We start from the raw sequence: 72,089 nt of genomic DNA, 5'->3' as shown, positions 1-72,089 counted from the left end.
AAGTTTACATTTAACATGAATGTATTTCCTTGTCAATTAGTCTGGATAAGTAGTCTTATTTTTGCTTTCTATAAAGTTAAAGAATAAGTTTTGAATAATCTTTTCAGAGCCAATATCAAGCATGTAAAATTTCCAGCAAATAATTAGTGTTTTGCTTATTCACAAGTCTAACATTTTTAGAAAAATCTCCTTAGTTGTCAACATTAGGTACTACTTAGTACTTTAGACCAAATTAACATCTTCTTTGCCCGGAGCTGAAGAGCACACTGTCCACACCTGGTGTTCAATAGTGAAAAAATTGAAATGAAAAACCTGAAGAAAATCATGAAGTGTGCAGGTCTCACAAATTGGGGCAAGGGATATACATACAGGATTCAGAGAGTCATTATGAAAAAAAAAAAAAAGACAATTGGAAGCTCCAGAAAGATACCAGGCAAACAAATGCTAACACTTTAGTGACAGGAACCAGGTATTAAGTGGGATTGTGTGTTCAGTTGTGTTCAACTCTTTGTGATCTCATGGACTGTAGCTCCTCTGACCATGGATTTTACAAGAAAGAATACTAGAGCAGGTTGCCATTTCCTATTCCAGGGGATCTTCCAGATGCAGGGATGTAACCCATGTGTCTTGGGTCTCCTGCATTGGCAGGGAGATTCTTTACCAACTGCACCACCTGAGAAACCAGAAGAATTATTCAATAAGGAAATCAAATTTGCTTCATTTCAGTCTTTGACTGGAGAAGTCAATGGCACCCCACTCCAGTACTCTTGCCTGGAAAATCCCAGGGACAGAGGAGCCTAGTGGCTGCCGTCTATGGGGTCACACAGAGTCGGATATGACTGAAGTGACTTAGCAGCAGTAGCAGCAGTCTTTGACTGGCAGATTACTTGTTTAAAGGCTTCATTGGGAGAGTAGGAGGCAAAAGAGATATTGATGGCCAGGTTAAATATAAGTGTACTTCCTTAATGCCTTTTCCCCATTACTGATATTATCTGGTATAGGAACGCAGTTGTTGTCATTGCTTAACCGCTAAGTCATCTCTGACTCTTTGTGACCCTATGGACTGTAGCCCGCCAGGCTTCTCTGGCTATGGCATTTCCCAGGCAACAATACTGGTACTGGGTTGCCATTTCCTTCTCCAGGGGATCTTTCTGACTCAGGGATCGAATCTACATCCTCTGTGTTGGCAGGAAGATTCTTTACCACTGAGCCACCAGGGAAAGCAGTAGCCAGAGTCAAAAAGACCCAGGTTGCAAACCCACCTGCCCATCAGAGACATGTGCAGCCTCAATTGTCTAGATTCAGAATTTAACCTCTCTGCTTTTTGATCAATGATATCATGTTTAAAGATCAAGTTCAGAATGGACTGTGGTGTGGAGTCTTTAAATATTTCTTTCCCACATAAGATCCTAAAATTGTCTGCTCTCTTTTCTTGTAATAAGTCTTTGAGTGTGTTAATAAAATTTACTTTGATGATGAGAAAATGTCCAGAAGGGATCATTTTAGAGATGCATTAGAAATGAGGGATATAAAAATGAATGATACTGGTATTATCAACATGGTCATTGAGATTAAAACCTGGTGAAAGATGAAATATAAAAAGGCAATTAAAATATAGGATGAGAAATGCACATATAAGGGAAACTCAATCCAAAACTACAGATTCTGACACTTCTCAAAGTACATCACCTCCAGTTCAGACCTAAAGGATGAGTAGACATTAGGCTGGTGAAGAAAAAATAGAGAAGAACTTTGGAGAGCAAACTGTCTGAAGGGAGAAGGCATTTTCATGCAAGTACAAGGCATGTGGTATGGCCAGCACAACTTAAGAGAAATAGAAATGAGCAGAGAGAAACTGAGGGGCAAGATAGAGCAAGATTAAAAAGAAAATCAAATCCATTTAAAGATATGAAACCTACTCAAAGGCACAGGGAACTCTATCTCCTCAGTGCTCTGTGGTGACCTAAATGGAAAGGAAATCCAAAAAAGAGAGTAGATATGTATTCCTTTGCTGTATGATAGAAACTAGCACAACATTATAAGGCAACTGCTCCGATAAAAAGAAAAAAGTAAAATAAAGGTGCTGGACCTTAGGAAACAGAGGGGCCAAGTCTAGAAATACGGTGAGAGTTGCGTAGGCTGTTCTAGTGCTCAGGCAAGAGCTATGGGACAAGACTCCAACATGGTTTCAGGGGAGACAGGAGTGACAATGGAAGTGCTTAGGAGGCAGTACAGAGCCGGGCTTGATGAACACCTGGCCATGGAGGGGGTGAAGGAAAGTTAGGCATCAGAAGCTTGTAAGACCCACGCTCCTAACTGTAGCACACCGTGTTCACTGAGTTTAACCATCTGCAGTGCATCATGGATGAGAGTCAAGTCTGATGGAGGCAAGAGCCTCATCGATCCAGAATAAAAGGCAGTGGTGAAGATTCTCAAGAGTGAACAAAAGCCTTTTCAGAATTATTTCTGGAAAAGAAGGTTTCAAAATGTTCTCCTTATGCCATTCTGTATCTCCACTTAACCCTGTGACAAGTGTGAACATCAGCTGCTCACTCTCAAGTGCGGTGACTTCTGTCACCTGAAGGCACAAGATTGTCAGTGTGGATAGGAATATGCCCTGTCCTTTAGATATCTGAGGCGACATGTAAGTTTAGAACAACGGATCAAAGGTTTTAAAACATAACTCATTAAGGCTTCCTATCTCCTTCTCCATAGGTTAACGACTGCTGATATAATGTATAGCTTTCTGAAATGTTGTTTACCCCCTTCTGCTTCTCTTCCTTTAAATAATTGTTTCTTCGGCACCTGCTATATAATAGGAATAATCATCAATTAATATTTAAGATATGCTTCCTAAGGGTGTGCACAGATAATTCTTACTCGTACAGATTGCAAGTAAAACACCTATAACAGAAGATCTTATTTCCAGATTACCTGGTACAGGACTATTGAGTCTAGATCAAAACAAGTTGGAGTGGAGGGGAGAAGATTCAAAGAAAATATCAGCTACAGAAGAAACAGCAAGCTGACCTCTTGTTCTGCATCTGGTATAAAAGAAAAACACTGAGTAACAGATGTAACTGGAGAGACTGAGAGCCCTACAAGGATTCCAGCAATGGCCCCGACCCTCATGACGCCCCTGCCCCAGTAGACGCCACTCAGCAGTCACCGTCCTTTCCTTTCCTTTTAGTTATTATGGGATGCCTTTGCGTGTTGTCTGAGCCCATCTCGTTGACCACAGGGCCTGGGTTTAAGAGCGTAAAAAGGAAGGGCCAAACAGAACAATCAAAACCACCCCCTCAAAATCTTCAAACAGAAACCGAGAGAGGGAAACTCCTTTTTTTATGAGAAGCTGGAAATATGTGAGCCCAACGCAGGTTAAAGATGCTCAAATTAATTACCTAGATGCCTCTAGAGAATATAGAAGAAAAACTTGGAGAATACAGAATATGATATTTTTTCATGAATTTTTTGTAATTGTGTGTTGTTTTTTAATTGTAGAGTAAAAACTAGTTCCAAATATAAGGAACTGCTTCTCAATATTTGAAAGTAGGAAGATGGATAATTCTATAAGCATTCTTATGTCAACGCAACAATTACATAAGGCTTTCAAAGAAGCAGCAATGAGGTATGTTAAGTTCTCTTCATCTTCAGATGCCATTTTTAATCTTTAAACTACTTTGGATTCCTCCTTAATAGAGACTGCTAAAGTGATCACAGGGGACAATATACCTATTTATTTTCATTTGTAAGCACTGGAAAATTATACAGCCTACTTGGAGGGCTCTCTTACAGCCATGAAGGAAGTGAAGATTGACATTGATGTGTCGCAGAAGTACAGATAGAAACCTCAAATTTAAGCTGGGATTTTGAGAGTAGAAAACTGGATGTCATCACACTATTATATCAAAATAGTAGTGTATAAAATTCACCTTTCTGAGGGCTAATTCACATCAGTATCCTAATTTCACTCTGGCTTCCCAGGTGGCTCAGTGGTGAAGAATCCACCTGCCAGTGCAGGAGACATGGGTTCGATCCCTGAGTTGGGAAGATCTCCTGGAGAAGGAAATGGCAACCCACTCCAGTATTCTTGCCTGGGAAATCCCATGGACAGTGGAGCCTGGTGGGCTATAACCCATTGGGTTGCAAAAGAGTCGGACATGACTTAATGACTAAACAACAATTTTACTCTATTTCATCCCAGGCAGGCAGGAAAATACAGTTTTGAAGAGACTTAAAAAGATCTTTTCTCACATGCTGCTAAGTTCCTAATAGATAAAAGGAAATGGATGCATTATAATCTTTTCTGAAAGTAATAGTAATTTTAACCTTCAAAATTTCTGTGATCCTTCCTCTGTGAAACCTCTGTGTTGAGAGGGTGACAGTCAAGTTGGCATATGAATTTGATGGGTTAAACGGCATTTCTAAATCAAAACAACATTTTAAAAATAGTATCATTGTTTGCCTATGTCTCTACCACTGGTTGCTTCATTGTGTCTTAAGATTCTGCTTTTATAAACTCACTCTTCTACAGTACACAAAATTTTGAAACTAAAGAATGTAGATCCAGAAAGAATAATGCGAATTCAGTGAAGATGAAAACAAAGAAATGTCTATCTGAGGAAGTTTTTTAAGTCTAGTACTTATAATTATCTTCTGTTAAGTATGATCATATTAAATTTCCTTTGAGTAAAGTCATTTTCTAAAAGACTCTGCTTATGCAGCAAGCAAACACATGCAAACAAAACAGTACACCATCACTACCATGGCAACTAATTCTAAAACTTTGTATCATAGTTCTGAATTGGAAATTGAGCCAAAAATGAAGGAATAGCAAAATGAGGAAAAAAAAAAGTTGCTATGTTACTCCAGAGAGGTTAAGAAATAATTAGAAAAAGATATGAAGAACAGGGCTTGATGAATGAGAGAAAGCATGTAAGGTTGGCAATAATACCAAAGAGACCTGAATGCTAAGCCAAAATATATTCAATGACATTCAGTTCAAATGTGAACCTTAAGGGCAACCTGTATAAATGTGTATTGAAAATCAGATGGGAATAAGATATAATTTTTAATATATTACACTGTGGAGTTTTTAATCCTGCAGGAGATAAATCTTTTTTGTCCGTGTCACAGGAGCATGGATTTTTTTTTCCAAGTGCACATAAAACTGAAATGTAGATGCTTGCTCCTTGGAAGAAAAGCTATGACCAACCCAAGCAGCATATTAAAAAGCAGAGACATTACTTTGCTGACACATGTCTAGTCAAAACTATGATTTTTCAGTAGTTAAGTATGGATGTGAGAGTTGGACCATAAAGGAAGCTGAGCACTGAAAATTAATGCTGTTGAACTGTGGTGTTGGAGAAGACTGTTGAGAGTCCCTTGGACTGCAAGGAGGTCCAACCAGTCCATCCTAAAGGAGTCCTGGGTGTTCATTGGAGGGACTAATGCTGAAGCTGAAGCTCCAATATTTGGCCACCTGATGCGAAGAATTGACTCATTAGAAAAGACTGATGCTAGGAAAGAGTGAAAGCAGGAGGAGAAAGGGACGACAGAGGGTGAAATGGTTGATGTCATCGCCAACTCAATGGATATGAGTTTCAGCAAGCTCTGGGAGTTGGTGATGGACAGGGAGGCCTGGCGTGCCCCAGTTCATGGGGTCACAAAGAGTCGGACATGACTAAGCGACTGAACTGAACTGAACTGAAAAATCATTTATTATTTTCACTACTTCTAAAGCACTTGAACATTCTTACAGTACAAAGCATCAAACAAAAATGGAAAAAAAAAAGAATAGAGTAAATCAGGATGGTAGTGAAGGAAAAGTAAGAAAGTAAGTACATGAGAAAACTCAGGGTAAGAAACCTGGCAAAGGCAATGGAAGAATTAGGAAAGATGAAACAGATTGCATCACATTATATCATGTAATTCTATCAATTTCACTATTTATTAGGCTCATATATGAGCCAGATATCTTTGCATTAGGCAAAGATATATATAAAGAATTATGTACTGTGGCTTCAAGGGATGAAAGATCTGGTTTAAGTTATCCAGATTTACTATCTTATTCAAGATTTCAATATAATCCTTTTTCATGGGGAGAGGGGAGGAGAGGGTGAGATGTATGGAAAGAGTAACATGGAAACTTACAATACCTTATGTAAAATAGATAGCCAGCGGGAATTTGCTGTATGGCTCAGGAAACTCAAACAGGGCCTCTGTATCAACCTAGAGGGGTGGGATGGGAAGGGAGGTGGGAGGGAGGTTCAAAAGGATGGGATATATGTATACCTATGGCTGATTCATGTTGAGGTTTTACAGAAAACAGCAGAATTCTGTAAAGCAATTATCCTTCAGTAAAAAATAAATTAAATAAAAAAGAAAGCAAAAAAAAAAAAAAAAAGATTTCAATACAACCCTTATAAACTATTTTCCAATGAATAGGGTTGCCAGAACTTTTATACTATTAATCAAGGATTCCTTTTTGATAACATCGTTTAAAGTTATAGTTTTATAAGTGTAATTTAGTCTAAATTAAATTCTTCCAATTAAATTTGCTCAATCTAGTTGACAAATGTCATGCTGGTTAAGATAAAGCAATTTTCCAATGTAGCTTACATCTTAACATCTAAACTCATATTGGGTGACCATATGAGTTTGGAAAAGGGGATGAATCATATTTATATTATGTTCCACTTCTAAAATGTAATTGTATAGAATACTATAGTGACATGGTTTAAATAAAGATATGGCCAAAATATAATATAAGCAATATACCTTCATTCCAAGTCAATGTTAAAAACTGAGCACTCCAATACTCTTCTGGAGAATTCCATGGACAAAGGAGCCTGGTGGTCTACAGTCCATGGAGTTGCAAAGAGCCAAACACGACTGAGTGATTAACACTTTCACTTTCTTTCCAAGCCAATCCTGAAAAATGTCACAAGGTGAAAACAAATTAGAAATCATAAAAGCACATCATGACCAGTCTGCTCTTTCCAGTCTTTCCATGGCCAGTGAATATTCCTCTGAACTTCAACAAAGAAGTCCCATTAAAATCAGACAATGGTACACAATTTCAAAGTATACTAAGAAAATATACATCTATAATTAGAAATTATAATTTCTAACTATAATTTGAGAAAGTATGTGTTTTTAATTATATCTATTCTCTTTCAGTTCAGACCACACAGTCCTTTGAAAATATGACCACTTTTTCTGTTTGTTTGCCTTAATTGTTTAGCATTTTGAATATGCTGAAATGCTTATATTTTCTATAATAAAAGTATATTCATTTTGTTTATACAAGTTATATTGTGAAGGAAATTATGCATTATATAAATAGATTACACAGTATATAGTCCATTCATATTGTTAACTCCATTTAGTATTCAATTTCCAGAAAAAATGATTATCTCTGGGTGATATTATATTCTTCCTTTTAAATGAAAATAAGATATGTATAATTTATATTTTCTTCTTTTTATCTTGGTTGTTATGAATATCAAAACCAAATATAATATTCACTCATAATAACCAAAGCATTCTAATATATATTACATCTATTTTTCTCCTACTAGTATTTTCTTAATTTCAAGTATCCAATTTTATTAGATTTATAATGTTTTGAGATGTGGTTTATATATAATTTTCACTGGATATTTCAAAGCTTGATTTCATATAAATGGCAAAGATGATACATTTGGGTTGAAAGGATATTGGACATCACGGGATTCTATTCTTGGCTCCACAAATATAATTATCTTGCTTCCTGAGACATACTGCTTTTGTTTTTGAGGGCATGATTTTTTTTTTTTAACTTTTATTGGAGTATAGAAGAGTCTGCCCACAATGTGGGAGACCCAGGTTCAATCCCTGGGTCGGGAAGATACCCTGGTGAAAGAAATGGCTACCCACTTCAGTAATCTTGCCTGGAGAATCCCATGGACAAAGGAACCTGGCAGGCTACAGTCCATGGGGTCACAAAGAGTCAGACACAACTGAATGACTAATGCACACACACACACACACACACACACACATTGATTTACAATGTTGTGTTAGTTTCAGGTGTACAGCAAAGTGATTCAGTTAGGATGAGCATACACACAATAAGATAGAAAATAAAAAAGGACCTACTGTACAGCACAGGGAATTCCATTTAATACCCTGATGCTAATTTATGGTGATAAGAACACTAATGGAACAGGAAGAAATATAATAAAACATTACAGAAAATGTAATGCCTTTGCAAAGCTGGGCTCTCAGTATTGCAAGGCTAAAATATAAGACAAATGAACTTAAATATGTAGGTGTTATTATCATTTTTATTCTACTGTGTATATCTATATCTTTATTTTCTGTATACCATTTTGACATTTTTTTTTTTAAAAAAAGTAACTTTCTTACTGGAGAGAGACCCCCTCCATCTTTTGGGAATAGCCAATTTTATTGTTGTTGTTTAGTTGCTAAGTCCTGTCCAGCTCTTGGTGACCTCGTAGATTGTAACCCACCAGGCTTCTCTGTCCATGAGACTTCCCAGGCAAGAATACTGGAGTGGGTTGCTGTTTCCTTCTCCAGGGGATCGTTGTGATCCAGGGATCAAGCCCACATCTCCTGCACTGGCAGGCAGATGCTTTACCACTGAACAACCAGGGAAGCCAATTCTTTAGAGATTCTTAAAAAGTCAGGCCAGAACACATCTTTAATATACAAACGAACCAGTGCAGAGCCAGGTCTCCTCCTTCTGGCCCATACTCCCCTGAGAAAATATTCTGCCTTTATCAGCCTGGTAAGGTACCAGGCATCTAGGGACCAACCTAAAGCTTAGAGCCACCAAAGTTATTCCAACTAGCCTATCCTAACCATTTACTGTGCCCTGCCTTCCTCTGCGTGTGCTCAGCCGCTCAGTCATGTCTGTGTCTTTGTGACCCCATGGACTATAAGCCCACCAGGCTCCTCTGTCCATGGGATTCTCCAGGCAAGAATCCTGGAGTGGGTTGCCATTTCCTTCTCAAGGGGATCATCCCAGCTCAGGGATCAAATCCACATCTCTCATGTCTCTTGCCTTGGCAGACAGGTTATTTACCACTGCGCCACCTCGAGCACCAGTAAAGGCTCCCCCTCACCTGTCTTCTACCTCCTATCTACCCTGGCCCCTTTCCTATGTGGCCCTGCAGGTGCATACTTCCCATCACTAGGACCTGGGAATATAATAATCTTGGTTCTCCTGTCATTCCCCCTTTATTTTTGCCCATACCTGACTGATCATCTCATAAAATACACAGAGCACTTATCATTCTGGATTTAGGGTATAGTGTTCAGCCATGAGTCCCAATAACTGTTGTTTAAATTCCTCCCCCATCCTTCTCCCCCAGTAACCATAAATTCATTCTCTAAGTCTGTGAGTCTGTTTCTGTTTTGTTAGCAATTTCATTTGCATTACTTCATTTTGGATTTCACATATAAGGGATGTCATATAATATTATGACTTATTTCACTCAGTATGACAATCTCTAGGTCCATCCATGTTGCTGCAAGTGGTATTATTTCATTGTTTTTAATAACTGATCTTAGGTCCTACAAGTTTCCCAACTTTTTCTGTGTATTAAATGAGGTTGTTTTCAAATGCCAGTTTACATCAGAGGTTTATTTTTGAGGCAAAATGCTTTTAATTGCTTAGAGTATCTTCTCAATAATGAATTATTTGAATGTCTCAGAGTACCATACAAGGCCAGCACAGAAATGTCTTAGGAACCCTTGCTGAATCAAACAATGGAAGATGTTCTGTCAGAGAACACTGCTCACAAAAATCACACACACACACAAAATAGTATCATTTTTCAGCAAGATTTTCAAGTACATATTTCACTTGTTGATCTATCGTGGATACAAAAGTCATTTTCCCATTACTCTGTGTCTTGCCTTTCCTATCCTAACATCTTTCTCAGTTACATCATAGGCAGGTGGGCCATTTTGAGGCCTCAGAGAAACAGAATCTAAAATGCATATGATATTTTTTCAGTATTTTGAAAACAAAGCTCAGTAAACAGTGATATTAATCAGATTCTGTTAAAATACTACTGAGTTGATGAGCACCAAAATTATTTTTTATCACAATTCTGTTACATGGAAATACTCATGAAGATTCTAAGTATTTAAAATATGGTTAATAAATTGCATTTCAAATTGGCTAATTTTTTAAAACTAGAGTTTCTTTAGTAAACAACACATATTATACTATGTATATATATTACTGCTAAATTTATATTAATTTTATATATTTCTATACCATTTTATATCCATATTTTTGTACAGAATATCTCAATTTTGGTATATGGAATTAATCATGGTTTTATATATAGCCCATCTCTAAAATAAGTTTTTTATATAAAAATGACATGTGCAGCTATTACTCGTAGATAGAACTTTAAAAATTAATTAACCTAACTCCTAATTTTCTTATTCTAATAAGATTACTACAAATTTCGTGACACTGATTTAAGGGCTCTGTTACATCTTTGACTCAAACTAGTATGCAAACACGAGATATTGTGGACATAATAGACAAATTCACTAAACTGGGATTTTCTGGAACAAGGAAATGGAATCAGGCACTGTTGAATTCGTACCCTAATCTGTAACATACTCCACCCATGCATCCCTAATATACCAAAGTACCATAGAACTATTTTTTTACTAAAACATCTGATTATTTTTAAAAGAAATAATCAAAATAATATTTGATTATTTCAAAAGAAAGAAGAAAGGCCCTAAAGGTGAGAAAAAGTCTAATAATCTTGGATAATTTTCAACCTAAGAAATGAAAATATTCATTCTTAGGATGCAGATAACTGAGTTAGCTCACCCTATTTACGCCTAGGTATAAAGTATTAATATCTCTTAGGTAATAAGTACACCCTGCTTGCTGAATAATAAACATAAGAGCAAGAGTGCACAATTGCAGTATCTGGAGAGATTTAAATCATGTTTCTCTAGTGCCCATGGGGCTGAACGCATTGAGGTTCCATCTGGCAGCCTTTCTTCTTGATTTTTAGTCTCTCTAAAACGTAAAGCAGACACACTAGTCAACAAAAACAAGTTACAAGCTCTCTGAATGACAATCACGATTTTACCTGTTTGAATAAAAATTGGACAGCTACCAAATATAGAATATATATGTAAAATTTGAAAGTGGAGTTTTACATTATGTAGACAACACAAACATATGTGTACATGGTACTATACTGTGTACTATACACATGACATGTAAGACATGAATCACGGGGCTTCCCAGGTGGCTCTAGTGGTAAAGAACCCGCCTGCCAATGCAGGAGACAGAAGGGATGTGGGATCGATTCCTGGGCTGACCCTGGAGGAGGAAACAGCAACCCACTCAAGTATTCTTGCGTGGAGAATCTCATGGACAGAGGAGCCTGGTGGGCTATAGTCCATAGGGTCGTAAAGAGTCAGACACGACTAAAGTGACTTAGCACAGCACAGCAAGACACGAATCATGAGAAACATACTTATCTTAATCCCTCCATATACTGTGTACAGTAAAAGCTCACAACATCTCGTATGGTTTACGTCAGAAGCATAAAACTTGACTATTTTGAGGGTTAACCCATTTTTAAAAACTTTTCAATGGTTTAAGATAGTCTAGACAATCACAGAAGGTGTCATTTATTTAAGGAGAAACATATTTTATCTTTTACAGAGTTATCTACTGAGATACAGCTGGGAATAATTTAATTTCCAGTGATTTGAGCAATGGCTTGAGTGTCTATTCCACTGCTTTTCTCATCTTGATTAGATCTTTTTGTGTGCAGTTTGTCTGAGACTCAACCAATCTGTCATTGACTATCTGACTTCAGCCAACAACTTTGTGGAAGCCTAAAACTTTTGCTAAATTGTTTATATTGTGAATTTTGCCCAAGAAGCCCAGTTCCCTGCCATTGTTCTACTAAGTTTTTCTTCTTGCTTTTTCTGAAATCAAAAAGTAAACTATTATGGTCATGTGATAGCTTACCAATTTCCCAACCCACAGTAAACATTATAATACTAAAAAACAATTGCCATTAATTTTTATATAAAGCAAATTCCGTGTATTTTATATTCAGCTTTTTAAATTATTTTCTCTATGTATCTTCAGATATTTCTAGATTACCCTATTATACTAGTTCTCACACCTAACATTGTTTCTTAAAAGTACAAAGTGACTTCTCTTTTTTTATTCTCAACATTCCTTACCTGTATTGATTACTGAGCTGTGCTACAAACTGTGAGAACAATATGTGTTATTTCCTAAAGGATGAGAGTCAACTGGAAGTGACTCTTTGTCAAGAGCTTTCTGGTCTAAACTCTCAAAATAGGAAAAAGAAGAGAATATACAATATAAGATCAAGCTACCATGTTATTTTCAACGCTACATGCTGACTTTTTTTTTTAAGCAACAGGTTCTGCTCTTGAACTTTAATATATATATTTTCCATAAGTGAAAATATTTAAAACCTGGCTGCAGTATTTGTTATTTTTTCACAAACATCTCAACTCGAGAGACAAAAATAATCCCTGGCCAGTGATCTGATCTCAAAATACATATAGTGTCAGTTCAGATACTTTTAGATGGAAATATCAAGATGGGATTAGGTGTACAAGAAATGTGCTAGGAAAACATGTGTGAAGGCTGAAGACAGAAACAGCCAGAGTAGACCCTGCACATCATGTTGCGTGCCTGACCTCTGCACACGGTGTGGGAGGGAACGGAAGATTGGGTAGAAAGAACCTTGACATAATGCATGTCTGAGAAAGTTTCATCCAGGTTGACCAGGAGTCTTCAGGTAAAAAGTTTCCCACCTAAAGACTCCTGGTCAACCTTTATGAAACTTTCTCAGAATGATGCATTACTAACCTCCCCTCCATGCTGAGTGTAGCCATAGAGCAAAATCTGAGATGCACCCAGATGTGTGCAGCTAAAGCCTGTCCACCAATGATGCTCCACAGTAAACTCTCTAAGGGAAGGGTGTCTGTAGAGGGGTTGTGGCTGCTTCACTCCCAAAGATTTTCCTTAAAAAATGTTCTTTGGATCCTTATCACAGTACTGTATTGTGAAACCCTTATTATGTAAGCCATCTCCTATTTTTCAATATTGTGGGACAGAGCGAGGCACCAGTCTTTCCGTTTATGTATACATCTAAATAATTTCATCTAGCATTTATGTAAAACACATGCATTGCTCTCCAGTCATGGCAAATAAGAAGACAAGTGTACACCTTAACCACTGATAACCTTAGTTTAATATTCTACTTTAGAAAGTCACCTCAAGAAACTACTCTATATCAATAAAACAAAAGCAAAGTTACGCTTTTTCTCAGGGACATCTCCGATATCCTTCAGAACACTACATAATTCCATTTAGCAGTTTATTTCACCTGATTATATCGGTGTGTATCTTGTACCTTACTTACATCCTTGTAGAACCACTGACTTGAGGACACTTTGCTCACAGCTAAATTGTTTTTATAAATCTAGCCAAGTTACTTTCACCATGCAGAAGGTAGTTTATTAACTCTTGTTTTCAACATCTTCCATGCCAAGGTTATACTGTAAGATTTAGGATCTTTAATCAAACTACTTTGGGGCAGTAAATATGCTTAAGATATACTTTTAAGGGAAAGTTAGGACAAGCATCTAAAAAAGTCTGCCATTACCTGCTGAGATACATTACCTGTATCTAGGCATGAACTTTACTTTTGTTAACAAAATGTAAACTTTGAAATGGCAACCTTAACTTCTAAAGTATGTGTGTGTGTTTTTTTAAATCACATTTTATCTGTAGCTCAAATAACTGATTTCTTGCTAAGTATGAGAAAGCTCTCTATAAAATTGCTTGCTAACGAGCCTTGGTCTCATGTCTAATTTTTAATGGGGACTATCTAAAGGATATTTACCCACTCACATCTCTAATTGAGCTAAACTCTATTCTCATATATTAATCATATATGAACAGCTTGATGAGCACACTGAAAATCTAAGTGGTTTAATATATGAAAGATTTAGCTCATAATGGCTTAAGGGGTGGGAGTAGTGTTTTTTCTTCATTGAAATTCAATGGCTGAGTTATTTCCCATGAACACTGGGTATCTTAGCGGTCTGCACAAGAGCTGAGAAATGTCACCCAAAGTAATGCTAGTGTCTTAGTCCATGTGGTCTGATGTCACAAAGTACCGGAGGCTGGCTAGCTCTTAAAGAGTAGAAATATATTGATCACATATTGGATGCTGTGAACTCTGAAATCAGGGTGTCAGTAAGATTGGATGAGAGTCCTCATTCTGGATTAGATCAGTGTCTTCTCACTATGTCCTTATATAGTGAAAGATGCTAGGATCCCAACGAAAGCCTCATTTATACGGAAAGGATCCCATTCCTGAGATTTTGCCCTCAGGACCCGAGAGCCTCTAAACGGTCCTGACTCCTAATGCCAGCCTATTGGGGCTCAGGATTTAACATATAAATTTAAGGGGGATGTATTCAGAACATAGCAGAAGAAGCAGACAATGACAAGCAGTAGGAACAGTAAGAGATTTTGTGGCAAACAAGCTAAAAAAAATCTTATAGTATTTTAGCTTTCAGTAAAATAATTTCACAGAATTATGATTTCCTCTTCATGCTTGGCTTTTATGTAATCTCATTATAATGCACAACTACAAAAATGAATTCTTTACCCTTTCTCTATGTCATTAAAGGTACTGGGCATTGTTTTCAACTCATTCTCTCTGTATCAAATTGTGTTCATATGTTTTATTATGTTACACTTCAATTTTTTGATAATAGAAGCACACTAAACATGAATAATTGCTAATGATAGGTTAGTTTGGGGAAGTTTTCATTTTTTGATTTTTGGTGGTGTTGTTCAGTCTCTAAGCCATATCTGACTCTTTGTGACCCCTTGAACTGTAGCATGCCAGGCTTCCCTGTCCTTCACTATCTCCCAGAATTTGCTCAAACTCATATCCGTAAAGTCAGTGATTCCATCCAAGCATCTCCTCCTCTGTCTCCCACTTCTCCTCCTGCCCTCAATCATTCCCAACATCAGGGTCTTTCCAGTGAGTCACCTTTTCACATCTGGTGGGCAAAGCATTGGAGTTTCAGCTTCAGCGCAGTCCATCCAATGAATATTCAGGGTCGATTTCTTTAGGATTGACTGGTTTCATTTCCTTGCAGTCCAAGGGACTCTCAAGAGTCTTCTCCAGCAGCACAGCTTAAAAGCATCAATTCTCTGGCACTCAGCCTTCTTTGATTTTTGGCAAAGTATACCATGGGCTTCCCTCATAGCTTAGGTGGTAAAGAATCCACCTGCCATGCAGGAGACCCCGGTTCAATTCCTGGGTCAGGAAGATCCCCTGGAGAAGAAATAGGCTACCCACTCCAGTATTCTTGGGCTTCCCTTGTGGCTCAGCTGGTAAAGAATCCGCCTGCAATGTGGGAGATCTGGGCTTGATCCATGGGTTGGGAAGATCCCCTGGAGAAGGGAAAGGCTGGCTACCCACTCCAGTATTCTGGCCTGGAGAATTCCATGGGCAATGTAGTCCATGGACTTGCAAAGAGTTGGACATGACTGAGAAACTTTCACTATAAACCTGGGATCTACTCTATAAATCTATATAATAGAATAACTACTGAGAAATATATTTACTGTGTCTACTTTCAAGACATTACATGAAGCAGAAGAGAAGTTAAATTTATCCAGAACTGACAACAAGAATTGGTATCTGAAGTCAGACATACTAACACTGCCTTACAACTAGTTAGAAATAGGAAGAGAAACAGAACTCTGAAACCCGCTGTGATAGGTAAAAGGTAGAGCTGGAAAGAGACTTTTCAGATGCAGCTATGGTCTCCAAGTGAGACTCCAAAGTCCCCAGTGCTCTCTAGCACTAATATACTCTAATCATACCAGTAAGCACACTAAAAAAATGACCAAAAATGGGATACATGCTTCCCTTAGCCATGATCAGTCCTAATAGAGAGACAATCCTGAAGAGCCCCTCCACTAAAACTTTAGATAGGCTTCTTCCAGATGCTATCTCTGACATGGCTTTTCTTACAGCATTTACTTTACAAACCTTATCACTATAATTCTTTCTCTCCTTCCTTGAAATGTAAATATTTTTATGCTTTTTTTATTTACTTTTTATTGACATATAATAGTTGATTTACAATATTGTGTTAGTTTCTGGTGTACAACAACGTGACTGCACAAAAGTTATACAGGTGTATGTGTGTGTGTGTATAATCTTTTTTTTTTTTAGACTTTAGGAAAAACATTTTATTTCCAATAATAATCTCATCAAACAGAACTCTCAGTATGTTATTTTGAGATTAAGAAAATTGAGGTTTATAGACATAAGGAGTTTGCCTAGGGTTAACTAGCTGGGAAATGGCTGGGCTGGGATGTGAAGCAAAGTCTGCTCATTCCAGAGCCCAAGTATATAACTATGGTGGATTTGGACAGCTTTGGGATTCATCATAAGAAGGAAGTGGATTTGGGCCTAGCTCCAACAGTTCTTCATCATGTGATATCAAGCAACTTGCAGAATTTCTTTTTTGTATACTTATCCATTACAGTTTATCACAGGTTATTGAATATAGTTCCCTGTGCTATACAGTAGGACTTTGTTGTTTATTTTATATATGGTAGTTTATATCTGCTAATAACAAAATCCTAATTTATCTCTTCCCTACCCCTTTTCCCTTTTGTTTCAGTTCAATTGGGTCACTCAGTCATGTCCAACTCTTTGAGACTCCATGGACTGCAATGGGCCAGGCCTCCCTGTCCATCAACAATTCCCAGAGCTTACTCAAACTCATATCCATTGCGTAGGTGATGCCATCCAACTATCTCATTCTCTGTCATCCCCTTCTCCTCCTGCCTTCAATGTTTCCCAGCATCAGGGTCTTTCCTAATGAGCCAGGTCTTCGCATCAGGTGGCCAAAGTAACCATAAATTTGTTTTCTATGTCTGTGAGTCTCTTTCTGTTTTGTGAAAAAGTTCTTTTGTATTTTTTTTTTTTTAGATTCCACATGTAAGCAATATTATATGACATTTGTCTTCCCATGTCTGGCTTACTTCACCTAGTATGATAATCTCTAGGTCCATCTATGTTACTGCAAATGGAATTATTCCACTCTTTCTTATGACTGAGTAGTATTCCTTGTGTATATATATGCCACATTTTCTTTGTTCATTCTTCAGCCAATGTATATTTAGGGAGTTTCCATGCCTTGGATATTGTAAATAGTGCTATTAACAACATACAGGTGCATGTTTCTTTTTGAATTACAGTTTTGTCTGGATCTACGTCCAAGAGTAGGAGTGCTGAATTATATGACAACTATATTTTTAGTTCTTTAAGAAGACTTCATACTATTGTTCACAGTGACTATACCAATTTATATTCCCACCAACAATATAGGAAGGTTCCCTTTTCTCTGCATCTTTTCCAGAATTTCGTATTTTTAGACTTTTTAATGATGGTCATTCTGATCGGGCTTCCCAGGAGGAACTAGTGGTGAAGAACATACCTACCAATGCAGGAAACGCAGGAGATGCGAGTTCAATCCCTGAGTGGGGAAGATCCCCTAGGGGAGGAAATGGCAACCTACTCCAGGATTTTTTCCTGGAGAATCCCATGGATAGAGGAGACTGGTGGGCTACAGTCCACAGGGTGGCAAAGAGTTGGTCATGACTGAAGCAACTTAGCAAGCATACATTCTGACTGGTGTTGAGGTGATAGTTCATTGTAGTTTTGATTTGCATTTCTCTAATACTTAGAGACATTGAACATCTTTGCATGTGGCTATTGATTATCTGTACATCTTCTCTGGAGAAATATGAATATCTATTTAGGTCTTCTGTTCAGTTTTGATTGTTTTGTTTTTTGGTTGTTATTGCGTTTTATAAGCTGTTTGTATATTTTTGAGACTTATCTTTTGTAAGTCACATCATTTGCAAATATTTTCTCCTGAAATGTAAAAAGTTTAAATCCTCTCTCCTGTTTTACAACTCACACTGTCTCTCTCAAGTACATAAGCACCAGGAAGATAGCATGTCTATTCCCTAGTGTCTGTGGGAGGGCAGGAGCTAATTTTGGTGAACATCAGTTAGGAAACACAGATGGGCTATGATCCCCTCACCTCCATTTTATCTCCTATCTATCCAGCCCGTGTTTCAGCTGAACTGAGCTTAAATGAGTTCTGTGTTACAAATTCTTTCTGCCCTACTGCAATAGGTTTTTAAAGAATGAATTTTTATTGGAGGATAGTTGATTTACAGTTGTGTTAGTTTCTACTGTAAGCAAAATGAATCAGCCATACATGTACATCAACCAGCCCCCTCACTTTTGGACTTGCTTCCCATTCATGTTACCACAGCTTATTAAGCAGAGTCCCCTGGGCTATAAGGTATGTTCTCACTAGTTACCTATTTAATGCATAGTATCAATAGTGTATATGTGCCAAGTCCAATCTCTCAATTCCTCCCACCCCATCACTTTTTCCTTTGGTATCCATATTTTTGTTCTCTATGTTTGCATCTCTATTTCTTCTTTGCAAATAAAATCATCTCTAACATTTTTCTAGATTCCATATATATGTGTTAATATACAATATTTGTTTTTGTCTTTCTGACTTACTTCACTATGCATGACACACTCTAAGTCTACCTACAGCTCTATAAATGACCCAATTTCATTCCGTTTTACGGCTCTGTAACATTGCATTATAAACATGTATTACTTCTTCTTTATAGTTCATCTGTTAATGAACATTTAGGTTTGTCCATGTCCCAGCTATTGCAAATAGTGCTGCTATGAAGATTGATACTGTCTTCCTTAACTGTTTCACTTTGTCTAGTGCAACTTTTGCATTGACATTACTCTTGGGTATCTGTCCATTCAATGTTTTCCAATATTGAACAAGACTCTAGGTTAATGTCAGTTTTTAAATAAAGTTTAATTTCACATGCAAGCTGAATTGATATTATCATAAAAAGCACACTTGTCTCATAAATATATACATATATAGTATTTATTTATTATTATCTCTTACCTGAAGCGTCTATTTATTTACTTTCAAAGATTTAAAAGACATTTATTGCTTTCAGAGTCATTACATTTGAACTGGAAGTTTAATTAAATTCATTCTTCACTGAATTCACCATCATTTTTTTTCTCTTGACAATCCCTTTACTTTTTTTTCTTTCTAGGCAATGATTAAAGTGATGAATAACAGAAGACATTATTTAGAGGTAACCTTTAAGATTTAGTCTTAATGGTCCAAAATGAAGCTTTCCCAAAAAACAGTGAGGACTGAAAAATCCAAAATTTAGTGAAGGACTTACATAAAAAGGAGATTACAGTACAAAATTTAAATGGTCATACAAGTTAGCAAAATGCATATGACTAAAAGAGATATGCTTTTAAGTTATGACATCATAATTCTTGTTTTAGCTACCAAATTTGATAACAGGCAAACAAGACAAAGAGATTGGTTAAATTCTGTAAAGTAGTATTTAAAACATATCAATAAATAGAAGTTAAAAACATTAAGTATTAAGTTCTTTTAACTGACTAGAGGTTAAAAAACACAGGATGAATGTTAATTATTTTAGCTAGCTTGGTTATTTGTGAGTCTTATTTGTCTAGGTACATTTGTAAGGAAAGAATGATTTTTCCAAAAGTATGGCAATTTGGCTGTCCATGTCTGCTGCTGCTGCTGCTGCTAAGTCACTTCAGTCGTGTCCGACTCTGTGTGACCCCATAGACGGCAGCCCACCAGGCTCCCCCGTCCCTGGGATTCTCCAGGCAAGAACACTGGAGTGGGTTGCCATTTCCTTCTCCAATGCATGAAAGTGAAAAGTGAAAATGAAGTCACTCAGTCGTGTCCAACCCTCAGGGACCCCATGGACTGCAGCCTTCCAGGCTCCTCCGTCCATGGGATTTTCCAGGCAAGAGTACCGGAGTGGGGTGCCACTGCCTTCTCTGCTGTCCATGTCTACATAGTCCAAAAGCAGAGAATGAAAAAAACTCAGGAATTATCCAAAATGAGTCAAATACTCTTCCTGAATCTTTTGGGTTCTCTCCCCAAAGAATTTCTCTGTCAGGAGACTGCCATACTGTTTTTATTTAGTAGACAACAGTTCTAACAACTGCAAATTGACCAGCAAGCAGAGAACACACGGTATGCCTGAGTTGTTTTAAGGATATCAAATCAATTTGATTTTTTGGTTACTGCAGAACTATTTATTCAAGGATATTGTTTGTGAATGAAAGCCTAAGCTTTGTGTACAGGCAAATTATCAAGTTCCCAGGTGCCAGTATTAACTGAGCATGCAAATGTAATTGCATATTAGAAACTTCAGACTAGGAACTCCATGGGGTGAAAAAACATTTAATTTGTAGCAAAAGGTAAAAATAATGATATTTGTACCTTGTTTCTGCTATATCTAATGGCTGGCAATATTTAACTGCAAAAATAAGTTTTGAAATGTTTACCTTGGGCCTTTTGATATGTAAAGTCTTGAATACACAGGACATCATGTTATAATCAGGGACACTGAGGATTTGAGGCTTTGCGTTCTTATGTTTTTCAGTAAGTCAAAGTATAATAACATTTAAAACCCAAACAAAAAACTCCCCATAGCTATGAGATTAAACTGAATCAGAGCCCTAGGTACTGCAAGGGAAATTTAGACTTTATATTTAATGATTTGTTAAATTTAAAATTTTTATTTCTGGGAAACAAAATTCAGACAATAGTTAATAGGTATGCATTTCAATATGATATATAATTATATATTAATAATTATCATATGATAATTCATTCAATATGATTATGATCATTCAAAGTATATCTTCTAAAATGATAACAAGGTCATGTTTTATTTTTTAAAAGATAGAATAAATTAAGAGAGATGGAATGACTGCTTTAAACTTACTCCCTAATCTAACATTGTTATTATTTTTTTAACTTTTTTATAAAGTGCTTAGTCGTGTCCAACTCTTTGTAGCCCCATGGAGTGTAGCCCACCAGGTTTCTCTGTCCATGGAATTCTCCAGGCAAGAATATTGGAGTGTGTTGCTATTTCCTTCTCCAGGGTATCTTCCCAAGACAGGGATCAAACCCAGGTCTCCCACATTGCAGGCAGATTTTTACTGCATCTGAGCCACCAGGGAAGCCCACGTTTAATAATAAAAGAAAAGAAGTTTAGCAATGTGGACTAGTCCTTGGTATTTCAGTATAACATTCATATCTTTTGTGATGCTGGATGGTGTATAGAAATGTCATCTTGTTTCTCTCTGTCCTAGAGTATGAACTAGAGAGAAACATTTCAGCTAAAGTTTACCCATAAATGTAGGAACTTCATTCATTTTCACTGAGGTATGTTGTTTAGCCAAGTGATAACAATGGATTGCACTGGAATGCAAAAACAATAATAATATGGATTAACTAAGAAAATACTAAACTAGTAAAGGATACATTGGAATCGAGTTTGAAGTTTTTAGTTTCAATCAAATGGTTAAAAAATAGCAGAGCAAATTAATCATGCTGGGATGAAGTAATCAAAACTGTTTCAACTCCTAAAACTACATTCCCCTTCAGACCAAACTTAAGAAACAGAATTATTGACAATAATAGGTCATTGGACACAGTATATTCATTCATTCGTTTGTTTTTAAACAAATTTTTTTTTCTCTCTCTCTTTGAGTTAAGATATTTGGAGAATACAAGAATCTTTTCTTGAAAAATTAGGTGAGAAAAGTGGCATTAAACTATTTATTTGTCCTTGGTTTGTATTACCCATGGTGCAAATAGTAGGGTACCTTCACGCTTACATTGCTGTGATATAGTTATTATAAATCTATCTTGCCATTTCAATGATAACTTGCATTGTCTACTCTTATTTTGTATCTAGCAAAACATCATCTTCCCAATGCACCAAGATAAGCTAACAAGAAAACTTATTCACTAAAATATGTGAGAAGCCACCTAAGGGAAAATTTGGCAATGACTTCACCTTTGTGAATGTCCTTTGAGATCTTTGGGGGCACTTTTTATTTTGATGCTGCATTTGATAGGAAATGACATTTGCCTTGAGCTTCCCACAGCAGATACTGATGTCACCGGGCTATGTCCGGATTGACTGCTCCATGGACTTTTGGGACAATATTTCCTTTAAAGGAAGCTTACTTTCAGTTAAACAAAGAAAAATGAAATGGTGATATGAATCAGGAATGTCATAGGTAAGCAATTTTTGGAGGCATTTTAACATATGTTTATCCTTTCTATAATTCTTCTGTTTGTAATATCTTTAAAAACAGATCTATGATTCTTTAAAAGTTTTTTATAAAACATACACCTTCATTCATTATTAAGTTTGGGCATCTAGTGTGTGTGCAATAAAAGCTCGTTGTATAAAAATTATATATATATCCTCCATGAAGAGTCTATAATCTAGTGTGTTAAATAAAACTGACAAGGAAACAAACTTCGTATATCCTGATTAATAACATTAAAGGGGTTAGGGAAGCTTTTGTAATGAAGGTAGAATTTGAGCACAACCTTATAGTTGATACAAAATACTTTAATAATGATAACAGGATTTAAAACACTCTACATGAGCAAATAACAGCACAAATGCAAATCATACAACAAATGCAAGATCTAAGAAAATGAAGCATAAACTGAGAAACATTTCAAATATCAAATGACAAAATGCAGGAAATAAATAGAAGGAAAAAATATAATATTCCCAGCCAGAAATGAATATGAAATCTAAGATACTCAAAGAACAATTGGTTTGACTAAATGTATAATAAGGAACATAAAAGATGTAGATGAGAAAAATCAGGAAGATAAAATAGAAATTTTAAAAAGTTATTTGAAAATAAAAATAAAAAAGTTATTTGAAAGGATCAAAGAAAAGACAGTGTATTTTCCTGCACACTCTACACCACAAACTTTTCACTGGATACAAATGAGAAAGATTGTGGATAGAATAAGACCTCAGAATCCTCCGTGTGCAAGAGGGGTTGTCTGCTTTGACAGGAAAATCACAAAGTCCCATTCTCTCCTCTTGATCAAATGATTCTATCAAAAATCTTAAGCAAATGGAAAGGGACAAGTATATTGCTAGGCAAAGGATCTGAGGGAAAAATGAAAAACAGAAGCAGGAAACTCTTGAGGCTAAGATCCTAGATTAATTCTATGAGAAATATTCTGGATCAGACATAGGGTCAGAAACCTCTGTGCAAAACATGCCACATTTACATGGCAAAATTTAGCCCATATAAGAAGCTGCAGAAACATTGAAAAAGCTAAACTGGCATTATGTATAGAAAATTCTTACCAACAACAGCAAAATCAACACTTTTTTGAATAGATTTTTTTAGAACAGTTTTAGATTCACAATTCAGCATAAAATACAGTTTCCAGATAATCCCTGTTCACACACTTGCACAACCTCCCCCACAAGTAGCATCTCAAACCAGAGTGGCCCATTTGTTAGAACTGATAAACCTGCATTGACACACATTTATATCTCAAGGTCCACAGCTTACCTTTGGGTTCACTCTTGGTGTTGTACATGTTGCAGATTTTGACAAAAGGATAAATAAAATGTCCAACATTGTATTATCATGCAGAATAATTTCATTGCTCTCAAAATTCCTCTGTGCTCACCTGTTCATCTCTCCCTCCTCTCAACCCCTGGCAACCACTGATCTTTTACTGTTCCTTAGCTTTGTCTTTTCCAGAATGTCATGGGCTTGGAATCATACAGTATGTAGCTTTCTCAGACTAGCTTCCCTCTTTAGTAATAGGCATTGAAGATTCCTCCATGCCTTTTCATGGCTTGATAGCTTGTTTATTTTTAACACTAAATAATATTTCATTATCTGGATGTACCACAGTTAATTTTTCTATTCACTTGCTCAAGGACTTCTTGATTGCTTCCAAATTTTGGCATTTATGAATAAAGCTGCTATAAACATCCACATGCAGGTTTTTTTTCTGACATAAATATTCAACTTATTTGGGCAAATACCAAGGAGCACAATTGCTGCCTCATAACATGAGAGTATCTTTTTTTGTAAAAATGAACTGCCAAACTGATTTCCAAAGTGGCTGAACTATTTTGATTTCCCACTTACTATGAATGAGCTTTTCTGTTGCTGCACATCCTTTCCATGATTTTCTGTTGACAGTGATTTGGATTTGGCTATTCTATTAAGTGTATAATAGTATCTCATTGTCATTTTAATTTGGAACTCCCCAATGGCATATGATGCTGAGCATCTTTTCATATGTTTCTTTACCATCTCTCTATATTTTTTGGTAAGATACTCATTCAGGTCTTTGCCCATTTTTAACTGGTTTGTTTGTTTCTTTTGTTGACTTTTAATAGCCCCTTGTGTGTGTTGGATAAGAGTTCTTTATCAGACATATGTTTTGCAAAGATTTTCTCCTAGTCCATGCCTTGTATTCCAATTCTCTCTACATTGTCTTCTTCAGAGTAGAAGTTTTTAATCTTACTGATTTCCAGTTTATCAGTGATTTCTTTTATGGATTGTGCCATTTTAGTGCTGCAACTAGAAAATAATTGCCATATCAAAAATCTCTCAGATTTTCTCTTATTCTTATTTCTCAATATTTTATCTTCTAGTGGTTTTGTAGTTTTCATTTTACATCTAGGTCTATAATTCATTTTGAAATAATTTTTGTGAAGGGTGTAAAGTATATGTCTATATTTTATTATTTTATGTGGATTTTCAGCTGTTTCAGCAACATTTGTTGAAAAGAGAAAATGTATTACTCCACTGTATCATTTTTGCTCCTTTGTCAGATATGAGTAGATGCTATATACAAGTTCTTTTCATATCTACATAAAGCATTTAACAAGATGGACTATACTCTGTTCCATCAAGTAAACCATAAAATTTTTAAAAATTTAAAGTATACAAATTGTTTTCTTTGACTACAATGAAATTTTAAAAGAAATGAATAACAAAGAGCCAGAAAAAGTTCTCAAATATATAAAAATTAAACAATGTAAAAGCAACTCATGTCACACAGGAAATTTTTAAAAAATGATATTTTGAATTAAATAAATTGGAAAACATATTTCACACTTTCTTTTAAACAACAAAAGCTGTTGTTTTCATAGTATGAAATGCTATAATGTAATAAAATAGATCTTACTGAGTTAAAAGTTTAAATTAGAAAAAGAAACAAGACTTATTATCCAAGCTTTTATCTTAAAAATCTAAAAAGAAGCAGATTTTTTTAAAAAAGACAGTTGGGAAGAATGACTAAAAATAATAAATAATACAGATATCAGAAAATAAAATTTAAAACATATAAAAAATAAAAATCAATGAAAACAAAATCCACTTCTTGAAAAGAGAAAATGTATACACTTTTAGCAGGACTGATCAAGAAAAAGAGAAAGAAGAAACAAATCATCAATACTAGGCATGAAAGAGGAGCTATCACTGCAGATCTTACTTACATCAACCTAACAGTAAGGATATACCATGAATGACTTTACACCAATAAATATGAGGATTTAGATCAAACTCCTGAATGACATACACTATAAAGACTTATTCACACTCACAGAGAAATGGATAACTTGAGTATTTCTGTGTCTATTAAAATAATTAATTTTGTAATTAAATATAAAACCACTTTTCAAAAAACCTCCAAACCTAGAGAGTTTTACTGATGAATTCTACTATTAAAGTTGGAAGAAATTGTATCAGTTCTACACAAACTGTTCATACATGGTGAATAATTCCTAAATTATTCTAAGAGATAATCATTAAACTGAAAACAAGCCCAGACAGAGATACTGCACAAAAGAAACCTGAGAAGCAATCTGCTGTGAATATAGATGTAAAAATCCTCAATAAAATATTAGTAAATTGTGCTGCTTACTATATAGAAAAGATAGCACATCATAACTAAGTGGGAATTTTTCCAGGTAAGCAAGTTTAGTTCAATATTCAAAAGTCAGCCAGTGAGATTTATCTATAAAATACTAAATAAAAAAATCATATAATTATCTCAATGTATGCTGAAATACCACCTTACAACTTCAAGATCTATTAATATTAAAACACTAAGAATAAGTTATTGAAGTCTACCATCTACACTTGGCACAATACTTTATATTTTACTTTTTGTTCCTAAATTCAGGAACAAGTCACTAATGACTTGTTCTTATCACTTCCATTCAGTATTTTCCCAGAAGCCCTAAGCAGGGAAATGAAGCAAGGAAAAGAAAGGAATGGATGCATAGATATTGGAAAAGAATAAATAGATGTGTTTATATTTGAAGATAACAGTCATTTATGTAAAAAAACATCAAAGGAACTACACAATGTCTTCTAGATCTAATAAATGAACTTAACAAGGGTTTAGGACAGGGGTAATAAAAAGTATTAAGTGAATTTCAGGAACAATTACACATTTAAATTTTAAAATTCATTTGCAATAACAGCAAAGATATAAAATTCTCAGGTATAAAATATAACAAAGAATATGTAAACTTTGTGCTCTGAACTTTGTAAAACACTTATGAAAGAAATCAGATAGACTATCAATATAAGAGGAGAGAACTTTGTTAGTGAATTAGATCGCCAATATTGTTAAATGCACATTTTCTCCAACTGATACATAAATTAAAAAAAAAAAAAAAAACTTAATCTCCCATTTTCTTAAGATGCCAAAAAAAGTGATTCTATAATTAACACTGAAAAACAAATGAACGAAAATAAGCAACACAGTTTTGGAAAAAAGAACAAAACTGAAATGTTCAAACCACCAGAATTCAAGACATTATAAAGCTGTAGTAATTAAGACAGTATACTTAAATGCTAATCTCTTCCTGAACCATCCTCGCAGACACAATCAGAAATAATACTTTACCAGTCCAGTCAAGTTGACTATAAAAGTAACCACCTCAAACACTGAGACAAAACATACAACTACTATAGGAGCCACTGAGGTAAAGAAAGGAAGCAAAAGTTTTCCAAAGAGCTGGGCTAGCATTAATATAGGCAAAGTTCCTATTGAAAGAAGGAGCTAGTGCTAAAGAAAGGCTTGCTTTATAATACAGTCCAACATCAAAAGAGTAGCAGAATAAAAAGTAACACATGCAGCATCTCTCAGACACCATGAAGAATTTGGTCTACACTGGAAGAACAATGAGAATTCATTCAACCTATTTTATTTTAATGGGGGAGGCATTTTCAAATGTGCATTTTGAAAAGATAACTCTGATTGCGTGGAGAATAAAACCGTGCAGGCATGTGGTGGCTACTGTGGGATGCTGAGGAGGAAGGCATTTAGTTGCCCAGCAATACAAAATTAGCCTCTAACCTTGTGCTTTACACACACCTGGCAATGCTGTCCTGATTTTTGTATTCTTCCCCAACTGTGATCCCCTTTTCCTCCCCCCTGGCCTGAGTGTCATGCTATGCTCCGTGTAGGAAATAATCCTTCTAATATCAAGCTCCCCAGGCCAGAATAACCTGGGCAAACACTAGGGAAAACTAAGACAGAATTTGGAAGATCTTTCACTTATGTAATTATTTTTTAAGTTTTTTATTTTGCATTGGGATATAGCTGACTAACAATGTTGTGATAGTTTTGAGAGAACAGTGAGGGGACTCAGCCATACATATGCATGTATCCATCCTCCCCGCAAACTCCTCTCCCATCCAGGCTGCCATGTAACACTGAGCAGAGTTCCCAGTGCTGTAGAGTAGGGCCCTGTTGGTTATCCATTTTAAATACAGCAGTGGGTACTTTCGTGATCTGAGAGCTGTTAGGCAGTAGAATTAGTACAGGATATGTTAAGGGTGGGGAATCAGAGGAGGCACTGGCAGATTATTAAAATGTTTAAAAAATTAAATTCTGCTGGAAAAGATTATAAGAGTTGATTTTAGGATATTCTCTATGTCACTCTGCACCTCCCTCTTTCCCTTCTCCTACCTCCCTTCATTTTATTCTTTCTGTATTTGTCTATCGTTCCCTAGAACAAGCTAGTCTAACTCCACAGTCTCAGTGAAATATTTTCAATATCTCTATTATTATGTATATGCACTTGACTTTTTAATCTATTTATTTTCTATTTGTCCACCTCTATCTTCTCTGTATATTGTCACCCTGCTTATTTAACTTATATGCAGAGTACATCATGAGAAACACTGGGCTGGAGGAAGCACAAGCTAGAATCAAGATTGCCAGGAGAAATATCAATAACCTCAGATATGCAGATGACACCACCCTTATGGCAGAAAGTGAAGAGGAACTAAAAAGCCTCTTGATGAAAGTGAAAGAGGAGAGTGAAAAAGTTGGCTTAAAGCTCAACATTCAGAAAACTAAGATCATGATATCTGGTCCCATCACTTCATGGGAAATAGATGGATAAACAGCAGAAACAGTGTCAGATTTTATTTTTCTGGGCTCCAAAATCACTGCAGATGGTGATTGCAGCCATGAAATTAAAAGACGCTTACTCCTTGGAAGGAAAGTTATGACCAACCTAGATAGCATATTAGAAAACAGAGACATTACTTTGCCAACAAAAGTCCGTCTAGTCAAGGCTATGGTTTTTCCAGTGGTCATGTATGTATGTGAGAGTTGGACTGTAAAGAAAGCTGAGCGCCGAAGAATTGATGCTTTTGAACTGTGGTGTTGGAGAAGACTCTTGAGAGTCCCTTGGACTGCAAGGAGATCCAACCAGTCCATCCTAAAGGAGACCAGTCCTGGGTGTTCATTGCAAGGACTGATGCTGAAGCTGAAACTCCAGTACTTTGGCCACCTCATGTGAAGAGTTGACTCATTGGAAAAGACCCTGATGCTGGGAGGGACTGGGGACAGGAGGAGAAGGGGACGACAGAGGATGAGATGGTTGGATGGCATCACTGACTCGATGGCCATGAGTTTGGGTAAACTCCGGGAGTTGGTGATGGACAGAGAGGCCTGTCGTTCTGCGATTCATGGGGTTGCAAAGAGTCAGATACAACTGAGTGACTGAACTGAACTGAGCTGAACTGATTTCTGTTTATACCTTCTGTTAGCCAAAATGTAACCTCACTCTGAATTATCTTGTCCTTTTAAGTGTATATCATACCAAATTATTTGGAAGTTTAAATAAAATAATGTGACTCATGCTGGTGACATTATTATTCTTAATTACAATTTCTGCATATTTATGTAGCAAGATCCTTTGCTGAGTATATAATATCAAGTATAGTATCAAGTATATAATACCAAGTGGTCACTTCTATGGGAAATTGTCAACTAAATACAAGAAAAATTTTCCGATGAGATTTGATGTAAACTATATGTGGTATTTTAGTAATATAAAGAGTAATATATGCTGAGGAGATTAATATATTAAAGTTCAGAACTTATGAGGACTAAAATAACTCTAAGTAGTGTCAGTATGGGGCTTCCCCAGTGGCTCGGATGGCAAAGAATCTGCCTGCAATGCAGAAAACCTAGATTTGATCCCTGGGTCAGGAAGATCCTCTGGAGAAGGAAATGGCTACCCACTCCAATATTCTTACTTGGAGAACCCCATGGACAGAAGAGGCTGAAACGCTATAGTCCATGGGGTTGCAGAGAGTCAGATAGGACTAAGCAACTAACACTCTCACTTTCTTCCACATTGTCAGCATATGTTACACTTATACACACATATTTGTGATTTACCTCTACTAAGAAGAGGTAGGTTTACTTCCACTGAGAAGCTGAAGTGTTTGCATGATAAAGTCTAAAATAGTAGAGTTATTTACAACCGCTTAGAGCTAATGGCTTGTACTTTCTGATACTGTGGCTCTGGAGCTGAGAGAAAATTGGCTGGTCCATTGCACTTGCTCCCTCTCCTTGTCAGCCTTTGGGTTATTTTATTCTACTAGTGTCATGCGCCTGTTTGAAATGATTCATTTTGTCAGTAGCTCCAGGTTGGTGATGTCAAAAGATGTAGTAGCATAACTTTTGAAATTATATTTCACCTTATGAATAACCAGGCTATGTTAATGTTGACCAATGCAAGAATCTGCTTAAACAGTAGGACATGATGAATGAATATTCATCGTCTGCTTATTTTTATGATAGATACCATGTTCATTAATTGCTTGCCACACAAATTAAGATCACTTTGCCAATCCTGATAAAGCTATCATCTACTGCTAGTTTTTATTTTTTCCTAGTAAAAGAAAACAACAGGTTAACAGAACCAAAATTTAAAGAATTCTGAATTTTTCTGAGATAAAAATTAAACGTGCAATTTTTAAACTGAATAAGGAAGAGTTTGCCATGAAATGGATAGTTGATCCCCCAGATTTTTTAATGCATAACTTAAAATATTTACCATTTTTGCTATGCTTCCTAGAAAAATAGCGAGTAAACTGTAGTTTTAAATAATCTATTTTTTCAGGAATCTTTAAAGAAGAACCAGTTCAAGTTCAATTCAGTTCAGTCATTCAATTGTTTCCAATTCTTTGCAATCTCATGGACTACAGCATGCCAGGCTTCCCTGTCCATCACCAACTACCAGAGCTTGCTCAAACTCATGTCCATTGAATCAATGATGTCATCCAACCATCTCATCCTCTGTTGTCCCCTTCTCCTCCTGCCCCCAATCTTTCCAAACATCAGGATCTTAGAATTATAAATATATATGTACATGTGAGTTCTGTCTTTACATGCAGATATATTCTTTATTATCATATTCAAATATAAATGATGCAAATAATGTGTGCAAAAATGGAGAATAAACATATCCCCCAATGACACATCAATGCAGTTTCAGAATGAAAGAATATTCCATTGGATTGTATTTATGAATACAGGCTTACTTTTATGAAAGAGTAAAAGATTAATTGTAAGTTCCCTTTAAACCTTAAAATGTGGTGACTTCAACAATTCTGCTTTTTCCACATTTGAAAAATCATATTCTAAATATTAATAATGCTAGGTATGCTCACAATGGGCTTTCTCTGGTGGCTCAGAGGTTAAGAATCTGCCTGCCAGTGCAAGAGACACAGGTTTGATCCCTGGGTGGGGAAGATCCCCTGGAGAAGGAAATGGCAACCTACTCAGGTATTCTTGCCTAGGAAATCCCATGGACACAGGAGCCTGGTGGGCTAAGGTCCCTGAAGTCATAAAGAATTGGGCATGACTTAGCAACTAAACAACAACAATGCTCAGAATGGTAGTATCACCAAAATGTTATCTTTTGTGTGTGTAATGTTATCTAGGAGGTGGGATGGGAGTGGGGTGGGAGCGAGGCTCAAAAGAGAGAGGATGGATGTATACATTTAGTTAAACTCACTCCAGTATTCTTGCCCAGAAAATCCCATGGACAGAGGAGCCTGGAGGGCTACAGTCCATGAGGTCCCAAAGAGTCAGACACAACCGAGCAACTAACACATAGCTGATTCACACTGCTGTACAGCAGAAACTAACAATATTGTAAAGTTACTATACCCCAATTAAATAATAAATTAGGACAAAATATTAAAGTGACACCAGTCAGCAAGAGGGACCTCAGAACATTTATGTAGATGGAAAAGAGTGTTAATCTACCAGGCTGAAAGTTCCTCGTAGGAAAAAGGATAATTTACCTGAAATAAACCAAGTTAATGCTTAAATTGTAATGCGTTCTGGTGATATAAGATCACTGCATTACCATCATGCTTTGGGCGAAGATTTTCTGTTTAGTATGTACTGTGTTACCTATAATGATTTCATATTCCAACAAACTGACAAGCATTAATTCTCTTATCATGTCTTTCCTGGTCCTGCTTCTCCCAGTGATTTGTTCCTCTTTAAAAGGTCTTATTTTGGAAGCTTAACTGTTGTTTCTGCAAATTATAGCCTGCCGAGAACTAGAACATTTTTGTATAAAATCTATATTGACTTTATTTGCATTCAATTCCTGCCTGCATAATATCTGTTCAGTCATCACGTATAATTATAATAGGTGGGCTTGGAATTTACACACCTGGAAAGGTCACTTGAGCTAGTTCCAAAGCATCACACCTTTACCTAACATCCTTTCAGTGCTGTCAAGACAGCAAGCACCTCTGGCCATTGTTTAATTTATGCAGTTTGTAAGATATTAGCACCCTTAGTCATTTTCCATGAATGCTGTGAACATAAGCTCTTAAAACAATGACATGAATCAAGGTTACAGAACACTTTCACCCTTCATGCCTGAAAGTTTATTATCAGAACCTGTTTGGTGGTGACAACTTGTCTCCTCTTACTAGTGCTCGGTGCCCTGCATTTAAACAGCGGGGGCTTTAATCAAAGAGACACGTTTTCCTCCCTGTTTGAGCACTATAGTTTCACATCACAGTCACAGCCAGTGACACGCAGAAAGGTCTGTGCCCAACTATTTTTGACATTCAACATCAATCATCTTTCCATCTGAAGCTGAACATGCGCCGTTAATCACTGAGGGAAATTGTGAATTTTGACAAAACAAATCACATTAAGTTTTAATGTTAAACAAATGTCATGCCCAGACCTTGTTTTAACAAAGATGTTTGGTAGTTGTATTTCACCCCTGTGTACGTGTGGGTGCTTCTGTGTTGTGTATGTGTGTGCACCTTGATGTGTGAGAACACATAGCAATCTCATTGCATTGGCACACACAGAGAGAATCATCGTCATTCATACAACTGAAATGTGCATCAGTTCCCTTCAGTCGCTCAGTCATGTCCGACTCTTCGCAACCCCATGGACTACAGCATGCCAGGCCTCCCTGTCCACCACCAGTTCCTGGAGTCTATTCAAACTTACATATACTTTAACTATCTATGCAAATAGGAGAAAGCAGACAGTATTTGAAAAAGCTAAAATTGGAGGTGCTAATAAATACTCCAAGCAGAAAAGAAAGACTGAAAACATTATAAGATAGTAAGTCTTACCCAGGCAATGGCACCCCACTCCAGTACTGTTGCCCGGAAAATCCCATGGATGGAGGAGCCTGGTGGGCTGCAGTCCATGGGGTCGCTAAGAGTCAGACACGACTGAGTGACTTCACTTTCACTTTCCACTTTCATGCATTGGAGAAGGAAATGGCAACCCACTCCAGTGTTCTTGCCTGGAGAATCCCATGAACAGAGAAGCCTGGTAGGCTGCAGTCCATGGGGTCGCACAGAGTCGGACACGACTGAAGCAACTTGGCAGCAGCAGCAGCAGCATGCCATATGGTGGTTTCACCCTCACGAGATGCAAAGTGGCAATTGGTCTAGCTATTGGTTCATACAGATGTAGTACTTAGGAGAACTGCATTAATTCATGGGAGTTTCTGTTTCATGCAAAAATTAAAATGGACTGTTGAGATTTGTATATTAATGCAGGTAAAGATTAGGAGAGAGAAAACTTCATTTTTCACTCCAGATGCTCAATCTTTGTTTGGGATCTACAGAAGACCCGAAGTTACACTTTCTTTAACAATGGGACAGTCAAAAAAGTGTATTCAGTTGTCAATACCAATGGCATACAAAAGGGTTGCATTAAAATGGAGCAAGGACAGAGACCCAGGGACAATTCTGTCTCAATCCAGAAATGTATACTTTATTGGTCAAGACCCGCTGGAGAAATTTCTAATCAGAAATACTTCTTCTTCTTTTTTATTTTTTTAATGCAGGCAACTAAAAGACATTGCAAGAGCACACATAGATAGTGATAAATGTTCACCTTTAGAGAAATATATAATGTATTTTGTAAGTGTTTGGATTCCTGTGAAAGTGGAGGGTCACAGTGATTTTTGATCTCATGACAAGAGTACTTGGCAACCATAAAATATGGGTATGAATTGCTGGGGACAATGAGCCATTTACAGAGATTTTTAATTGCTTGTTAACACTTATTTAATAACCTTTTCATTTCTCCTAGGTCTTTTAGCATCTAGCTATTAAATAATTAACACAGAAAGGGCAGTAGGGAAAAGTGAAATAAAGCTAAAATGAAGCAAATATTTTGTTCAAAACAAAATAAAAAACACTTCAGTAGGTATTTATTTAATCAAATTAATTATGTTAAAGGAGAGTTATCATCAAATATTTTTGTTATTGTGCTTATGAGTAACAGTCCTCTAATAACTTTAGCATATTTATTAATATATTAATGAGAATACCTGGTCTTTCTGTAAGATAATATATGTAGAGTTATAAGAAAGCCTTATAGTTTTTATTCTAGTGGGATAGGAAATTTTAAGAACAAAATAAACTTAGAGCAGGTTACAATACACAGCCTAGTTAGTACTTTAGATAAATCAAACATTTCCCTTGAAAATTTGAAGTGTTACAGAAGTACTGTACACTTAATACAGCAGCTGGGACCAGATAATTGAGTTAGGTGCCAGGTGGGTGATAAATCTAAGTTAGATTCACCCAAGATTTATGCACAGAATAAGGCAGAAAGACAACCATAAAGCAAAAACTAAACAAAGAATAACAACAACAATATTATGTGAAGGAAAATAAATGAGTGGGGGAAACTGTAGCTTTTTTCCAAGAGTCCTAACTTTCTGGGGAAGTATGTGTGCTTGCTTATCTATTTTCAGTTCAGTAGCATTGTGGTACCCACTTCTGGGATTTAACTTGCACTGTAGAAAAGTCAAATCTCCCAAGATCCCCTTCTTCCTGTACACAGCAGGTCAGAATCTGCCAACAATGGGCAATTACAATAAAGATTTGGGCAAAAGAGGAAGGGAGGTCATTATTTTCCAGATGGAGTCGTAAGGGTGAATGAGCAAAGGTCAGGTCCAAAATAGCCGCTGAGAGATTTTCCTGAGCATCCCTGATGTTAATGATGGAGATTGAAATAGAAGTAGAGCTTCTCAGAGTTTGGTGAGATTGACAGGGGCTTCAGGGTGAGATGATCCCGGATTTTCAGCAATTGCTGGCTTAGATTTTCAGAACTCCCTGCTTTGGAGCAGCAGGCTGATGTCATTGGTGACAGTTTCTCTGATCTCTGTCCTTCCAACTTTACCAATAGTCACATCAGCCTCTCACTCTTTCTGTTAAAACTTTTTACTCACCAATCATGTATTCTGTCCAATGTGTTGTACTCCTTACATTCTCATTACTCAAGATAGAAGATGAAAGTCCTGCTGCAGTTTAGATTCGTTGGAGACACAGCCAAAAAAAAAAAAAAAAAAAAAGAAGCTTACTTAGAGGAAGAAGAACGTTTGGCGCGGGAGGGGGGCGCTGTTGTTGCTATTGTTTTTGTTCAACAAAAATTTACTGTTTCTTATGCACCAAGAAAGTGGGGAGTATATCTGGAGTGAATGTATTAGCCAAAGTCCAGGGTCTTACAGAGTTTCTAACCCAGTGTAGTACATATGGGTGGTGACGTCAGGAGAGGAGTATAAGTGGGGAATTCTATCAAGAGGACAAGATTGTAGGCCAGTCCCCTAGCTCCTCAAAAATCACTATGTGGGGTGGCAACACCCCCTGGATTGCAGTTTTGGGAGCCCTCATTCACATTTGGAGGCCAGAAATCGCTGATGGCTGTGACATATCTTGTTTATTTATATGCAGAAGATATTTTCATTTCACACTACAAAATGAAGAGATTTTAAATTAGCCCTCTTTATTTTTAGGCTGACTTTTATTTTTTTTTTAGACTAACTTTCTTAATAAACTTTCACTTCAATTAAAAAAAAAATAAAAAAATGAAGTGCAGGTTTTAAAGTGACCAGTCATCCTGGGAATTTGAAGGTTTTGGTAATGTGAGATTTTCATTGATAAAATCAGAAAAGTCCCAGGTAAACCCAAATAAGTCAATCAACCTAGTGTAGATACAGCATTGCCATGGGGTAAGTATGACACCAGAAAGTAACAGGACAGTACTGCTCTATTAGTGAACAGGCTGTGGAGAAGCTAGATCTACATCAATGTTAGATGTGAAGAACCTAAAATCGAAGCCTCTAGTTGGGAAAAATTGTCAGAATTAGGGAACAATTGAGAAAATTGAGGGGAATCAGTTTTCTACACAGTATAAAAAGAAATGTAATTATAACTGGATAATATTGGAAAGAACTCCATAGTAAAGAAGTATTATTAATGCATTATTGATGATATTCTGAGGAGCAATAAAAATACCTATCTGTAAAAAAAAAAAAAAGATTGTAGGCCAGGAGTCTGGTTAAGAAAGGATTGCAAAATCCACGTGAGACATAATAGTTGTTGAAACTACACTGGCAAAGGTAAAACCTTATACATATATTTGAATGTTGATTCATTTTTTATTCAAAACATATTGAATGTCTGCAGTGTGCAGGAAGTAACTGTATGGGACACTGGAAATAAAATGAAACAAACAAACAAAAAATGATGTAGAACCTTAGGTAATTTGAATCAGAAACATCAAAAATAAGTTGACTATACATTGGGTTTACCAAAAGGTTCATTCAGTTTTTCCAAAAGATATTATGGATATCTTCATATAGATATGCAAACCTTTCTGCCAACCCAGTATTATACTGGTCTTCTCTCTGGCTCAGTAGTAAAGAATCTGCCTGACAATGCAGGAAATACAGTTTCAATCCCTGGGTCAGGAAGATGCCCTGGAGAAGGAAATGTCAACCCACTTCAGTTTACTTGCCTGGAAATTCCATGGATAGAGGAGCCTGGTGGGCTATAGTCCATGGGGTCACAAAGAGTCAGACAAGACTGAAGCAGCTTAGCACAGCATACACATTCATGTGTATAATGTCTGACAAAATATACTTTTCTTTTTTTCTCAATAATATATAGTACAATTCTCATGGGGTCTTCTCACAAGCTATACTCTTCACATTGACAGTTATAGGGAATTTTAAAATAGCTCTTTTTGAAGTTGTCTACAGACAAAATTAGGTCATACATAGACACTGGTCAAAGTAAGAGAAAAATTGAGCACATTACCCAGTATTACACAAATAACATGTCTCCTTATGTTTTTGCCTTTGAATTTTTTGTCTTTCTGTGTGTGTGTGTGTTCATGTGTATGTGTTATATGTCTGTGATACATATACATATCATTATGTAACTGTTCATACTCATACACATAATACTGAAGAATAATTCAGAACATAAGCAAAAGAAGTTTGATCTGTTAAAAAAAAATGACTAAGGAAGATAATTCTGGCAATACAAACAAAGAAATCAAACACTTTATGAAAAAGGTAGTCTCTATCTCCAAGAGCTGGAAAACTATAAAATAGGATGGAAAACAGAAAGCTTTTTATAGGATAAAGAGTAAAGAATAAGGAAGATATAGAGAATAGACTTATGGACATGGGGAGAGGGAAGGAGAGGGTGAGATGTATGGAAAGAGTAACATGGAAATTTACATTACCTTATGTAAAATAGATAGCCCGTGGGAATTTTCTGTATGGCTCAGGAAACACAAACAAGGGCTCTGTATCAACCTAGAGGGGTGGGATGGGGAAGGAGATGGGAGGGAACTTCAAAAAGGAGGGCTGATTCATATTGAGGTTTTACAGAAAACAGCAAAATTTTGTAAGGCAATTATCCTTCAATAAAAAATAAACTAATAAAAAAAGAAAGAAAATCAATAAGGAAGAAAGAAGCCCAGAATGGAGCCCAGAATTGGCCTGGGGTTTGGGGGGACAGATGGCTGACTGGCTATATATGGTACTTCCAGTCAAGAGAAAGAGTAACAAGGACACAAAACTTATCTAAGTTTGCTGACCTGGCATCTCAGATGTGAACAGTTTCATCTTGGGCCAAGACATTTATTTCAACAGATCTGAATGGAAGTGAGTGCATCACAACTAGATCCAATAAGTCATAAAATGTGTGTGTGTGTGTGTGTGTGTGTGTTAAGTCATGTCCAACTCTTTGCAACCCTATGGATTGTAGCCCACCATGCTCCTGTATCCGTGGAATTTCCCAAGCAAGAATACTGGAGTTGGTTGCAATTTCCTGCTCCAGAGGATCTTTCCAACCCAGGGATTGAACCCACATCTCCTGTATCTCCTGCATTGGCAAGTGGGTTTCTTAACATTAGTGCCACCTGGAAGCCCAAGTCATAGAATGGACAGACTAAATGAGATCAACACACAGAGAGTGCAAAGAAATACCCCAGTATTGAAATTAGACTCTGCTTTCTTTCTTGCATGGAGCATTTGCCAAGCAGAGTATTTGCTTTAAAATTCTGCCAACTTGTTACCTCTGCTCATCATTTTCCTTTACTGAAATGTGTTGTCTAAATGTGCATGCTTTGTTCTCTAGGTTATAACTTCTTCCTGTTTGGTAGGTTAAAAATTATGTTTTATTATTTATAATTATAATTTATAATAATAAATAATTTATAATTTATAATATTTTATATATATATATATATATAAAGTGAAGTTGCTCAGTCGTGTCCAACTTTGCAACCCCATGGACTGTAGTCTATGAGGCTCCTCCATCCATGGGATTTTCCAGGTAAGAGTACTGGAGTGGGTTGCCATTTCCTTCTTCAGCAGATCGTTCCAACCCAGGAATCGAACCCAGGTCTCCTGCATTGCAGGAAGACGTTTTACCATCTGAGCTACACACACACACACACACATATATATATATACACACACACTGTTCAACAACTGCTTTGATACTAGAAACTAATTTAGGATATCTACAAAGAAAGTTAAATTTTTCAGCAGAATAGAAAAGCTACCAGTTGCTCTACGTTATTCTGTCCAACTTTTACACTGATGTAAACCATAAACTTTGTTTTTGTTCAGCTTCTAATTCATGTCCGACTCTTCGCAACCCCATAGACTGCAGCACAGCAGGCTCCTCTGTTCTCCAGTACCTCCCAGAGTTTGATCAAACTCATGCCCATTGAGTCAGTGATACTAACTAATCTCATCCTCTGTTGCCCCCTTCTCCTCCTGCTCTCAATTTTCCCAACATCAGGGTCTTTTCCAGTGAATCGGCTCTTCACATCAGGTGGCCAAAGTATTGGAGCTTCAACTTCAACATTAGTCCTTCCAATGAATATTCAGAGTTGATTTCCTTTAGGATTGACTCATTTAATCTCTTTGTAGTCTGAGAGGCTCTCAAGAGTCTTCTAAGCTACTAGATGCTATTTATCAATCAATATCACTCTTCTCTGTTCTCTTGAGACCAAAGTATCTAGATTGGCTTCCCATTCAGAAGTGATCTGAAATGTTGCACACTAGTGAAAGGTTGTTGCTGAACAAAAAGACGCCAGGATTCTTGGCCTCCGGAGGAGAAGAATTCAATCCGGGACCAGAGACGAGGCTTGATCGCTCAGAGCTTTTGTGTAATAAAGTTTTATTAAAGTATGAAGGAGATAGAGAAAGCTTCTGACATAGGCATCAGAAGGGGGCAGAAAGAGTACCTCCCTGATAGTCTTCAGCTGGATGTTATGTAGTCACTAGCAGTCTGTTAATGAAAGAAAGTAATGTCTTTAAACTCAGCATGCCACCAGGCCCCTCACCCATAAAATGCATTTTGGGATAATCTTGGCACCAAAAGGTTCATCCTGGGCCATAAAATGATTAACTTGAATCTTGTAGAAGGGCAGTTCACCCTTTTACATAGTTTCATTTACACAGATTAGGAGAACAATATCTGAGTATAACATACTGGTTTGTCAAGTAGGTTCTGAGCCATTAGGCGGAACTGACTTGAAGACAAAGTTTGGGGTAAATGCATAGTACATTAGAATAGCTTAAGACAAACATTTCCATAAGAAAAATGCATTGGTTAACTCAAAGTTTGAGAATAGTTAACTTCAGGTCAAGCCAGGTGTCATTATGGCAACACAGTATTTTAAGAGAAACCGCCTTTTAAATTTGTATAGAGAAGGAAAAAATGTCGCTACTTTGTTTCCTCCTGCCTGGAGGGGGGGGTGCGGAGAGATAAACATGTCTGACACTTGGCAGGCTATTTCCTCCGTTTGGAGACCCCTGGCCTTCCTGCCTGTTACCCTCTCACTAGGAATCAGTCTTTGCTTTGCTTTGGTTTAGTTGCTACTTGTTTGTATAACAACACAATCTGGTGTGCCAAATCCTCCTTAGAAGATACCACTGCCCTTCTCTCTCCACTGCATTCTTGCTAAGAGTATTATTATCATTAACATAGGCACCATTCTACCTACATATTTTGCAGTTAAATGATCCCACCAGGTGCTATCCAGGGGCTTCCCTGATGACTCGGGGAAGAATCCATCAAGTTAGTAAAGAATATGCCAGCAGTGCAGGAGATCCAAGAGACATCGGTTTGATCCACGGGTCAGGAAGATCCTCTGGAGAAGGAAATGGCAACCCACTACAGTGTTCTTGCCTGGGAAATCCCATGGACAGGGGAGCCTGGTGGGCTACAGCCCATGGGATTAAAGAGGCGGATACAACTTGGAGACTAAATCACCACCACCACCAGCACATACCATCCAGGCTGCCCGAGAACCCCTTGTGCTATAATACGCAATACACAGACCAAACTGTTTGCAATCATCTGTTTAAAGAAGGATTTAATTTCAAGTGTTTTCGGGTAACTAAGGTAAAATTCAAAGACTACTATTTTTAGATTTACTCACCAAAGGTTACGTTGGGAGCACAGCAACAGCAGTAAAATGCAATCCAGATGGCCTGATTTCAGACAAGAAAGGCAACTCTCTCCTGGAAAATGTCCCCTCATCTGCAAAGCTGGTGCCTGTCATTCTATTAAGGAGCACAGATAGGATTTTATCCCACAGTACCACTGAAAGCTAAAAATACAAGTACTTCAGAGAAGTAGCTCATTGATTTATATTTATTCCATGTGGTCAATGAGAAGGATCAAATCCTTTCTTGCAAGGAAATTCTGTTAGGAGGGAATTACAATTCTGAAGAGGAACAAAAGGGACTGCCCTGAGGGAAGTAAAGCTGTTAAGCAAAGGAAGGTAGGTCTCTCAAGGCCATTGTTCCCCTTCAATATTTTGCCTAAGGCCACCTTGATAGCATCCCAGCTTGCTTAAGCATCTTCAAGAAATGAACTGGAGTGCTCTTTGAAGCTGAGGATGGATTGTGCTAATGAAAGAGCCTGATTCTCCGTCTCCGTTCTCCTATCTAATGTCTATTACTGTTTCTACAGGGCAGCTGAAGTATTCTTTTCCTGACAACAGAGTGGAGAAAAGAAGACACAGATGCTTAAAGGTCTGCTTAATTCTTCCCTTTCCCTCTATCCAGCTCAAAAAAGTAAAATGTAGAATCATGAACATTTAACAGATCTCTCTCTATATAGGGGACTCTTATGCCATATTTGGCAAAGCTAATACAATTATGTAAAGTTTAAAAATAAAATAAAATTAGAAAAAAAAAAAGATAAAACTTTGCTTTGGAATGTGAACTCTTGATTAAGGATCTAAAACAAACAAACCAAACCCACTTGACTTTAGCTATGACTGCATAAACAAGTCAATTATTAATTTCATTGGTGTTTAAAGAGCATTTGCCAATAACACTGTTAGGTAGTTAGAATAGGAAAAAGGAGTCCAAAATGGTGGTGGCTAAGTCACTACAGATGGTGATTGCAGCCATGAAATTAAAAGACGCTTACTCCTTGGAAGGGAAGTTATGACCAACTTAGCATATTAAAAAGCAGAGACTTTACTTTGCCAACAAAGGTCCGTCTAGTCAAGGCTATGTTTTTTTCCAGTGGTCATGTACGGATGTAAGAGTTGGACTGTGAAGAAAGCTGAGTGCTGAAGAATTGATGCTTTTGAACTGTGGTGCTAGAGAAGACTCTTGAGAGACCCTTGGACTGCAAGGAGATCCAACCAGTCAAACCTAAAGGAGATCAGTCCTGGGTGTTAATTGGAAGGACTGATGCTGAGGATGAAACTCCAATACTTTGGCCACCTCATCAAAGAGTTGACTCATTGGAAAAGACCCTGAGGCTGGGAGGGATTAGGGGCAGGAGGAGAAGGGGATGACAGATGAGATGGTTGGATGGCATCACCGACTCGATGAACATGAGTTTGGGTGAACTCTGGGAGTTGGTGATGTACAAGGAGGCCTGGCGTGCTGCGATTCACGGGGTCGCAAAGAGTTGGACACGACTGAGTGACTGGACTGAACTGAAAAGATAAAGAAGGGAAAAGCCCACAAAAATAGAACAAAAGAAGGTCCAAGAACCAGAGTGAGGTCCTCAGATAAAGCAAACAGCACTCCTGATTAGCCTAAATTACATAGGGCAGGCCCAGGAGGAGGAGAAAAAATATATAAAAAGAGGAGCCAAAGTTGAACTGGCATTTTCGCTTCTCTTCCTGTTTTTTGAGTCGGCCCGCCCTCACACCTCGAGGATGTTTTTTCCTTTACTTTGTAAATGAAACTGAGCTGTAACACAGGCTTAGCTGTAACATTGGTCCATCTGAGAAAACTACATGGGGCTGTAACACCAGTCTGTCCATCGCTTCAAATTTTTGCTGTGCCGAGACAGAAATGAGGAATTACACACTCCCCCAGCATCTTTGGTGACGTTTCTCAGATTTAACCTGGCTGAAACAATATTGGCTCAGCCCCTCCACCTCCCCCCACCCCACCTCCAGAGCCGGAAGCCAAGTACAGCAGAAGCCCAAGTGGGCAAAAGCTCCCATGGTGGAAGCTCTATGTGAAGAAAACCAGGTTCAGGGAAAGAGACAAGAAGCCCAGTGTGCTGGAAACTGGGACAGCAAAAACAAACAGCAGAAAGATCACGTGGCTCAGTCTCAGATTCCAGAAGACCTCCGGTTAAGGTAGGAAGTCCTTGCTCCTATGGCTGGAAAGACATAAGTCTAACAAAATCTTGATTCCTTTGCAATCTCTCATTTCTTGTTTCCTCGAATACCCCATGAACAGGCAAGCGGCAGTGGGTGCAATTGAGGGATTCTGGCAGGGGCAACCTAGTAGCTGTTTCCCAAGTGGGTGGGAGTTCTTCTGTCCTTAATCTTCTTTGTGCCAAGGATCAGGCCAATGAAAACTGTGAGCACAGGTCAGGTATTTAGCAGATTTTCCAGCAGGCTGTGAGGGGGATTCCTCAGCATGTTTTTTCCCACTGCTTTTTCCTCCTGTCCTTCAGCTCCTCTCTCCTGGGACTTGAACCTGACCAAAACCCATAGTTACTGGCTTCAGGACCTAATGAAGCTCAGGCTCTTGATGTCTCATTGCAAAAATTCCAAGAGAAATACAGTAATAGGTAAGAGGTGGATTTGTTCAGATTCAGAGAGAAGCACACTCCAGGAATGTGGGCCATTACAGAGGGGAGGAACCATGGGGTGTGATGTAGTAGTTTGTAGTTAGAATGTAGTTATATGTAGTTAGAATGTGATGTAGTTGATTTCATATGCTAAGAGTGGGAAGATCATTCCAACAATTGGGGAACCACCCACTCCTGTCTTTTGACAGTGCCTTGGAACTGTCCTGGCACCTCTGCATGTGTCACTTAGCTTGAAGACTGAGGATCAAGGTATAGTTGAATTTGACTTGTCATCTTGGACCCATTTGATTTTAATTGGTTTATGTTATGCCCTTGGGCTATGTCATTTTTTAGGGACAACCAGAAAATAGCTGGCCTTTGGGAGAGAAATGCTGTATAATATCCAATCTCTCTAGATATTCAGGCCTTCATTTTCTATGTTTCCTACAACATGTGCAACAATAGCATCTCTCAGTGAACCCAATAGGGCGGGTGACAGACGCACAATGCCTGCTAGAAGTTCATCTGTTGGTGGCAACTGAGCTTCCGGGGATAATGTTTGCCACTTTGGGAATTAGCCCTGCAGGCCATTTGGGCCCAAACACTTACCACCCTTCTCCTAAAGTTATAAATATACCCCTGGATCAAATTTCCACTCCACTTTTATGGAACATCTGGTCTGTTGCCTCTTATCAATTTCCTCTTAAGCCACTTACTAACTCCTACAACCAGGACCCTGCCTCCTTGTAGACATCATAGCTCCACCCCACTTATTATTATTAAAATACTCTTAATGCCCCTAACAGGACCAGATAACCTGATCATTTTTCATTACTTCTGTTATTACCTAAAGTGGGTCTATAATAATGAAATGTTTATTATTGTAAACACCCTAAACTGCTCTTAAGGAGGACTAGGGCAGGAAATCAGTGATACATATTCCCTCAGAGCAATAAGAAGATAAGGCTTATGGCTGTTTCACCAGGTTCCCAGTCTCAGAGCACAGGCTTGGATTGCTTTACATCATGATATCTATTCCCATCCATGGTAGACAAACTGGCAGTGAGTTAAGATTACAACCCCTTAATCCAACCCAGCACTGGTCATGCTGGAGACACTGGGGACACCTAGCTCCAGCCTAGGTCAACCTGCCTCGACTGCCCAGGGGCCCAATTCTCGGAAGGCTGACCTGTCTCGACCTGCCCAAGGATTCAATGTCTTGGAGGCTGTAATGTCTCAGCCTGCCTGGGGATCTGCACTCTGACCCGGGGATGCCTGACTCTCAGGTTGCAAAAGTACTGGGTAGGATAAGCTTTAAAAAGACTCTCTCTTACAAAAGCCTACCTATGGAAATAGAAGGAAGTCTATTAACTATGGGGCTGTGCCTGGTCTCAGCAATAATTCAGGAGTCCAACAAGAACCCCATTGCCTTTCTGGAAAGTCTAAAATAGGCCCTCTAATAGTTTACCAATCTGGACTTAGACTCTTACGAGGGACAGGTGATTTTAAAAGACAAATTCTTGTCCCAGTGTGTATCAGACATATCAGGATAAAGTTACAACAGCTACAGCAGCAGTATCCTGCTGCATCATTAGATGAGATGGTCCAGACAGCCACCAATACCTTTTATAACAGAGAACAGGAGAGGGAGGCCAAGGCTCAGGAAAGGGAGAAAAGGAAAGAGACAAGGCATGACCAGATGCTGGTCACACTCCAGGGAAGCCCTATGGCAAACCCTGAGTCCTTGAAGGACAAGGCACAAGGCAAATGCCTAATCTGCAGACAGGCAGGACATGGGGCCAAAGAGTGTCCAAAACATGACAAGTCTCCTAAAATGGCTTGCTACAAATACCATCAATTGGGAAATTGAGTGGCACTCTGCTCTTGGGCGGAGAAGGCAATGGCACCCCACTCCGGTACTTTTGCCTAGAAAATCCCATGGACAGAGGGGCCTGGTGGGCCGCAGTCCATGGGGTCGCTAGAGTCGGACACGACTGAGCGACTTCACTTTCACTTTTCACTTTCATGCATTGGAGAAGGAAATGGCAACCCACTCCAGTGTTCTTGCCTGGAGAATCCCAGGGATGGGGAAGCCTGGTGGGCTGCCGTCTATGGGGTTGCACAGAGTCGGACACGACTGAAGCGACTTAGCAGCAGTAGCAGCTGCCCTTGGGACCTAAGAGCCTCAAGATCAAGCACCAAGTTTTCCCTCACAATGGTTCAACAGGACTGAAGTGGCTCACTTAAGCCAGCCTGCCTGTCACAGATAACCATCATGGGGCTGGAGCCAATGGTGCAACTGGATGTGACAGGTAGGTCCAGCAATTTCTTGCTTGACACAGGGGCCACCTACTCTGTCCTGACTTCCTAGTGTGGAGCCTTCTCCTCCCAAACCTATACTATTTTGGGTGCTACAGGAAAAACAATTATAAAAATATTCACCCTAGCACTTCTTTGTTGCTGGGATGGAGATATATTTCCCCACACGTTTCTGGTGGTCCTTGAATGTCCTACTCACTTACTGAGAAGAGATCTTTCCCTGCTTTCGAAATCTTGCAGCTATTGCAATCCTGATAGAAGATGTGTTAAAACTCTCTTTTGAGGGCAAACTATATTTACCAGCCACCAAGAAAAACAAACTCTCAAATGGGAGAGGCAATTTATGGATGCCTGATCAAAGGATCTTCAGATATCAACTAGTGCTAATGGAAATCGAAGCCTGACTATATCCCCTTGTGAGATTCTTAACTCTACCATCCTCCTGCCTATCCCGGAGGGCTCTCTCCTCTTTCACTCTTGCCTAAAGACCTTGGACCACTGGACAAAACCCCGAGAGTGATTGTCAGAAGATCCTCTGATCCTAAGGAAATCTGGTACCCTGATGGAAGCAGCTTTGTCTTAAATGGAAAAAGAAGAGTCAAATATGCAGTAGTCTCCAATTTTGAGACCATAGAGGCTAAACCTTTGCCACCAGGTACTTCAGCCCAATTAGCTGAGCTCATAGACCTGACTTGACCTTTGAAGCTCACAAAGGAAAAAGAGTAGCCATTTACACTGACTCCAAGTATGCCTTTCTGGTGCTACATGCACACGATGCAATTTGGAAAGAAAGAGGCCACTTGACCACCCGAGGGTCCCCAATCAAATGTGATGATCAAATCCTTAGGCTCTTGGAGGCAATTCATCTGCCTGCTAAAATTTCAGTCTCCCACTGTAAAGGACACCAAAAAGGGAGCTCAGAAGTGGCAAGAGGGAACCAATCAGTCGATCAGGCAGTTAAGAGAGTAGCATTACAGAACAATGACCTAATAGGGGTTGTGACCTTAGTTCCACAGACTAATTTGCCAGAAACTCCTTCGTATACTGAAGGTGAGACTCTTAAAGCTAAGAGTGAGGGCTTTTGAGATCATACGGGGTGGTTCCAAAAGGAGGGACTCTTTATTCTGCCTGGGAACTTCCAATGGAAGTTGCTTAGCTCCTTACATGCTGCCACTCATTTAGGGGAGAAGGCCCTCCAAAGATTACTAGAAAGGTCCTTCAGAGGAACAGGCCTCCAAACAACTATAAAGCAAGTGATCTCCTCTTGTCCCACTTGCTAATTAAACAACCCTCAAAGAGCTCAAAGACCCCAGCTGGCCCACCCCATCCAATGTCATGGGACACACCCAGGAGAGGACTGGCATATGGACTTCAACCAGATGCCAGTTTCTCAAAGGTATGAATACCTATTAGTCATGATTGATACATTCACAGGATGGATTGAAGGCTTTCCCACCTGGACTGAGGAGGCTGAGGAGGTGGTAAAAAACTGCTCCATGAAATCATTCCAAAATTTGGTCTGCCCAGGTCATTACAAAGTGACAATGGGACATAATTTACTTCTAAGGTCACCCAAGGGGTCTCTAAAGCATTGGGCATTACTTATTATCTCCATTGTGCCTGGAGGCCTCAGTCTTCAGGAAAAGTAGAAAGAGCCAAGCAATTCTTAAAATCAGCAATAAAAAAGATAACTCAGGAGACCTCCCTGGGATGGAAAGAGGCTTTACCTGTATTGCCCCTAAGGAACAGTTTGGTCTTAGTCTTTATGAGATGCTATACGGGAGACCTCTTGTTTATGTCAATGATCTCTCCCTAGATCCAGAGGCTCAGAACCTATGGTCTTATACCATGGCCATTGGGCAATTCCAATAGGATATATGCTTGTGGGATGTCAACCAGGACCCAGAGGTTTCTAAAGAGCCACAACCATATGCTCCAGGGACTCAAGTCCTAATTAATGTCTGAAAAGATGGGTCCCTAGAGGCTCAACTCTAGCCCACATGGAAGGGCCACTACCCTGTAATACTTTCTACCCCCACAGCAGTCAAGATACCAGAACACTACTCCTGGATTCACTACTCATGAGCCAAGCCATGGAAGAAAAAAGGAAGAGGGCACTCAATCCACCTGTGAGACCCTGGGAGATCTCAGATACCTATTCAGAACTACAAATGAGTGCCATTCTAATCAATACCACCATAATTTAGTTTCTGGGATAAGATTTCTCAGGATAGATATAAAGAGCCAACACAGCTTGGCAGGGGTTATACTCCAAAATAGACAGGAGATAGATCTGCTGATCCCTGAACAAGGAGGGACTTGAGCCGTATTGAATGAGATGTGTTGTTCTGGGTAAATACCTCCAGCTAAGTTAAAGTCTCACAGTCCTCAAGAAAAACATTCAGACCATACAAGATCTTGGAGAATAAGCTGGGGAGTTTTTGGGTGTGGCTACCGTCTCTCTTTGGGAGTTCCTTCTGGCAATGGGAAATCTGGAGTTGGCTAAAGCCCCTACTAGTCCCTGCCATAACTTTATTGATGCTGCTTATGATTGCTCCTTGTATTATCAGTTGTCTAACCCATTTTGTCTCTGCCTAGGTCAATAAGTTACAACATGCTGTGCCAGTTCAACAAGGATATATAAAAAACTACAGCCGACCACAGAAAATATCACTCACCCTTAGATGGACACCACCATAAGGACTCTGGAGACTAGCAAGAGGGGGAGGCCCAATTCCCCTCAAGTTCCAAGTTCAGCAGGAAGTAGCCAGAAAGACCTTGGTGTCCCTATTCCCAAAGAATTGGGCCTTCCATCTCTTGAGGGGGGAATGTTAGGTAGTTAGAATAGGAAAAAGGAGTCCAAAATGGTGGTGGATAAAAGATAAAGAAGGGAAAAGCCAAAGGAAGCTCTGAGGACCAGAGTGAGAACCTCAGGTAAAACAAACAGCCCTCCTGGCTAGCCCAGTTTACATAGGGCAGGCTCAGGGGAGGAGGAAAAAAACATATAAAAAGAGGAGCCAAAATTGGACTTGGGGCTTCTCTTCTCTTTCTGTCTTTTGGGTTGGCCCGCCCTCGTGCCTAAAGGATGTATTTTCCTTTACTTTCTAAATGAAATTGAGCTGTAACACGGGTCTGTAACACTGGTCCATCTGTTGTTTCAAATTTTTCCTGCAGCAAGACAGAACCAAGGAAATTATACATTCTCCCAACAAAATGTTTTGTCATGCCTAAGTATAGTTAGTCCTACATACTCTTGGGTCCATATCCATTAATACACTTGTATTATAATGAAGTCACACAGTCGTCCTTAGGTATCTACAAAGGATCAGTTCCAGAATCACTGTGGATACCAAAATCTAAAATGCTCAAATCACTTATACCAAATGATGCAGTACATGACTGCTCTGAGTTACATCTAGAAGGTATTAGAGTTTTACAATGGCAAAATCTTGCAGAGGGACTTGCTAATATAACAGATAGTAACTATGATCCTTATTTCTCCCATTGGCTCGGAAAGGAAGAAACAAATTACTGTCACTTCCAAGAACTCTTTAACCTCTACTACCTCTACTGTTTTATCTTAATTTTAAACTTACTTCTTTTGGCCACATCGAAAGAGCTTCTGATGATTTATCACTGGATAAATATCTAAGGGCAAAACTTACCATTTTATATTTTAACAAAATTCCTGAGGTACTTTGGCAAATGAATTGAGAACCAGAAACACCAACCTCCACACTTGGCCGTTACCACAATAACCTAAACCAAACTTTAACCTACTTCAATATGACTTTGCTATTTCAGTCTTCATTAGTATCTATTCATTCTTTCAGGACTGTCCTGCTAAGAAAACTGGCTTGCTTGTTCATTATTGGAACTTTCTGAGAGCCCTAGCAGCTCCTCAGTGGAAAACATCAATAGACAGTTTGTGCCCTTAAATTATTTGAACTCCTGGCCACAATGATAGTGGTAAAGAACCTGTATGCCAATGCAGGGATGTAAGAGATGCAGGTTTGATCCCTGGGCAGGGAAGATCCCCTGGAAGAGGACATGGCAACCTACTCCAGTATTCTTGTCTGGAGAATTCCATAGACAGAAGAGCCTGGTGAGCTACCATCCATAGGATCACAAAGAGTCTGACAAGACTGAAGTGACTTAGCACTCATGCATGTGCTGGCCAAAATCCTCATGTTACTCTGTTCACAAATCCTAGGCTATTTTATCATGTTTTTTACTCAATCATAATCAAATTCCTGCATTGAAAGATGCACCTTAAGCAAAACATCCAAATTATAAGAAATCCTGACATTACCTTCTCCATTCTGAGACAGTCCTTAGTTGTGGAAAACAATCAACTCAGCTTTATCTCATAGACAGGTTGTGTTGGTGATGAACACCTAGAAAATAACATGAGCAAGTACATGAAAGCAGAAAACTTGTGCGATGTTTAAAAAGTGGCAAGTGCCATATTTTGGCAAGGACTTCTCAGGTAGCACTAGTGGTAAAGAACCTGGCTGTCAGTGCAGGAGATGTAAGAGACTCAGGTTCGATTCCTGGGTGGGGAAGATCCCCTGGAAGAGGCAGCCCAGTCCAGTATTCTTGCCTGAAGAATCTCATGGACGGAGGACACTGACAGGCTAGAGTCCACAGGGTTGAAAAGAGTCAAGCAACACAATTGAAGCAACTTAACATACACACAGATATTTTGGCAAATTATCTGAAAACAGATACAGAACATAGAAAAACTGATGTAAGATCATACTGTCAAGGGTCTCAAAGCTTTAATTACTTTTAGACCAAGAGTTCCTCACTAAACTATACCAACATTTTGGGATGTCTTGATCAACAAAATTTTGTGTGAATAGCATTGATTGAAATTCAGACATAGTTTATTTGAAAAAATATTTAAAAATCCAGTTTAAAGTTTTCATTATTACTTTGTACTGTCACATGTCTTCCCTGGCTTCCCACTTGGCTGGGTGGTAAAGAATCCATCTGCCAATGCAGAGTGTGAAAGAGATGCAAGTTAAATCCTTGGGTTGGGAAGATCCCCTGTATGAGGAAATGGCAACCCCACTCCAGCATTCTTGCCTAGAGAATCCCATGAACAGAGGAGCCTGGCAGACTACAGTCCACGAGGTCACAAGAGTCGGACACAACTGAGCATACACGCGCACACATACCCTCTTAATGGGCCAGGGCCACTAATCTGGTGATCATTTTTTCAAGAATTGCTGATGTAGTAGACAGGACAGAGCAAAAGTAAAATGTTTTTGGGCAGAAACATGTCAAAATCTGTATTTGAATATTACTCTGACAAAATAGTATACACTACCCTGATTTTTCTGAAACTGTATGGAAAGGGAATATACTAGAATTTGTATGTCTGTGAACAGTACAGTAAAAGCAATCATAATCAATTTCTAGTCAGAAAATTCCTAGTAGAGTGTTTGATTATACAGCATTAACAAAAAAGTCTTAATTGTGCATGGTGCATGCTAGTCATAACACAAAGGGAAAGTTTAGATAAATGTTTATTCTCTAAGCACTAGAAATGCATGGCTTCTGGGAGGCATTTCTCATGATTTGAATAAAAGAAGCCACTGCTCTCTCTCTCACCCTTACTTCCTAAGAAGGGCAATGGAAAACAACAGCAATTACCTTGGGACTTAACTCCATGTCTTCATGATACATCAATAGAAATCAGCCTATACTAGGGTTTTGGGGCTAAAATAATTAAAACAATCAAGCCCAGGGGGGTTAGGACTATTTCTGTCTGGTTTACCCTTTTGTCTTATGTACCTGGCATGACACCAAGCACATAACACTTATGTCAAGTGATCATCCAAATAAAGGCCTTAAAGCAGTACCCAAACACACAGTTACACGATGACAGCAGCACTGAAAAGTGGGAAGTGGGTAGAATGATTCTCCTCTCCTTTCAGGATACGCCTTCTCTCACTGACCCAGTGTTGTTCTGCTGTTCTTGGTGCCCAAATCCTAGCAGTTCTAACCTACTGTCACGGTTGACTTGGGCTGCTACCATAGAAGACCATAGACTGGGTAGCTTATAGAGAACAGAAGTTCATTTCTCACAGTTCTTGGGGCTGAAAAGTTTCAGATCAAGGCACTGGCACATCTGGTTTTTGGTGAGTGCTCTCTTCCTGGTCCATGAATGGCTGTCTTTAACTGTGTCTTCACAGAAGGGGATGGAGGAGTTCTCTGGGGTCTCTTATGAGGACAATAACCTTACTTAAGGGCTTCCCTGGTGGCTTAGACGGTAAAGCATCCCCTGAAATGAGGGAGACTCGGGTTCAATCCCTGAGTCAGGAAGATGCCCTGGAGAAGGAAATGGCAACCCACTCCAGTACTCTTGCCTGGAAGATCCCATGGAAGGAGGAGCCTGGGAGGCTGCAGTCCATGGGGTCGCAAAGAGTCAGACACAACTGAGCAACTTCACTTTCCTTTTCCTTTAACCTTACTTATGAGGGCAAAGTCCTCATGACCCAGTCACCTCCCAAAGGCTCCAATTCTAGATACCAGCATGTGAGGACTAGGTTTCAACGTATAAATTGTGAGGAAACTTAAACATTCAGTCTAAGTTTAGCTCTAGTCAAGTCACAGATGGTTAACTAATATTAGCTTTCACTCTAAGGTATTAAATGTGAACAATGGCTCTATGCCACTTTCGGGATATTGGTGTTCCATAAAGCTTGCTAACCAATGGTATGATACGATCTTATGCATTCAGGACAATGATGCTGGAGGGAGAAGATTTTGAGGGGATTTAGTTATTTCTGCAGACTTTCAATCTGTACTTCTAAAATGTAATGAAAAAAAGAGTATAATATGGATGTCAGAAATTGACAAATTGCACAGACTTCCTATTCAGCCTTTCTTTGTATAGCATTATATTTCTTAAGTTGAAAACAGTAAACCTATTATACAATATAGATGTTATACAAACAAAATATATATATGAAATGTGTTTAATTCATTATCACATCACCTAGAAAAATATAACTTCACTTAAATAAAAGATTAAAAAAGTAAGGCTACTTTTGAAGACTGCATCCTAGCAGTGAGAAGGATAAAATCTTCAAGTATAAGAATTATTGCTTATATAAGGTCAGTATTGTAAATAATTTATGAGTCAGCAGTGATTTTATTTAGATATGCATCTTTTTTAAAACATTATTCTCCAATGGTTACTGATTGATGTTATAGCGTTTTCCTTTATATCACTATCATTGAGTTAATTATATATGTCTTTGCATATGTTAAAGGAATTTGGGTCTGTGCTTTATCTTTCCTATTTGTTACTAAGTATCTTGAAAGGAATAAGCCATATCTTATTTATTTATATGCTGTCAATTAGGACTTTAATATATTTGCATTAAGTTGAATAGGATACTACAGGAAACTCATGTAATGCTAACTACGGGCTGGACAAAATTTTTAGTGATAGGAATATATAATTTATTTCCTATAGTAAACCTGTAAGTTACATATGGAGAAACCGAGGCAGTGATAAGTGAGTTGCTCCTGATCATACAGCCAGTAGGGAGCCAATGTAAGTTTGAATCCAAGTAATCATTTCCTAGGGATTAATTCCTGGTGGATTAGCAGTAAAGAATCTGCCTTCAATGCAGGAGCTGCAGAACATGAGGGTTTGATTCCCAGGTTGGAAAGAGCCCCTGGAGTAGGAAATGGCAACCCACTCCAGTATTCTTGCCTGGAGAATTCCATGGACAGACGATCCTGCTGGGCTATAGTCCATGGAGTTACAGAGAATCAGACACAACTGAGCAACTAAGCATACACTCATATTATAAACACTATTCTTTACTGTCAGTTGTTTGACAAAAGAAACACACTATTCAGGAGTTTACATAGCTTTCAATTCTGTATTTAATGTTCTTCTTTATTCATGTATATGAATATTCATTCATACTGATTCATTCATATGCATATTCATATGTCTATATATATTCATATGTGAAATGCTAATTACAAATACATGTACATTGTAAAAAATTCAAAATAAGGAATGTTTTCTTCAAAAGTTCAATGCTTTTTAATCCTATGGGGGAGAAATAACCACTGCTAATAGTTGAGTGCATATTCCATAAAACTTTATTTGCATGCATATGCTGTACTTTAGGAGACACATAGAAGAATGCTCAGAGCAGCATTGTTCAAAGCAATACAACAGTGGAAACAAAATAAATGTCACTTGATGGGGACAGAATTAATACATTGAGATATAATATTGATGGAATACTATAATATATTTGTCTTAGCTGTGTGTCCTGGGAAGCAGTCTCTGTGAAATGGAGCACGTAATTTATTGAGAAGTTGATTCAGAAAACTACAGTGAAAGCACAAGGACAGTGACACTCAGAAGGAGGAAAAGTCAATAAAATGCATCAAAGACCTGGTTTCCAGTCTAGATGACTGGGGCTCATTCCCCCTGGAGACCCACTAGGGAACTGTGTGAATTGGATGTCAGAATCTAAGTGCGTGTACACTGTCATTTCAGTCGTGTCTGAATCTCTGCAGTCCTATGGACTGTCACCCTCTGTCCAGTCCATGGGATTCGCCAGGCAAGAATACTGGAGTGGGTTGCAATTTCCTTCTCCAGGGGATCTTACTGACCCAGGGATCGAACCTGATTCTCCTGCACTGTGGGCTGATCCTTTACTGTCTGAGCTACCAGGGAAGTTCCAAATGGTAAAGGTCAATTCATTCCTTGATTAAAAGCAGCCTGGCATGCATGAACATATTCTTTGTGGCCTCAACAATCTGGTGGAAGTCATGGGGTGGCAAAGTTCAAGTGGCTATACCTTGAAAAGTGTGAACATCTTAGTTGCTCAGTTGTGTCCAACTCTTTGCAACCCCAGGGACTGTAGCCCACCAGGCTCCTCTGTCCATGGAATTTTCCAGGCAGGAATACAGAAGTGGATCTTCTCAACCCAGGCATCCACCCTGGGTCTCCTGCATTGCAGGCAGATTCTTTACTATCTGAGCCACCAGGGAAATCTGGCTATGACTTATATTCACCTCACTCATTCTTGCTTCTGACCATGACGAGTGTCTACCTGTCATAACCTTGCCTTGCACATCAGAGGGATTCAGTCAATACATAAAAATAGGATAAACAAGTGTACATAGTATATGATTTCATAATCATTTTTTTAATGCTGTTTTTGTTTTTACCATGAAGATAACCTCTAAGAAATGTCTTGTATAAATAACTTCCTTCCTTTGGACCACTGGCCCAGGACCGTCAACTAAGCTGTGGTTTCTGAAGCCTGAGTGCCTCTATGTTCATGCAAGATTCTTTAAAATTTGAGCACCATGGTAATTCTGACAAATAGGAGATCATTGAAATAGAACATGCCATTATGTTGTCATGAGAAACAAAGAACTGAATGCCTCCAGGTGAGTACAGGGAGGATCAGTTGAAGCAAGCAAGGCTTCGTTGCCAATAGGTAAATAAATGAATCTCAGCTTTAGTCATCTGTCACTTAACTCATGACTGATGAGGGAACACAAAAAGCAAATACCTTCTAGATTGCTTGGCAGTCTATCAGAGCATAATCTCTTAGATACCTCAGTGCTTCATAATCTATATTTTGTCCTTTTGGATGTGTTCTTGTGATCTAGACACTGCTCCTGACTTATCATCTTAGTCCTCCCCATAAACTGGATTCACATTATTCCTCTTGGAGAGATATTCACCTATATCAAATGAACATTTCAATAAGATGTTTTCATTTCATTTTCAGCTGATTTAAACCAGCAGCTGAGCTCCAATTTGCAAGTTGAATTTGCCGGCTCTAAAATGCCACTGCTACAAACTAATACATAATTTGCTGTCCTTAATTCTCCTAGGATTTCATATCTTGCGACAGGGGGTTGGGGAAAGCAACATTCATATTTATTTCTTGAAGGGCTTGAAAATCATCTTCCCTTGAAAATAGAGAACAATTTCAAGTTATGTGCATGCATGTATAAATTTAAACTGTATATGTATATCCTGAATAAAATCAAATAAAGCAAGAGGATTATGCTTTATAATTGAAGAATTTTGCATGAAATATATTTCCCTAGACCATATTTATGATATTTAAAATAGTAAAATCCAGAAAGCTCATATAAGTAGACAAGTCATAAAAAGAATACATTTTTAATATAGTAAAAATGTAGACAGCAAAAAGTTTTACAAGCATTTTAATGTCTTACATATTAACAGTTACCTAAAGAATAATAAGTGGCAGAATACTGCTCATGTATTATATTTTTTTCATTTAACAGTTCCAAGTTTAAATGTGAATACTCATAATCAAATAAATAAGTGGATGATTTATAGTGAGACACTAGGAACTCAAAAGCCTCTTGATGAAAGTGAAAGTGGAGAGTGAAAAAGTTGGCTTAAAGCTCAACATTCACAAAACGAAGATCATGACATCCGGTCCCACCACTTCATGGGAAATAGATGGGGAAACAGTGGAAACAATGTCAGATTTTATTTTTCTAGGCTCCAAAATCACTACAGATGGTGACTGCAGCCATGAAATTAAAAGACGCTTACTCCTTGGAAGGAAAGTTATGACCAACCTAGATAGCATATTCAAAAGCAGAGACATTACTTTGCCAAGAAAGGTTCGTCTAGTCAAGGCTATGGTTTTTCCTGTGGTCATGTATGGATGTGAGAGTTGGACTGTGAAGAAGGCTGAGCGCCGAAGAATTGATGCTTTTGAACTGTGGTGTTGGAGAAGACTCTTGAGAGTCCCTTGGACTGCAAGGAGATCCAACCAGTCCATTCTGAAGGAGATCAGCCCTGGGATTTCTTTGGAAGGACTGATGCTAAAGCTGAAACTCCAGTACTTTGCCCACCTCAAGCAAAGAGTTTACTCACTGGAAAAGACTCTGATGCTGAGAGGGATTGGTGGCAGGAGGAGAAGGGGACGACAGAGGATGAGATGGCTGGATGACATCGCTGACTCGATGGACGTGAGTCTCAGTGAACTCCAGGAGTTGGTGATGGACAGGGAGGCGTGGCATGCTGCTATTCATGGGGTCGCAAAGAGTCGGACACGACTGAGCGACTGATCTGATCTGATCTGACTGTCAGTATGTGTTGAAGTCTCATTTTACTAATCGTAGCTGCTTAAATTATTTTCTTATATATGACATTTCTATAATGAAAGAGTAAATTATTTTGAAAAAAGAGAATTGCAGGAAAAGATTTATTTGTTAACTATCAGATGCATATATTTCTTTAGCATAAAATATTTTAAAGTGTCCATTAAATGCTATGTTTATGATTTAACTGATTTAATAATTTCCTCCTCTCTTTAGAGCAAAAAAAAATGCAATTCAATATTTGGATTTATCTCTGTTCATAATGTCACTAGTATATATTGTACACAACATACACATACTATATAAAGTATATATTAATTCTAGTGAAGTGATATCATATCAGTGATAATACGATGGGCAGCTTTAATAACAATCTGTGACTCAATAGAGCTTTACTCATTGCTGTCATTCATACATGTTAATATCAGCCTTCTTTCTCTGTCCTCACTGTCCCTTGTGTCAATAAAGGAACACAATAACAAATTTCTTTCCCCCTCATCTGAACTGAGGAATGCAGTAATCACCTCTTTCCAGGCTCTATAAAGATAGCTGAGGCTGCACATGTGGCATTTTCTTGCACAGAGCCTAGACTCAGTAAAGATAGTGTTTTGTTTTCTTTTTCCTCTTTTTAAGTTGACCTGAACAGAAAGTCAATTATGTGTCAGACGGTATCTCAATTCAGTTTGGTTCAGTTCAGTTGCTCAGTCGTGTCCAACTCTTTGCGACCCCATGGACTGCAGCTCACCAGGTTTCCCTGTCCATCACCAACTCCCAGAGTTCACTCAGACTCACGTCCATCGAGTCAGTGATGCCATCCAGCCATCTCATCCTCTGTTGTCCCCTTCTCCTCCTGCCCCCAATCCCTCCCAGCATCAGAGTCTTTTCCAATGAGTCAACTCTTTGCATGAGGTGGCCAAAGTACTGGAGTTTCAGCTTTAGCATCAGTCCTTCCAAAGAAATCCCAGGACTGATCTCCTTCAGAATGGACTGGTTGGATCTCCTTGCAGTCCAAGGGACTCTCAAGAGTCTTCTCCAACACCACAGTTCAAAAACATCAATTCTTCAGCCCTCAGCTTTCTTTATAGTCCAACTTTCACATCCATACATGACTACTGGAAAGACCATAGCTTTAACTAGGCGGAACTTTGTTGGCAAAATAATGTCTCTGCTTTGTAATATGCTGTCTGCTGCTGCTGCTAAGTCACTTCAGTCGTGTCCGACTCTGTGCGACCCCATAGACGACAGCCCACCAGGAACCCCCGTCCCTGGGATTCTCCAGGCAAGAACACCGGAGCGGGTTGCCATTTCCTTGTCCAATACATGAAAGTGAAAAGTGAAAGTGAAGTTGCTCAGTCGTGTCCGACCCTCAGCGACCCCATGGACTGCAGCCTTCCAGGCTCCTCTGTCCATGGGATTTTCCAGGCAAGAGTACTGTCTAGGTTGGTTATAACTCTTCTTCAAAGGAGCAAGCATCTTTTAATTTCATGGCTGCAGTCACCATCTGAAGGTATTTAGCATCACATTTAAGGAAGTCCTTTAATAAAATATCTGCAGATTAGTGAAGCCTACAGAGATACTGTAACTGAAATATGAAGAGCAAAATGCTTCTGGAGTATAGAGCTGATGAAATGATTTGGCATAGACAAATGCATTACATATTATATTATGTAACTGGAACTTCCCAGGTGACTCAGTAGTGAAGAATCTGCCTGCCAATGCAGGAGATAAGAGTTTGATTCCTGGGTCAGGAAGATCCCCTGGAGGATGAAATGGCTATCCCACTTCAGTATTCTTGCCTGGGAAAGCCCATGGACAAGGAGCCTGGCAGGCTACAGTCAATGGAGTCACAAAGAGTTGGACACAACTGAGCAAGTAAGCACACATGCACAAACACATATTATTTAACCACATATAATATCATTTAAAAATATAGTTTTATTATAATATTATTTACATAAACATCTTATAGTTATTAACTTTATTGACATCTTGGTGCTTCAGTGGATCACTGTTACATTACAAGCATTTGTGCAAGAAAAACAGTGAGCTTAATGTATGCTGCCAAGTCGCTTCAGTCGTGTCTGTGCGACCCCATGGACACTGTGTCTGACTCTGTGTGACCCCATGGACTGCAGCCTACCAGGCTTCTCCGTCCATGGGATTCTCCAGGCAAGAACACTGGAGTGGATTGCCATTTCCTTCTCCAATGCATGAAAGTGGAAAGTGAAAGTGAAGTCACTCAGTCGTGTCTGACTCTTAGTGACCCTATGGACTGCAGCCTACCAGGCTCCTCCATCCATGGGATTTTCCGGGCAAGAGTACTGGAGTGGGGTGCCATTGCCTTCTCCCTAGCCTAATGTATATGAAGTAGTTAAGTATTTGTCAAATTGTTTCAAAAAGCAATCTTATTCCTTCTATAAAGTAGAAATGAAATGTGTGTATAGATAGCCTAGTTGGTAAAGAATCCACCTGCAATGCAGGAGACACCGGTTCAATTCCTGAGTCGGGAAGATCTACTGAAGAAGGGATAGGCTACCAACTCCAGTATTCTTGAGGTATTTGGCTACCCACTCTAGTATTCCCTTGTGGATCAGCTGGTAAAGAATCCATAATGGAGGAGAACTGGATTCCATCCCTGGAGAATGGAAAGGCTACTCACTTCAGTATTCTGGCCTGGAGAATAGGGTTGCAAAAAGTTGGACACAACCGAGCAATTTTCAGTTTCTAAATATCACACAATATTATGCAGAGTTCTCAGAGAAATAAAATTTTTAGCATTTGTTTAGAAGGGAAATGGTATAACCAGTGATTTACAGTAGGTTGCAGCTCACTTTGTCCAGAGTTTCGATTCAGAGATTTAGAAACATATATAAAAAAGTTACAATCCGAGCTGCTGAGATTGGGACGACCCAGAGGGATGGAATGGGGAGGGAGGAGGGAGGAGGGTTCAGGATGGGGAACACATGTATACCTGTGGCGGATTCATTTTGATATTTGGCAAATCTAATACAGTTATGTAAAGTTTAAAAATAAAATAAAATTAAAAAAAAAAAAGGGAAAAAAAAATAAATAAATAAAATGGAATTCTTAATTTAAAAAAAAAAAAAAAAAAAAAGAATAGTTCTGGGGCCAGAAGTCAAGATCTGCAATGTTCACACACCTTTTCTTTTTTTAATATGGTAATATAAGAAATCCTACTTAGCATGACTTATTTTTGGTTAATGTGGTCATGCAAATCAGAAATAAATGTTCATAACAAATTACTTATGTGTATTTGGAGTGTATGTGTAATGTATATAAACATACTCTTTTCTTCTTTAATATTAAAATGCTTGACATAATTATTTAAAATACTTAAGAGAAAATCTTTTAGTATAAGAAATGTAAGTGTTTCCCTTATATGTCAAAAAAAGATGGCAGTAATAGATTTCTGTTGCTCTCCTACTTCATTAACAATCTCTTTAGGGCTCATGTAACAAGTATAACAAATACGGTGCCTTAAAGCCACAGAAATCTATTCTCTGACAATTCAGGAGGCCAGAAATTTGAAACCAAAGTGTAAGAAGTGTTGTTTCCTTCTGCATGTGTGCTCAGTCATATCCCACAAATACAACCCCATGGACTATAGCCCACCAGGCTTCTCTGTCCATGGGATTTTCTAGGCAAGAATACTGGAGTGGGTGGTCATTTGCTCTTCTAGGGGATCTTTCAGACCCAGGGAATGAACCTGGGTCTCCTGTATTGGCTGGTAGGTTCTTTAACACTGAGCCACTAGGGAAATTGTGGTTCCTTCTGGAGACTCTAATTAAGAAACATTTGTTCCATGTCTCTCCCCTTGCTTCTGGGGTTGCCGAATTGCCTTGGTGTTTCGTGCATGGTAGCTGCATCTCCCCAATTGCTGTCTCTATTTTCATTTGACCTTCTTTCCTGAGTGGGTCTGTTTCTTCTCATGGGCTTCCCAGGTGTGACTATCAGTAAAGAACCTGCCTGCAATGTAAGAGACACAAGAGACATCGATTCGATCCCTGGAGAGGGAAGATCCCCTAGAAAGGGAAATGGCAACTCACTCCTGTATTCTTGCCTGGAAAATTCCATGGAGAGAGGAGCCTGGTGGGCTACAGTCCATGGGGTCTCAAAGAGTCAAACATGACTGAGCATGCTCATAATAAGCATCTTCTTATAAGCACAATGAATTACAGCTCTACTCTAAGGTTCTGGGTTGACATGAATTTTCAGTTCAGTTCAGTTCAGTCGCTCAGTTGTGTCCAACTCTTTGCAACCGCATGAATCACAGCTCGCCAGGCCTCCCTGTCCATCACCAACTCCCAGAGTTTACCCAAACTCATGTCCATTGAGTCAGTGATGCCATCGAGCCATCTCATCCTCTGCCGTCCCCTTCTCCTCCTGCCCCCAATCCCTCCCAGGATCAGGGTCTTTTCCAATGAGTCAACTCTTCGCATGAGGTGGCCACAGTACTGGAGTTTCAGCTTCAGCATCAGTCCTTCCAATGAACACCCAGGACTGATCTCCTTTAGGATGGACTGGTTGGATTTCCTTGTAGTCCAAGGAACTCTCAAGAGTCTTCTCCAAAACCACAGTTCAAAAGCATCAACATCTTTGGCACTCAGCTTTCTTCACAGTCCAACTCTCACATCTATACATGACCACTGGAAAAACCATAGCATTGACTAGATGGACCTTTGTTGGCAAGGTAATGTCTCTGCATTTGAATATGCTATCTAGGTTGGTCATAACTTTCCTTCCAAGGAGTAAGTGTCTTTTAATTTCATGGCTGCAATCACCATCTGCAGTGATTTTAGAGCCCCCAGAAATAAAGTCTGACACTGTTTCCACTGTTTCCCCATCTATTTCCCATGAGGTGATGGGACCAGATGCCATGATCTTCGTTTTGTGAATGTTGAGCTTTAAGCCAACTTTTTCACTTTCATTAAGAGGCTTTTTAGTTCCTCTTCACTTTCTGCCATAAGGGTGGTGTCATCTGCATATCTGAGGTTATTGATATTTCTCCCAGCAATCTTGATTCCAGCTTGTGCTTCATCCAGTCTCACTCTTTCTCATGATGTACTCTGCATATAAGTTAAATAAGCAGGGTGAGAAGATACAGCTTTGACATACTCCTTTTCCTATTTGGAACCAGTCTGTTGTTCCATGTCCAGTTCTAACTGTTGCTTCCTGACCTGCATACAGGTTTCTCAAGAGGCAGGTCAGGTGGTATGGTATTCCCATCTCTTTCATCTCACACGCTAGTAAAGTAATGCTCAAAATTCTCCAAGCCAGACTTCAGCAATACGTGAACCGGGAACTTCCAGATGTTCAAGCTGGTTTTAGAAAAGGCAGAGGAACCAGAGATCAAATTACCAACATCTGCTGGATCATCAAAAAAGCAAGAGAGTTCCAGAAAAAGATCTATTTCTGCTTTATTGACTACGCCAAAGCCTTTGACTGTGTGGATCGTGATAAACTGTGGAAAATTCTGATAGAGGCATGAATTTTGGGAGGATGCAATTCAATTCTCTTTCCTTTCCTCCAGAATATCTTCAGTGGTCCAGACTCTGAAAATGAGTGGCCTCACATATACACAAAGAGAACATTGTATATATTGCCTTAAGAAAAGCATATGGGCTTTCAGCAGTAAAGAACACTCCTGCCAATGCAAGAGATATGGGTTCTATCCCTGTGTTGGAATGATCCGCTGGAAGAGGAATGACAACCCTCTCCAATATTCTTGCCAGAAGAATCCCCATGGACAGAGGAGCCTGGCAGGCTACAGTCTATGGGGTTGCAAAACAGTCAGACACAACTTAGTGACTAAACAACAACAACAAAGAAAACCATCTAAAAACATCTCACTCAATTGTATAGGAACATACAAAAGCATTTTAGAAAACATTTTGCTTGTCCTTCAGTTTCATCAACTGTGTTGACATATAATTTTGTTTCATATCACCATCTAAACTCTATGCCAATCATTCATGTTTAATTCTAAGAACAGATTGGAGAAATTCCTCAAAACTTACCTCTAATAGACATTTGATTTAAGAATGCTAGTAATTTCTTTCTAGTCATTGCAGGGCAATGAATGGTATGTATGATGGAGGGGTACAGAGAGAAAGAAACTTGCATATGCTATATCTTACAATATGTTGCTCTCTGAAATACTTTCTTTGACAATCAGAGAATATAGAATTACTGATAATTCTATAGACTGCCACATCATAACTCTTAACTATTCTCTTTTTTTTTTTCTAGGAAAAAAAATAGAATTGTGCTATTTATCTGATTGTGGTATATGCTTCAGAGCCTTGCCCTTTGAACATGAAGAAGAGAGAAAAATTATTTGCATCTGTTTAAAAAAACTTTATTTATTTAATAAACCATAAGTACTGTATCTCTTATCTATGTATCTATTCTTTTAGTGTGGAGACTTTAGGAAAGCAAACATTTGTGAAGATATATTTACATGGACTGAGCATGTGAAATGCTACAGAATTTGGAACTGATATCAATAGAAATTGAATACGAAAGTCTACTGAGTATCTTTTCAGAAATCGTTCTAAATTTCACTTAATAGTTGTTTGGAAAACATAAGATTCTTGAGGTAAATAGGCAAAACTTATATAGTTCCAGAATGATAAGTCATTGCTATTCGCATTCTTACTGAGAAAGCTGGCTTTCCACAATCTCCCTGTGTGAAGGTTCTTCAGACTCCCCGGTGCGACTCTCCTTAAAAAGCTAGCAAGCAATGTTTCTGACTGAGTGAATATAAATGTGACTGAGTAAGCATGCTTGTTTTGTTCTTGTTAAAGAACACATGGTATGTGGATGATATTCAGTTTCCACAACGTGTACTGTCATTTGCAAAATGTTTTGTTAAGCTGGACCACCAAAGTTAATTGAATTTGATGAAAAGCAATCAAAACAGAAGTCACCTCAAGACATTAACCCAAATTAAGATGTTCAGTAACTAAACTTTAATTGGTGGCTGGTTAAATCCTTAGGAAACTAAATAACTTTCAAAAAAAAAAAAAAAAACAACTAAATTTTGGATGTGTATTTACTTTCTTTTTCCCTGGGTAGTTATACTTAAATCATCCCGAAAGCCACTGAGGAAACCAATATGAAGTTGGGAAATAACTAATAAATAAGACAACTTGGCTGATGGTACACCTGAGACAGGGTGATTATTATTTCAGTTAAGGAGACTATTTCTCTGAGACAAAAATTCAATAGCAATGGACTATAAATATAGTGTCATAATTATAAATTGCAGAAGAAGTTTTGCATGTATCCTACACCTAAAAAATTGTCTGGCCACATCATTTTTCAAGACATATTTTGCATTTTTGTAGCAGTGTTACATTTTTTGACATTCTTAAGAAATAGTCTCCCTTAAAAATAAATGTGTTATGGTCATTGCTTTAAACCCATTTGATTTGTTATGTCCATATCACTTGTCTAAGTTTCACAGGATGTGATAAAATGTTTTAATATCACTCATCTTCATTGTTTATCTTCCCTTGGTCTTTCACACTATCCTGATCTTTCCTCAAAACATCTTACATGTTGACTGAGGAGACCCTACAGGTAAGGGGATGGTGTTGAACATAAGCTGCTGGAAAAGGCATAATATAAAAGAAGGTAGGATCACTCTTGCCAACATGCTCTGGTTTGGTAATCTGCTTGGAGTTTCTGTTGTTGTGTTAGTCATTCAGTCGTGTCCAGCTCTTTGTGACCCCATGGACTCTTGCCCACCAGGCTCCTCTGTCCATGGGATTCTCTAGGCAAGAATACTGGATTTGGTTGCTATTCTTTTCTCCAGGGGATCTTTCCAACCCAGATATTGAACCTAGGTCTCCTGCACTGCAAGCAGATTCTTTACCATCTGAGCCATTAAGAAAGATACCAGTCAATTTTGTCAGAAGCATGGTGAACTACACATCATGTGACTTATGATGGGCAGACCATAGCTATTTGTAGTGTTAAAACATTTATGATTATGAATACATGAGGGTTTTATGAATACCTGTTTTTATTACAGGTATTCTGTTGTAACATTATGGCTCTTTAATGAGAATTAAGTGAAAGGATTTTTCTGCATTTGAGGGAAAACATCTAAACTAATGTCTTGAGTGTACTCTTATACAGCTGGAGTCCCACACTGAGTGGTCAGGAAAGAGACTTCAAACAATTATGGTATCATTTCAAAAAACTGAATATTCTATATGATCTTCTGTTATAGCAGATTTTAAAGAAGAACAGTACTTTAATGTCTCCTAAGTTACTTTGTTAAAAGTAGGACAAAACGGGGAAAAAAAAGATAAAGCTTCATGTGAAAATTCTTTTGCAAGAAAGAAAATAATATTCAGGTTATAGACTGGCTGCCATGGTCCAACAAGAGATGAAGATGTGAATCAGTGGGAGATTGCTTTGCTGGAAGTTTTCACTCTTTTATCTTTCATGAAGCAGATGCTAAGTAAGTGAGGGTGATCAGTTAAAACATCCTGCCCTTAAACACTAATAGAAGGATAGGTCGCCTCAGGGTGATATGTCTTAGAGTATGTACTGTATCACTTACCTGATGAGTGAAGACCCTAATCATGTATGCCATCTTGTTTTTGTTTCCCCATAGCCTTGTACTATGTAAATTTGTTTACTATCTTTTCTTATTTTGTAGCCAAAATAATTGTCAAACTCTACTCAGTACTTAGCAAAATATGACAAATGATCACATATCCATCAAGAAGTATTAATACTTCAAAGTGAGTTCTTCTAATTTTGAAAAATGGTATGCTTCAGTAAATTTTATTCTATACGCTAAAGCTTTATTAATTAGTTATCCTCATAAAGGAATTAACATGCAAAATTTCAAAATATTCAATATTTACCAAGTTAAAAGTTTAGGCAACTACTTGAATAGAAATAGAAAATAAGAACTATCCTTGACTAGAGAGGGATTAGAATGCAAGACATGATAGTTCATTGTTTAGGCACAATATTAGTTTGCCTTTGCAATGATTTTTATTTATTGACTTGCACTCAGATTAAAAAAAAATTAATGGAAAATAAATAAGGCAAGATGAAAGAAACTTAATTTCTAGAATGAAATAAAAAACAAATATTTATCAACATTCTCAAAGTAAAAAATGAAAGTGACCTTCTAAATTTTTATTCCTATATGATTCAATAAATATTTGTGTTCAACCTGAATAAATACTGGGACATCCAATAGATATATACATTTTAATCATATATTCATCACACCTGTGTTATTATATATGTCAACTTGTTCTAGTTCTACTATTTACTCAAGTGGCATCACCTTCAAAAATACAACTAAACTTTATGATATTTAAACTGTATTGGAAAAAGAAATTTGCATACATTTATTCTTATCAGGGGCTTCCCTGGTGGCTCCACAGTAAAGAATCTGCCTGAAATGCAAGAGATGCTGGTTTGATTCCTGGGTCAAGAAAATCCCCTGGAGATGAAAATGTCAACCCACTCCAGTATTGGTGACTGCAGCCATGAAATTAAAAGATGCTTGCACCTTGGAAGAAAGGTTATGACCAACCTAGACAGCATATTAAAAAGCAGAGACATTTACTTTCCTAACAAAGGTTTGTCTAGTCAAAGCTATGGTTTTTCTAGTAGTCATATATGGATGTGAGAGTTGGATTATAAAGAAACCTGAGTGCCGAAGAATTGATGCTTTTGAACTGTAGTGTTGGAGAAGACTCTTGAGAGTCACTTGGACTGCAAGGAGGTCCAACAAGTCCATCCTAAAGGAAATCAGTTGTGAATATTCATTGAAAGGAGTGATGCTGAAGCTGAAACTGCAATACTTTGGCCACCTGATGTGAAGAACTGACTCATTTGAAAAGACCCTGATGCTGGGAAAGATTGAAAGCAGGAGGAGAAGGGGAGAACAGAGGATGAGATGGTTGGATGGCATCACTGACTCAATGGATATGAGTTTGAGTAAGCTCTGGGACTTGGTGATGGACAGGGAGGCCTGGTGTGCTGCAGTCCACAGGGTCACAAAGAGTTGGACACTACTTAAAGACTTCACAACAACAGTCTTATCAGAGAATTTCTTACAATCTAAGACAGACATTATGAAAAGGAAACTGGTCAGGACATTATACCAATAAACACTAAGCTGTTCAAAAAGTACATATTAATAGATATGAGGTAGATGTGTAGAAGACCAAGAGAATTGATGACAAGAGATAGGAGAGAAAATTAGAAAAAAAGAAATTCGATACGTGATGTCAAGTTCCAAGATGTACAAATTTTAGTTCAAAGGAAAAGTGCAAAATGGAATCTAGTAATTCCCTTAATTTCAGAAAGTTTCTATGTGCATCAGCCTTGCTCCTCTCACATTATGGAGAATGCTGTAGTTGCTCTTAAATACTGGCATCTTTTGCTGTTAAAAAAACCGTCAAATCAATTATCTGGTGTAGTTTTCCTAGGTCCATCATAAAACACATTCTCATAGGACATATATTTATGGGGATGATGTAAACAAGAATATAAATGTTTTTTGAATCCCTAATTATTCCTTTTAGTCTTTATTCTGATTTCTGGTGGAGGTAAAGAAAATATTTTGAAATTTAAATTATGAACATTTAACTTGGAAACTTGAGTTTAACGTCACAAGAGTTATTGCTTCATCAAATATCTTTGAACTCATTCTTGGATTTTGACTATGTTCATCTAAATTCAATTGCACAGGTCTAATAAAGCCACATTCTTACTCTTTCTAGTTAATAATTTTATTGAGTACACATGCTTAAATAACATGAGAATTAAAACTAAACCTCAATTTTAGAAAGAATGCCCTGTGTTTTAAAGTGGATTATATTTGATCCCTTTAGAGTCTTGTTGACTTAAATTTTAAAAAGTGTGTTGGACCTTTTTGCCTTTGAAAATATTTCAATTTTAATGGCTTTTGCTTCATAACTAGAACTTAATATGCAGAGCTTCCCTGGTGGCTCAGACGGTGAAGAATCTGCTTGTCATGTGGTAAACCTGGGATCGATCCCTGGCTTGGAATGATCCCCTGGAGAAGGTAACAGCTACCCTTTCCAGTATTCTGGCCTGGAGGGTTCCATGGATTCTGTGTCCATGGGGTCGCAAAGTGTTGGATATGACTGAACGACTTTCACTTTCACTTTTCATGCACAAAACAGAATTAAATAAATGTTAGCATGTAAAATCTGAATATAGATTTGGAGATATGTTAATTTTGTTGTTGTTAGTTTAGTTATATAAAATCTTGGCTTTCTAATTATAAGAGGTAAAGACCTTACTTCAGAATTAGTAAAAATAAAAGTCTATGTCACATAAGATAAAGAAACTGAAGTATCTTTGGGTGTTTCTTGCTTGTACAATATTGCAAGGGTGTTTAAGTTGGAAATTAGCATTTTGGGCTTTCCTGCAAACTTTAACTATGCTTCATACAGTAAAAACAAGATATATTTTTTATTGGATTGGACTTTTTCAGTGAAAATTGACACTATTGGATGATAGCCATTAATTAACTTTCACATATCTTTTGGAAACACACACACACACACACACACCCCACCCCCCACACACAAACAAAACTGGGAAAACCATACCAGAATTGATTTGATGATCAGACATTTTAAAATATAACACATTTTTAAATTTCTTTCTGTATAATCCATCCTCTTTTTGATTAATTTGTTCCATTTATCATGTTATTGATTTATGCTATAGTTTTCTGAAACATATTTAAAACATGTTCCTGAGTAGTTTTTTAAAAATAGATGAAACAAGTCACTAATAATTCATATTTTTATTCTAGTTTTTTTTTCTCTTTTAATACCTAATATGTACACATAGAATGAAGTAGTTCTTCAAAATATAAAGCAAACACTTAATACATTTTTCAGGAAAATTTTATTTCTTTTAAACTTGTAAATCCTTTAACCTTCTTAAGTGTTAAAGAAGGTTAAATGTTTACTCCTGGTCCTTTTAACAATTTTTACAATATTTGCTATTTTTAAATGGCACATTTTTCTATCTAGCCATTTCACCTTCATTATCTGAGATGCAATAATTATTTAAAACACCAGGCTGTGATAATGGTATTAATAAACAAATTTATACTTGCAATGTTTATGGCTGATATGATCTTTGAGACTTGTCTTATAGTATTCAGTGAGGGCAGAAGTTAATAAAGACAAACAAAATATTTGGCCATGACTTGAACAATTGTTGTTATTGTTGATGTCATTTGGTCCCTTGAACTGCAAGGAGATTCAACCAGTCCACCCTAAAGGAAATCAGTCCTGAATATTCATTGGTAGGACTGATGCTGAAGCTGAAGCTCCAATAATTTGGCCACCTGATGTGAAGAACTGACTCACTGGAAAAGACCCTGATGCTGGGAAAGATTGAAGGCAGGAGGAGAAGGGGGATGACAGAGGATGAGGTGGTTGGATGGCATCACCGACTCTATGGACATGAGTTTGAGCAAGCTCTGGGAGTTGGTGATGGACAGGGAATGCTGGCATGCTACAGTCCATGGGGTCACAAAGAGTTGGACATGACTGAGTGACTGAACTGAACTGAACTGTTTAGTCCCTTAGTCGTTTCTGACTCTTTGATAACTTGTGGACTACCAGGCTCCTCTGTCCGTGGGATTTCCCAGCAAGAATACTGGAGTGGGTTGCCGTTTTCTTCTCTAGGTAATCTTCCTGACTCAGGGATCAAACTTGCATCTCCTATGTCTCAGGCAGATTCTTTACCCCTGAGCTACCTGGGAAGCCATGCAATTGTTAAATCTAGGTAATGAGTATGTAAGGATTCAACACACTATTCTATCACTTGTATATGTGTTAGAAATTCTCTGAAATAAAGTTTTCTGGTTTTGTTTCGGCCACACTGCATGGTTGGTGGGATTTTAATTACTCAACCAAGGATCTAACTCGTGCCCCCTTCAGTGCAAACACAGAGTCTTAACCACTGGACTGCCAAGGAAGTCCCTGTTATAAAGTGTTCAAAAATATAATAGAATTTGTACATTGCTATCTTGTATCACTCCATCCTTAGATTATGATTGCCATAAAACCAGAGCATGATAATTTCCATTTTGAAACCAGAAAACTGAAGCAAAAAGGAATTGTATTATATCTATACTCTGGCCTAGAGAATTCCATGAACTACATAGTCCATAGGATCGCAAAGAATTGGACACAACTGAGCGACTTTCACTTCACTTGACTTGGTTGCCCCACAGTGATTGTGTGATATTTATTGGTTATCTGAACCTATACATGTACAGTTACACATATACCTCTGTGTGTAATATACAGGGGTTTGCATGTGTGGTGGAGGCTTGCAGTGGAGAAAGGAATGGCAACCCTCTCCAGTATTCTCGCCTGGAGAATCCCGTGGACAGAGAAACCTGGTGGGCTGCAGTCCATGGGGTCACAAAGAGTTGGACACGACTGAAGTGACTTAGCACACATACATGGAGGGTTACAGATGGCCCTGAGTGCAATATCATCTTCCAGTAGTAGCTAGAAGCCTTTCCTGTACACAGTTGCATGGAGTTACAGAAGAGAAACAGAGAATATCTAACCAGAAATCTAGGGAGAGTTTTAAAAGCTGGACAAGGAAGTCTCTCTCAGCCATATGCTAAAATGTCTCCCAGCTTCCCTAGTGAGGAAGAAAGAAATGCTAACGCGGAGCCATGACGCACATTAATTACAGTGTTCTACTCACCTGTTTCTCTTTCTTCTCTTTAGTAACTTTTATTTATTTTTTTTAATTTTATTTTATTTTTAAACTTTATATAATTGTATTAGTTTTGCCAAATATAAAAATGAATCTGCCAAGAAAGTAACATTCTGTTCTCATTATTGAGTGGGTTTAAGTACTGTCAATACATTTTGTTGTGGTGGTTTTCCTTTTGTCTCAAGTTATATAACTCTTCAGTTATTAAATATATGTTGGAAGGCACCCAAATATAAATTACACATATATAAATAGAAATGATATTTGGATAGTTCACATATTAAAATTGCTGCCAAAATTATTATTCTCAGTGGATAGGAAATATATCTGTGTACTCTACAAAGTGCTTTCTGTAGCTTACCATCTGGGTAGACTACACATGACATCTACAATAAACAGTCAATGCACATTTATTGAATATACTGAAAGGAAGGATCTAACTATTGGAACAAGCCTTCAGATCTTAAGTTATAATATATTCTAATATTGTCATTCTTTTTTTTTTGAAGAAATGTCAATAAGAAATTCAAAATGATTCATGTAAAAGGACAAATGTTACTGGAGACATCAAGTTTTATCTTGGAAATGTAGAACTCGATAGAGCATCATTAAATAAAGGAAAAAGAAATAAAAATAAAATAAGGACTAAAAAGAAAAACTGGACAAGTGGCAAACTAGTGACTTTTCTTGAAACAACCAGAGAACTGAGGACTCAGAACAAACAACCCAATATGTGGGTAGAGATAGGTCCCTACTGTGACAATAAGAAAAAGAAAAAAAAAGACCTAAGTTTTTGTGTACCTGAGCAGATGACACTGGGTATCCTCTAAACCAATAAGAAGATACAGCTAATTTTTTGTTGTTTTATTTTTTTAACTTTTACAATATTGTGTTGTTTTCTGCTATACAACAATGTGAACCAGCCATAACCACACATATATCCCCTCCCTCATGAGCCTTCCTCCCTTCCCGCAATCTATTAACACATATATATGGAATCCGGAAAAATGGTATTGATGAACCCTAATTGCAGGGAAGGAATGGAGATGCAGGTGTAGAACACGGACTTGCGGACACATTGGGGGAGGGAGTGAATGGGATGAATGGAGAGAGTTGCATCAACATATATACACTATCATGTGTAAAACAGATAGTAGGTGAGAAGTTGCAGCTAAATATTTTAAATGAATTGCTAATGACTGAGCATGGCTGGTATGAGAAGGTGACACTCTGGGGGTTTCCAGCAAAAAAAAAAGATTTGCCTGCTCTTGCAGTCTTTCTTCTCTAAACCCACCAGGCATTTGCAGGAAAGATTGCAGATAAAACTACTGAGAGATGGATGAGCAGTCACTGGTGAGACTCTGCTCATTTCCACCTGCCCTATCCACCCCATGGAATAAAAGATGTATTACTCAGAGGAAAGAATAAGAAAACTTAGGGCTGCTGGAAACTGAATAGAAGGGAATAAGAAAAATCATCTCTCTGGGCAAGAGGCAGGAGAATCTGCAAAGTCACAGACCTGAAACCCAGGTACATACTGCCTGCCAAAGT

General features: G+C 38.1%; 1 long non-coding RNA gene across 1 annotated transcript; it reads left to right on the top strand.

Moving 5' to 3' along the window:
- The first annotated feature begins 42,738 nt into the window (after nucleotides 1–42,738).
- On the top strand, nucleotides 42,739–63,150 carry LOC129636290 (uncharacterized). The gene is made up of 4 exons (XR_008706853.1): nucleotides 42,739–42,837; nucleotides 45,505–45,589; nucleotides 48,195–48,530; nucleotides 63,018–63,150. It is a non-coding gene; the product is annotated as an uncharacterized LOC129636290 (long non-coding RNA).
- The last annotated feature ends 8,939 nt before the right edge of the window (nucleotides 63,151–72,089 follow it).

The sequence above is a fragment of the Bubalus kerabau genome, chromosome 21, assembly GCF_029407905.1.
Source record: "Bubalus kerabau isolate K-KA32 ecotype Philippines breed swamp buffalo chromosome 21, PCC_UOA_SB_1v2, whole genome shotgun sequence".
NCBI classification, from domain to species: Eukaryota; Metazoa; Chordata; class Mammalia; order Artiodactyla; family Bovidae; genus Bubalus; species Bubalus kerabau.
The sequence above is the reverse complement of the archived record's forward strand: the minus strand, read 5'-3'. Positions and strand labels throughout refer to the sequence as shown.